Source organism: Paramisgurnus dabryanus, chromosome 7 (genome assembly GCF_030506205.2).
Source record: "Paramisgurnus dabryanus chromosome 7, PD_genome_1.1, whole genome shotgun sequence".
In the NCBI taxonomy this organism is placed as follows: domain Eukaryota; kingdom Metazoa; phylum Chordata; class Actinopteri; order Cypriniformes; family Cobitidae; genus Paramisgurnus; species Paramisgurnus dabryanus.
In genome coordinates, this window is record NC_133343.1 from 47,071,884 (window position 1) to 47,140,856 (window position 68,973).

The 68,973-nt window shown below is 38.6% G+C and overlaps 2 long non-coding RNA genes across 2 annotated transcripts; one reads left to right on the top strand and one right to left on the bottom strand.

The window, feature by feature from the left end:
* Positions 1-40,734: 40,734 nt before the first annotated feature.
* LOC135751900 (uncharacterized) lies at positions 40,735-42,018 on the bottom strand. Its single transcript, XR_010533055.2, has 3 exons — positions 41,860-42,018; positions 41,601-41,712; positions 40,735-41,460 (listed from the first exon to the last, which is right to left on the bottom strand). It is a non-coding gene; the product is annotated as an uncharacterized lncRNA (long non-coding RNA).
* Positions 42,019-47,593: 5,575 nt separating this feature from the next.
* On the top strand, positions 47,594-54,445 carry LOC141282425 (uncharacterized). Its single transcript, XR_012337081.1, has 3 exons — positions 47,594-47,651; positions 47,759-47,837; positions 54,378-54,445. It is a non-coding gene; the product is annotated as an uncharacterized lncRNA (long non-coding RNA).
* The last annotated feature ends 14,528 nt before the right edge of the window (positions 54,446-68,973 follow it).

Below are 68,973 nucleotides of genomic sequence, written 5' to 3' on the forward strand. Positions count from 1 at the left end.
GACAATCATGGAACATTAGAGCACTGAAGGACTTCTGAGTGGTGTTTGCAGTGGTAAAACATCAAGGACACATCATGTTAAGGCAAGTGTAATGAGTCAAACGAGACCACCCGCGTGTCTCTGCGATGTTCTGATGCAGAGAAAAAGCTCTTGCAAAAACAGTTGATAACGTATTCTCATTGGTTGCTAGAGAGTAAATGGACATCCACTAGTGATTATAGTCAAAGCCATGAAAGGAATAATCCATGATGACTCATGGTTTTAGATGTGTTGTTGCAGTAGTTTTAGGCAAAAAATGCGTTATTCTATCTCAAAACCAGTAGGTGGCGCAATGACAAAATTGTGCATGCAACCTCAGGTCATAACTGTGTTACATCTAGCTAGTTTTATGACTATACACTTTAGATTAGTGAAGAAACAGTTGTATGACCATAGGGTGGCTTGATTTCAAAGGTTTTGTTAAATTATAAGGCCAACTAGTGGTGCAACCATACAATTTTTTTTGTGTAGCCTCAGACTGTGGTCGTACATCAGCGTATCAAATATGGTGAAAAAATCTCTTTGCGTTACGAAGTTATAGCCATTTATGTGTAAAAACACAAAATTGAAAGGTAATTTTTCGTTTTTTGCAATTTTCAGCCATTTCTGATGAAAATTTTAATACAATGCCAATAGAACTTTTTGTTCAGAAGGTAATGCAATATTCTTCCTATGATGTTTTCGAGTCGATCAGAATTACGCTCGCGGAGATATTCGCGCGTGTTTTTTAAGTGCTATTTTGCCGCGCAGGGTTAACCGTAAGGCCAATTCTGGCATGTTTGGTATCGTTGGACTCGGCAACTATTCAGGACTCCAAGGAAACAAGTCCCATGAAAATACGTCGATCACAGCCAAAGTTATAGGTGTGTAAAACATTCGTCTTACCACTAGGTGGCGCTGCGACGAAACTGGGCATGCACCCTCAGTTCCTGACTGGCATCACAAGTACCAAGTTTCGTTTCAATAGGCTTAAGTTTGGCGAAGATACAGCCTCAAATCCGTTTTTTTGCACTCAACGTAAAATTTGTTGACGCGGTTTACGCAAACAGATTGGCGAATCGACATGAATTCCATAACTTTTTGCCGTGAGGGTCTGTAGATGCTACATACCAATTTTTGCGGCAATCGGGTAAAAACTCTAGGACGAGTTCGCAAAAGTAGGTTTTACGAATAATTAAAAATGGCGGAAAAATTTTCATGACGGAAAATGACGTCATAGGGTCCAATCGAATCGTCTTGAGCCAAGGAATCAGAGGAAACAAGAATTTCGTTTCTAGGACGTACGGGTCAGAAGTTATAAACAAAAACGTAAGTGCAACTTTAGACTGTTGGTGGCGCTAGAGGGTTGGAGTTAGAGACTCCAAATTTGCTGTGGGGACACATTGGACTGTCCTTTATCAGTGTGCCAAATTTCATAACTTTCCTACGTACGGTTCTATGGGCTGCCATAGACCGCAATGGCGGAAGAAGAAGAAGAAGAAGAATAATAATAATAAATATAGCTGCAAGCAGCGATACCGGGGTCAAGCCAAAAAGGGCACAGAAGGGTGTAAAGTTGAGTTTGGATAAGCAGACCAAAGAACCTAGGTAAACCTAATGATTTCAGATGAAAAACGCAAAAGTAATCAACAAAAATAATCTATGTTCTAATCCACTGCAATCGTCCTTCTGTTATTGACAGTCATGGAACATTAGAGCACAGAAGGATATGTGAGTGATGTTTGCAGTGGCATTACATGGGTCACAACATGTTACAACAAGTTAAATCAGTCAAAAGAGACCATCCCCATGTCTCTAAGATGTTCTGATGCAGAGAAAAAGCTCTTTCAAAACGGTTCATAAGGTATTCTCATTGGTTGCTAGAGAGTAAATTCACATCCACCAGTGATTATAGACCAAGCCATATGAAATGAAGAATCCATGATGACTCATGGTTTTAGATGTGTTGTTGCAGTAGTTTTAGGCAAATATAGCTATTTTCTATCTCCAAACCACTAGGTGGCACTATGACAGAATCGTGCATGCAACCTCGGGTCATATCTGCGTTACATCTAGCTAGTTTCATGACTATACACTTTAGTTCAGCAAAGAAATAGTTGTATGACCATAGGGCTTGCTTGATATGAAATGTTTTGTTCAATTATAGGGCCACCTAGTGGTTCAGGCATACCAATTTTTTGTGTGGCCTCAGACTCTGCTCATACATCAGCGTATCAAATCTGGTGAAAAAATCTCTTTTTGTTGCGAAGTTATAACCATTTATGTGTAAAAAACACAAAATGTAAAGGTAATTTTTCGTTTTTTGCAATTTTCGGCCATTTCTGATGAAAATTTTAATATAACGCTAATAGAGTTTTTTGTTCAGAAGGTAATGCAATGTTCTTCCTATGGCATTTTTGAGTCGATTGGAATAACGCTCGCGGAGATATTCGCGCGTGTTTTTTAAGTGCTATTTTGCCACGCAGGGTTAACCGTAAGGCGAATTCTGGCATGTTTGGTATCGTTGGACTCGGCGATTACTCAGGACTCCTAAAAATCAAGTCCCGTCAAAATACGTCAATCGGAGCCAAAGTTATAGGCGTGTAAAACATAAGTCTGACCACTAGGTGGCGCTGTGACGAAACTCTGCATGCACTCGTAGTTCCTGACTGGCATCACATGTACCAAGTATCGTGTCAATAGGCTTAAGTTTGCCGAAGATACAGCCTCAAATCCGTTTTTTTTGCGCTCAACGTAAAATTCGTTGACGCGGTTTACGAAAACAGATTGACGAATTGACATGAATTCCATAACTTTTTGCCGTGAGGGTCTGTAGATGCTACATACCGATTTTCGTGGAAATCGGACAAAAGCTCTAGGACGAGTTCGCAAAAGTAGGTTTTACGAATAATTCAAAATGGCGGAAAAATTTCCATGACGGAAAATGACGTCATAGGGTCCAATCGAATCGTCTTGAGCCAAGGAATCAGAGGAAGCAAGAATTTTGTTTCTAGGACTTACGGATCAGAAGTTATAAGCAAAAACATAAGTGCAACTTTGGACTGTTGGTGGCGCTAGCGGGTTAGAGATAAAGACTCCAAATTTGCTATGGGGACACATTGGACTGTCCTTTATCAGTGTGCCAAATTTCATAACTTTCCTACATACGGTTCTATGGGCTGCCATAGACTGCCATGGCGGAAGAAGAAACGGAAGAAGAATAATAATAATAAATATAGCTGCAAGCAGCAATCACCGGGGTCAAGCCAAAAAGGGCACAGCAGAAAGTAAAGTTGACTTCGGATGAGCAGTTTAAAGTACCTAAGAAAATCTCTTGATTTCAGACAAAACAATATAACAGTTATCAGCAAAAAAGCTGTGTTCTCATTTAGTGAAATCTCTCCCTCTCTTTCGACGAGCATTGATAACTAGAACACTGACGTAAAAATGAGTGGTGCTTCTAGTGGCAATACTCAGCTCACAAAATGTTACAGTGGTGTTAATGAGTCAAAAGAGCCCACCCCCATGTCTCTGCGATGTTCTGATGCAGAGAAAAAGCTCTTGCAAAAACAGTTGATAACGTATTCTCATTGGTTGCTAGAGAGTAAATGGACATCCACTAGTGATTATAGTCAAAGCCATGAAAGGAATAATCCATGATGACTCATGGTTTTAGATGTGTTGTTGCAGTAGTTTTAGGCAAAAAAATGCCATATTCTATCTCAAAACCAGTAGGTGGCGCAATGACAAAATTGTGCATGCAACCTCAGGTCATAACTATGTTACATCTAGCTAGTTTTATAACTATACACTTTAGTTTAGTGAAGAAATAGTTGTATGACCATAGGGCTTGCTTGACATGTAAGATTTTGTTCAATTATAGGGCCACCTAGTGGTTCAGGCATACCAATTTTTTTGTGTGGCCTCAGACTCTGCTCATACATCAGCGTATCAAATCTGGTGAAAAAATTTCTTTTCGTTGCGAAGTTATAACCAATTATGTATAAAAACACAAATTGTAAAAGGTAATTTTTCGTTTTTTGCAATTTTCGGCCATTTCTGATGAAAATTTTAATATAACGCCAATAGAACTTTTTGTTCAGAAGGTAATGCAATGTTCTTCCTATGGTGTTTTCGAGTCGATCGGAATAACGCTCACGGAGATATTCGCGCATGTTTTTTAAGTGCTGTTTTGCTGCGCAGGGCTAACCGTAATGCGAAATCTGGCATGTTTGGTATCGTTGGACTCGGCGACTATTCAGGACTCCTAAAAATCAAGTCCCGTCAAAATACGTTGATCACAGCCAAAGTTATAGGTGTAAAAAACATCTGTCTGGCCACTAGGTGGCGCTGCGACGAAACTGTGCATGCACACTCAGTTCCTGACTGGCATCACAAGTACCAAGTGTCGTGTCAATAGGCCTAAGTTTGACAAAGATACAGCCTAAAATCTGTTTTTTTGCGCTCTACGTAAAATTTGTTGACGCGCTATACGACAACGGATTGGTTTATCGAAATTCTTTTGATAACTTTTTGCCGTGAGGGTCTCTAGATGCTACATACCAATTTTCGCGGCAATCGGGTAAAAACTCTAGGACGAGTTTGCAAAAGTAGGTTTTACGAATAATTCAAAATGGCGGAAAAATGTTCATGAAGGAAAATGACGTCATAGGGTCCAATCGAATCGTCTTTAGCCAAGGAATCAGAGGAAACAAGAATTTCATTTCTAGGACGTACGGATCAGAAGTTATAAGCAAAAACATAAGTTCAACTTTGGACTGTTGGTGGCGCTAGCGGGTTAGAGATGGAGACTCCAAATTTGCTGTGGGGACACATTGGACTGTCCTTTATCAGTGTGCCAAATTTCATAACTTTCCTACGTACGGTTCTATGGGCTGCCATAGACCGCAATGGCGGAAGAAGAAAAATTTATTAACAGAAACAATTGCCAATATAGCTGCAAGCAGCAATCACCGGGGTCAAGCCAAAAAGGGCACAGCAGAAAGTAAAGTTGAATTCGGATGAGCAGTTTAAAGAACCTGGGAAAATCTCTTGATTTCAGACTAAATAATATAACAGTTATCAGCTAAAAAGATGTGTTTTCATTCAGTGTCATCTCTCCCTCTCTTTCGTCGAGCATTGATAACTAGAACACTGACGTAAAAATGAGTGGTGCTTCTAGTGGCAATACTCAGCTCACAAAATGTTACAGTGGTGTTAATGAGTCAAAAGAGCCCACCCCCATGTCTCTGCGATGTTCTGATGCAGAGAAAAAGCTCTTGCAAAAACAGTTGATAACGTATTCTCATTGGTTGCTAGAGAGTAAATGGACATCCACTAGTGATTATAGTCAAAGCCATGAAAGGAATAATCCATGATGACTCATGGTTTTAGAAGTGTTGTTGCAGTAGTTTTAGGCAAAAAATGCGTTATTCTATCTCAAAACCAGTAGGTGGCGCAATGACAAAATTGTGCATGCAACCTCAGGTCATAACTGTGTTACATCTAGCTAGTTTTATGACTATACACTTTAGTTTAGTGAAGAAACAGTTGTATGACCATAGGGCTGGCTTGATATCAAAGGTTTTGTTCAATTATAGGGCCAACTAGTGGTGCAAGCATACAATTTTTTTTGTGTGGCCTCAAAATATGCTCATACATCAGGGTATCAAATATGGTAAAAAAATCTCTTTGCGTTACAAAGTTATAGCCATTTATGTGTAAAAACACAAAATTTAAAGGTAATTTTTCGTTTTTTGCAATTTTCAGCCATTTCTGATGAAAATTTTAATACAATGCCAATAGAACTTTTTGTTCAGAAGGTAATGCAATATTCTTCCTATGATGTTTTCGAGTCGATCAGAATTACGCTCGCGGAGATATTCGCGCGTGTTTTTTAAGTGCTATTTTGCCGCGCATGGTTAACCGTAAGGCCAATTCTGGCATGTTTGGTATCGTTGGACTCGGCAACTATTCAGGACTCCAAGGAAACAAGTCCCATAAAAATACGTCGATCACAGCCAAAGTTATAGGTGTGTAAAACATTCGTCTGACCACTAGGTGGCGCTGCGACGAAACTGGGCATGCGCTCTCAGTTCCTGACTGGCATCACAAGTACCAAGTGTCGTTTCAATAGGCTTAAGTTTGGCGAAGATACAGCCTCAAATCCGTTTTTTTGCACTCTACGTAAAATTTGTTGACGCGGTTTACGCAAACAGATTGGCGAATCGACATGAATTCCATAACTTTTTGCCGTGAGGGTCTGTAGATGCTACATACCGATTTTCGTGGAAATCGGGCAAAAGCTCTAGGACGAGTTCGCAAAAGTAGGTTTTACGAATAATTCAAAATGGCGGAAAAATTTTCATGACGGAAAATGACGTCATAGGGTCCAGTCGAATCGTCTTGAGCCAAGGAATCAGAGGAAACAAGAATTTCGTTTCTAGGACGTACGGGTCAGAAGTTATAAACAAAAACGTAAGTGCAACTTTAGACTGTTGGTGGCGCTAGAGGGTTGGAGTTAGAGACTCCAAATTTGCTGTGGGGACACATTGGATTGTCCTTTATCAGTGCGCCAAATTTCATAACTTTCCTACGTACGGTTCTATGGGCTGCCATAGACCGCAATGGCGGAAGAAGAAGAATAATAATAATAATAATAATAATAATAATAAGAAAACTAACAAATACAATAGGGGTCTTCGCCCCTTCGGGGCTTGACCCCTAATAAGAAAACTAACAAATACAATAGGGGTCTTCGCCCCTTCGGGGCTTGACCCCTAAATATAGCTGCAAGCAGCAATCACCGGGGTCAAGCCAAAAAGGGCACAGCAGAAAGTAAAGTTGAATTCGGATGAGCAGTTTAAAGAACCTGGGAAAATCTCTTGATTTCAGACTAAATAATATAACAGTTATCAGCTAAAAAGCTGTGTTTTCATTCAGTGTCATCTCTCCCTCTCTTTCGTCGAGCATTGATAACTAGAACACTGACGTAAAAATGAGTGGTGCTTCTAGTGGCAATACTCAGCTCACAAAATGTTACAGTGGTGTTAATGAGTCAAAAGAGCCCACCCCCATGTCTCTGCGATGTTCTGATGCAGAGAAAAAGCTCTTGCAAAAACAGTTGATAACGTATTCTCATTGGTTGCTAGAGAGTAAATGGACATCCACTAGTGATTAAAGTCAAAGCCATGAAAGGAATAATCCATGATGACTCATGGTTTTAGATGTGTTGTTGCAGTAGTTTTAGGCAAAAAATGCGTTATTCTATCTCAAAACCAGTAGGTGGCGCAATGACAAAATTGTGCATGCAACCTCAGGTCATAACTGTGTTACATCTAGCTAGTTTTATGACTATACACTTTAGTTTAGTGAAGAAACAGTTGTATGACCATAGGGTGGCTTGATTTCAAAGGTTTTGTTAAATTATAAGGCCAACTAGTGGTGAAACCATACAATTTTTTTTTGTGTAGCCTCAGACTGTGGTCGTACATCAGCGTATCAAATATGGTAAAAAAATCTCTTTGCGTTACGAAGTTATAGCCATTTATGTGTAAAAACACAAAATTTAAAGGTAATTTTTCGTTTTTTGCAATTTTCAGCCATTTCTGATGAAAATTTTAATACAATGCCAATAGAACTTTTTGTTCAGAAGGTAATGCAATATTCTTCCTATGATGTTTTCGAGTCGATCAGAATTACGCTCGCGGAGATATTCGCGCTTGTTTTTTAAGTGCTATTTTGCCGCGCAGGGTTAACCGTAAGGCCAATTCTGGCATGTTTGGTATCGTTGGACTCGGCAACTATTCAGGACTCCAAGGAAACAAGTCCCATGAAAATACGTCGATCACAGCCAAAGTTATAGGTGTGTAAAACATTCGTCTTACCACTAGGTGGCGCTGCGACGAAACTGGGCATGCGCTCTCAGTTCCTGACTGGCATCACAAGTACCAAGTGTCGTTTCAATAGGCTTAAGTTTGGCGAAGATACAGCCTCAAATCCGTTTTTTTGCACTCTACGTAAAATTTGTTGACGCGGTTTACGCAAACAGATTGGCGAATCGACATGAATTCCATAACTTTTTGCCGTGAGGGTCTGTAGATGCTACATACCGATTTTCGTGGAAATCGGGCAAAAGCTCTAGGACGAGTTCGCAAAAGTAGGTTTTACGAATAATTCAAAATGGCGGAAAAATTTTCATGACGGAAAATAACGTCATAGGGTCCAGTCGAATCGTCTTGAGCCAAGGAATCAGAGGAAACAAGAATTTCGTTTCTAGGACGTACGGGTCAGAAGTTATAAACAAAAGCGTAAGTGCAACTTTAGACTGTTGGTGGCGCTAGAGGGTTGGAGTTAGAGACTCCAAATTTGCTGTGGGGACACATTGGACTGTCCTTTATCAGTGTGCCAAATTTCATAACTTTCCTACGTACGGTTCTATGGGCTGCCATAGACCGCAATGGCGGAAGAAGAAGAAGAAGAAGAAGCAGAATAATTATTATAATAATAATAAGAAAACTAACAAATACAATAGGGGTCTTTGCCCCTTCGGGGCTTGACCCCTAAATATAGCTGCAAGCAGCAATCACCGGGGTCAAGCCAAAAAGGGCACAGCAGAAAGTAAAGTTGACTTCGGAAGAGCAGTTTAAAGAACCTAGGAAAATCTCTTGATTTCAGACAAAACAATATAACAGTTATCAGCAAAAAAGCTGTATTCTCATTTAGTGAAATCTCTCCTTCTCTTTCGACGAGCATTGATAACTAGAACACTGAAGTAAAAATGAGTGGTGCTTGTAGTGGCAATACTCGGCTCACAAAATGTTACAGTGGTGTTAATGAGTCAAAAGAGACCACCCCCGTGTCTCTATGATGTTCTGATGCAGAGATATACCTCTTGCAAAAACGGTTGATAAGGTATTCTCGTTGGTTGCTAGAGAGTGAATTGGCAACCACCAGTGATTATAGTCAAAGCCATGAAATGAACAATCCATGATGACTCATGGTTTTAGATGTGTTGTTGCAGTAGTTTTAGGCAAAAAATGCCATATTCTATCTCAAAACCAGTAGGTGGCGCAATGACAAAATTGTGCATGCAACATCAGGTCATGATTGTGTTACATCTAGCTAGTTTCATGACTATACACTTTAGTTTAGTGAAGAAACAGTTGTATGACCATAGGGTGGCTTGATTTCAAAGGTTTTGTTCAATTATAAGGCCAACTAGTGGTGCAAGCATACATTTTTTTTTGTTTAGCCTCAGACTGTGGTCGTACATTAGCGTATCAAATCTGGTGAAAAAATCTCTTTTTGTTGCGAAGTTATGTGTAAAAAACACAAAATGTAAAGGTAATTTTTCCTTTTTTTGCAATTTTCGGCCATTTCTGATGAAAATTTTAATATAACGCCAATAGAGTTTTTTGTTCAGAAGGTAATGCAATGTTCTTCCTATGGCATTTTCGAGTCGATCGGAATAACGCTCGCGGAGATATTCGCGCATGTTTTTTAAGTGCTATTTTGCCGCGCAGGGTTAACCACAAGGCGAATTCTGGCATGTTTGGTATCGTTGGACTCGGCAACTATTCAGAACTCCAAAGAAACAAGTCCCGTGAAAATATGTCAATCGGAGCCAAAGTTATAGGCGTTTAAAGCATAAGTCTGACCACTAGGTGGCGCTGTGACGAAACTCTGCATGCACCCTAAGTTCCTGACTCGCATCACAAGTACCAAGTATCGTGTCAATAGGCTTAAGTTTGCCGAAGATACAGCCTCAAATCCGTTTTTATGCGCTCTACGTAAAATTCGTTGACGCGGTTTACGAAAACAGATTGACGAATTGACATGAATTCCATAACTTTTTGCCGTGAGGGTCTGTAGATGCTACATACCGATTTTTGTTGAAATCGGGCAAAAGCTCTAGGACGAGTTCGCAAAAGTAGGTTTTACGAATAATTCAAAATGGCGGAAAAAATTTCATGACGGAAAATGACGACATAGGGTCCAATCGAATCGTCTTGAGCCAAGGAATCAGAGGAAGCAAGAATTTTGTTTCTAGGACTTACGGATCAGAAGTTATAAGCAAAAACATAAGTGCAACTTTGGACTGTTGGTGGCGCTAGCGGGTTAGAGATAGAGACTCCAAATTTGCTATGGGGACACATTGGACTGTCCTTTATCAGTGTGCCAAATTTCATAACTTTCCTACGTACGGTTCTATGGGCTGCCATAGACCGCAATGGCGGAAGAAGAAACGGAAGAAGAATAACTAATAATAATAATAAGAAAACTAACAAATACAATAGGGGTCTTCGCCCCTTCGGGGCTTGACCCCTAATAAGAAAACTAACAAATACAATAGGGGTCTTCGCCCCTTCGGGGCTTGACCCCTAATAATAATAAGAAGAAAACTAACAAATACAATAGGGGTCTTCGCCCCTTTGGTGCTTGACCCCTAATAAGAAAACTAACAAATACAATAGGGGTCTTCGCCCCTTCGGGGCTTGACCCCTAAAAAGAAAACTAACGGATACAATAGGGGTCTTCGCCCATTCTGGGCTTGACCCCTAATAATAAGAAAACTAACAAATACAATAGGGGTCTTCGCCCCTTCGGGGCTTGACCCCTAATAATAATAAAAAGAAAACTAACGGATACAATAGGGGTCTTCGCCCCTTCGGGGCTTGACCCCTAAAAAGAAAAAGAAAAAGAAAACTAACGGATACAATAGGGGTCTTCGCCCATTCTGGGCTTGACCCCTAATAATAATAATAAAAAGAAAACTAACAAATACAATAGGGGTCTTCGCCCCTTCGGGGCTTGACCCCTAAATATAGCTGCAAGCAGCGATACCGGGGTCAAGCCAAACATGGCAAAAAATGATTCATACGTGATGACTGTCATGATTTAAGAGCTAAGTTTGCATTAGTTTTATGAAAAATTAGCAATTTTGTTGTATCTTGAGACCACTAGGTGGCGCTGTGCCGAAACAAAAGATGGTGCCTCAGGTCATGACTGTGATGACACATACCAAAATTAGTGTAAATACGATAAAGCGATACAAAGATATATCCTTAAATGACTTGACCACTAGGGGGCACTGACCAAACAATAAATTGTGACTCAGGTCTTGATTGTGATGACACATACCAAATTTGGTGTAAATACGATAAAGAAATGCAGAGATATAGCCTTAAATGACTTGACCACTAGGGGGCACTGACCAAACAATAAATTTTGACTCAGGTCTTGATTGTGATGACACCCACCACATTTGGTGTAAATACAATAAAGAGATGCAGAAATATAGCTTCAAATCTCTTGACCACTAGGGGGCGCCAAAAAGTTTACAAGTCCTCTCAGAACATGTTGCTGATGAACCATACCAAGTTTCATAACAATACGTAATTGCGTTTCTGAAATACTTGAACTTAAAGAAAAAATTCAAAATGGCCGACACACAATATGGCCGACCAAAAACCATTTGGTATCTTTTGACTCGGCATGCCTCACGAAATCAAACAAGACCACTCTCATAATTTTACATTCAAGTTTGCAGTAGTTATAAGCAAAAATAGACATTTTTTATATCTCGTGACCAGTAGGGGGCAGTGTGACGAAATAGTGCATGCACCCTCAGGTCATCACTATTATGACATATACCAAGTCTCATATTAATACGCAAAAGTTTTGCGAAAATACAGGCTCAAACACATTTTGGCGTGCTCGCTCTCGCATTCTTTGATGCGTTATACGACAACGGATAGGTCTACCGAAAAGCTTTTGATAAATTTTTGTCTAGAGTGTCTCTAGATGATGCATACCAAAAATCAAGCCAATCACACGAGCGCTCTGGGAGGAGTTCGAAAAAGTAGCTGATCAATATAATTCAAAATGGCCGACAGGAAGTAGGTTTGACTCAGACATATTTGGTGCAGTCGGACTCAGCATGAGCCAAGGAATCAATAGAGTGTTATGTCTTATGTCATAGTAGCAATTTAATCAAATGATATAAAGATTTAAAAATTTTTTTTACATATCCTGACCACTAGGTGGCACCGTCCTAAAGATTTACAGGTGCGCTCAGAACATGTCACTGATGAACCATGCCAAATTTCGTAGAGATACGCCATTCTGTTTGTGAAATACTGAACTTAATGAGAAAATTCAAAATGGCCGACACCCAAAATGGCCGACACCCAAAATGGCCGACCGAAATCTAACAAGACCACCTTCATGATTTTAGACTCAAGTTTGAAGTAGTTATAAGCGAAAATAGGCATTTATCGAATCTCGTGACCACTAGGTGGCGCTGTGACGAAACGTTGCAGGCACCATCAGGTCATGACTGTTATGACATATACCAAGTTTCGTGTCGATACAATAAAGTTTTGCGAAGATAAGGCCACACGTCCGTTTTGGCGTGCTCGCCGCCATATATGTTGTCAATTTATATGAGAACGCATTGGTCTATGAAAAAGCTTTTGATAACTTTTTGTCTTGGGTGTCTCTAGATGCTACATACCAAAGGACATGCAAATCGGACAAACGGTCTAGGAGTAGTTCGAAAAATTAGGTTTTACAAAAAATTCAAAATGGCGGGAAGATGTGCATGACACAAATGACATAAATGTGTGCATTTGAATCATCATGAGCCAAGGATTCAGAGGAAACAAGAATTTAGTTTCTAGGACTCACGGGTCAGAAGTTATGAGCATGAACATAAGTGGATTTTTGGACTGTTGGTGGCGCTAGAGGGTTTGAGTCAGACACACCAATGTTGCTATAGCAACTTCTGAGACTGTCCTCTACATGTGTGCCAAAATTCATAACTTTCCTATGTACGGTTCTATGGGCTGCCATTGACTTTCGGCGGAAGAACGAGGAAGAAAAATAATAATAATAATAATAAATATAGCTGCAAGCAGCAATGCCGGGGTCAAGCCAAAAAGGGCACAGAAGAAAGTAAAGTTGAATTCGGATGAGCAGTTTAAAGAACCTAGGAAAATCTCTTGATTTCAGACTAAATAATATAACAGTTATCAGCAAAAAAGCTGTGTTTTCATTCAGTGTAATCTCTCCCTCTCTTCTCGAGGAGCATTCACAACTAGAACACTGAAGAAAATGTGAGTGGTGCTTGCAGTGGCAATACTCAGCTCACAAAATGTTACAGTAGTGTTAATGAGTCAAAAGAGACCACCCCCATGTCTCTACAATGTTCTGAAGCAGAGATATAGCTCTTGCAACAACGGTTGATAAGGTATCCTAATTGGTTGCTAAGGAGTTAATTGGCATGCACCAATGATCTCCAAGCCATGAAAGGAATAATACATGATGACCCAAGATTTTAGATGTACTGTTGGAGTAGTTTTAGGCAAAAATACCATATTTCTATCTCAAAACCACTAGGTGGCGCAATGACAAAATTGTGCATGCAACCTCAGGTCATAACTGTGTTACATCTAGCTGGTTTTATGACTATACACTTTAGTTTAGTGAAGAAACAGTTGTATGACCATAGGGTGGCTTGATTTCAAAGAATTTGTTCAATTATAAGGCCAACTAGTGGTGCAAGCATACTATTTTTTTGTGTAGCCTCAGACTGTGGTCGTACATCAGCGTATCAAATATGGTGAAAAAATCTCTTTGCTTTACGAAGTTATAACAATTTATATGTAAAAAACACAAAATTTAAAGGTAATTTTTCGTTTTTTGCAATTTTCGGCCATTTCTGATGAAAATTTTAATATAACGCCAATAGAACTTTTTGTTCAGAAGGTAATGCAATGTTCTTCCTATGGTGTTTTCGAGTCGATCAGAATTATGCTCGCAGAGATATTCGCGTGTGTTTTTTAAGTGCTGTTTTGCTATGCAGGGCTAACCGTAAGGCGAAATCTGGCATGTTCGGTAATGTTGGACTCGGCAACTATTCTGGACTTCAGCGAAACAAGTCCCGTGAAAAAACACAGATCAGAGCCAAAGTTATAAGCATGTACAACATTCGTATGACCACTAGGTGGCGCTGTGACGAAACTCTGCATTCCCCTCTCAGATCCTCACTGGCATCACAACTACCAAGTGTGGCGTCAATAGACATAAGATTGGCAAAGATACACACTAAAACCTGTTTTTTTGCGCTCTACGTAAAATTTGTTGACGCGCTATACAAAAACGGAATGGTTTATCAAAATTCTTTTAATAACTTTTTGCCCTGAGTGTCTCTAGATGCTGCATACCATTTTTCGTGGCAATTGGGCAAAAGCTCTAGGACAAGTTCGCAAAAGTAGGTTTTATGAATAAATCAAAATGGCGGAAAATTTTTCATGACGGAAAATGATGTCATAGGGTCCAGTCGAATCGTCTTGAGCCAAGGAATCAGAGGAAACAAGAATTTTGCTTATATGACTTATGGATCAGAAGTTATAAGCAAAAACGTAAGTGCAACTTTGGACTGTTGGTGGCGCTAGCGGGTTAGAGATTAAGACTCCAAATTTGCTGTGGAGACTTTTTGGACAGTCCTCTATCAGTGTGCAAAATTTCATAACTTTCCTATGTACGCTGCTATAGGCTGCCATAGACCGCAATGGCGGAGGAAGAAAAAGAAAAAGAAAACTAACAGATACAATAGGGGTCTTCGCCCATTCTGGGCTTGACCCCTAAAAACTAGAACACTGACGTAAAAATGAGTGGTGCTTGCAGTGGCAATACTCAGCTCTCAAAATGTTACAGTGTTGTTAATGAGTCAAAAGAGCCCACCCCCGTGTCTCTACGATGTTCTGATGCAGAGTTATAGCTCTTGCAAAACGGTTGATAAGGTATTCTCATTGATTGCTAGGGAGTGAATTGGCAACCACCAGTGATTATAGTCAAAGCCATGAAAAGAATAATCCATGATGACTCATGGTTTTAGATGTGCTGTTGCAGTAGATTTAGGCAAAAATAGCTATTTTCTATCTCCAAACCTCTAGGGGGCGCTATGACAGAATCGTGCATGCAACCTCAGGTCATGACTGCGTTACATCTAGCTAGTTTCATGACTATACACTTTAGTTTAGTGAAGAAATAGTTGTATGACCATAGGGCTTGCTTGATATGAAATATTTTGTTCAATTATAGGGCCACCTAGTGGTTCAGACATACCAATTTTTTTGTGTGGCCTCAGACTCTGCTCATACATCAGCGTATCAAATCTGGTGAAAAAATCTCTTTTCGTTGCGAAGTTATAACCATTTATGTGTAAAAACCACAAAATCTAAAGTAAATTTTTCGTTTTTTGCAATTTTCGGCCATTTCTGATGAAAATTTTAATATAACGCCAATAGAACTTTTTGTTCAGAAGGTAATGCAATGTTCTTCCTATGGTGTTTTCGAGTCGATCGGAATAACGCTCGCGGAGATATTCGCGCGTGTTTTTTAAGTGCTGTTTTGCTGCGCAGGGCTAACGGTAAAGCGAAATCTGGCATGTTTGGTATCGTTGGACTCGGCGACTACTCAGGACTCATAAAAATCAAGTCCCGTCAAAATACGTTGATCGCAGCCAAAGTTATAGGTGTATAAATCATCTGTCTGGCCACTAGGTGGTGCTGCGACGAAACTGTGCATGCACACTCAGTTCATGACTGGCATCACAAGTACCAAGTGTCGTGTCAATAGGCCTAAGTTTGACGAAGATACAGCCTAAAATCAGTTTTTTTGCGCTCTACGTAAAATTTGTTGACGTGCTATACAACAACGGATTGATTTATCAAAATTCTTTTAATAACTTTTTGCCGTGAGTGTCTCTAGATGCTACATACCAATTTTTGCGGCAATCGGGTAAAAACTCTAGGACGAGTTCGCAAAAGTAGGTTTTACGAATAATTCAAAATGGCGGAAAAATTTTCATGACGGAAAATGACGTCATAGGGTCCAATCGAATCGTCTTGAGCCAAGGAATCAGAGGAAACAAGCATTTCGTTTCTAGGACTTACGGATCAAAAGTTATAAGCAAAAACATAAGTGCAACTTTGGACTGTTGGTGGCGCTAGCGGGTTTGAGATAGAGACTCCAAATTTGCTGTGGATAATATTTGGACTGTCCTTTATCAGTGTGCCAAATTTCATAACTTTCCTACGTACGGTTCTATGGGCTGCCATAGACCGCAATGGCGGAAGAAGAAGAAGAAGAATAAATATAGCTGCAAGCAGCAATCACCGGGGTCAAGCCGAAAAGGGCACAGAAGGATGTAAAGTTGCGTTTGGATAAGCAGACTGAAGAACTTAGGTAAACCTAATGATTTCAGATGAAAAAATGCAAAGTAATCAACAAAAATAATCTATGTTCTTGTCTACTGCAACTGTCCTTCGGTTATTGACAATCATGGGACATTAGAGCACTGAAGGACATGTATGTGATGCTTACAGTAGGCAAACATGGGTCACAACATGTTACAACAAGTTAAAAGAGTCAAAAGAGACCATCCCCATGTCTCTGCGATGTTCTGATGCAGAGAAAAAGCTCTTGCAAAAACAGTTGATAAGGTATTCTCATTGGTTGTTAGAGAGTAAATGGACATCCACTAGTGATTATAGTCAAAGCCATGAAAGGAATAATCCATGATGACTCATGGTTTTAGATGTGTTGTTGCAGTAGTTTTAGGCCAAAAAAATGCCATATTCTATCTCAAAACCAGTAGGTGGCGCAATGACAAAATTCGTGCATGCAACCTCAGGTCATAACTGTGTTACATCTAGCTAGTTTTATGACTATACACTTTAGTTTAGTGAAGAAACAGTTGTATGACCATAGGGTGGCTTGATTTCAAAGGTTTTATTCAATTATAAGGCCAACTAGTGGTGCAAGCATACAATTTTTTTTGTGTAGCCTCAGACTGTGGTCGTACATCAGCGTATCAAATATGGTGAAAAAATCTCTTTGCGTTACGAAGTTATAACCATTTATGTGTAAAAACAGAAAATTTAAAGGTAATTTTTAGTTTTTTGCCATTTTCGGCCATTTCTGATGAAAATTTTAATACAACGCCAATAGAACTTTTTGTTCAGAAGGTAATGCAATATTCTTCCTATGATGATTTCGAGTTGATCAGAATTACGCTCGCGGAGATATTCGCGCGTGTTTTTTAAGTGCTGTTTTGCTGCGCAGGGCTAACCGTAAGGCGAAATCTGGCATGTTTGGAAAGGTTGGACTCGGCAACTATTCTGGACTTCAGCGAAACAAGTCCCGTGAAAAAACACAGATCAGAGCCAAAGTTATAAGCATGTACAACATTCGTATGACCACTAGGTGGTGCTGTGACGAAACTCTGCATGCCCCCTCAGATCCTCACTGGCATCACAACTACCAAGTGTGGCGTCAATAGACATAAGATTGGCGAAGATACACACTAAAACCTGTTTTTTGGGCTCTACGTAAAATTTGTTGACGCGCTATACGAAAACGGAATGGTTTATCAAAATTCTTTTAATAACTTTTTGCCCTGAGTGTCTCTAGATGCTACATACCATTTTTCGTGGCAATTGGGCAAAATCTCTAGGACAAGTTCGCAAAAGTAGGTTTTATGAATAAATCAAAATGGCGGAAAATTTTTCATGACGGAAAATGACGTCATAGGGTCCAATCGAATCGTCTTGAGCCAAGGAATCAGAGGATACAAGAATTTAGTGTCTAGGACTTACGGGTCAGAAGTTATAAGCAAATACATACGTGCAAATTTGGACTGTTGGTGGCGCTAGCGGGTTAGAGATACAGACTTCAAATTTGCTGTGGAGACTTTTTGAACAGTCCTCTATTAGTGTGCCAAATTTCATAACTTTCCTACGTACGGTTCTATAGGCTGCCATAGACCGCAATGGCGGAGGAAGAAAAAGAAAAAGAAAAAGAAAAAGAAAAAGAAAACTAACAGAAACAATAGGGGTCTTCGCCCATTCTGGGCTTGACCCCTAATAAATATAGCTGCAAGCAGCAATCACCGGGGTCAAGCCAAAAAGGGCACAGCAGAAAGTAAAGTTGACTTTGGATGAGCAGTTTAAAGAACCTAGGAAAATCTCTTGATTTCAGACAAAACAATACAATAGTTATCAGCAAAAAAAGCTGTGTTCTCATTTAGTGAAATCTCTCCCTCTCTTTCGATGAGCATTGATAACTAGAACACTGAAGTAAAAATGAGTGGTGCTTGCAGTGGCAATACTCAGCTCACAAAATGTTACAGTGGTGTTAATGAGTCAAAAAAGCCCACCCACGTGTCTCTACGATGTTCTGACGCAGAGATATAGCTCTTGCAAAAAACGGTTGATAAGGTATTCTCATTGGTTGCTAGGGAGTGAATTGGCAACCATCAGTGATTATAGTCAAAGCCATGAAAGGAATAATCCATGATGACTCATCGTTTTAGATGTGTTGTTGCAGTATTTTTAGGCAAAAAATGCCATGTTCAAAACCATTAGGTGGCGCAATGAAAAATATTGTGCATGCAACCTCAGGTCATAACTATGTTACATCTAGCTAGTTTTATGACTATACAATTTAGTTTAGTGAAGAAACAGTTGTATGACCATAGGGTGGCTTGATGTCAAAGGTTTTGTTCAATTATAAGGCCAACTAGTGGTGCAAGCATACAATTTTTTTGTGTAGCCTCAGACTGTCGTCTTACATCAGTGTATCAAATATGGTGAAAAAATCTCTGCGTTACGAAGTTATAACCATTTATGTGTAAAAAACACAAAATTTAAAGATTATTTTTCGTTTTTTGCAATTTTCGGCCATTTCTGATGAGAATTTTAATTTAACCCCAATAGAACTTTTTGTTCAGAAGGTAATGCAATGTTCTTCCTATGGTGTTTTCGAGTCGATTGGAATAACGCTCGCGGAGATATTCGCACATGTTTTTTAAGTGCTGTTTTGCTGCGCAGGGCTAACCCTTAGGCGAAATCTGGCATGTTTGGTATCGTTGGACTCTGCAATTATTCAGGACTTCAAGGAAGCAAGTCCCGTAAAAATATGTCGATCGGAGCCAAAGTTATAGGTGTATAAATCATTTCTCTGGCCACTAGGTGGCGCTGCGACGAAATGATGCATGCACAATCAGATCCTGACTGGCATCACAAGTACCAAGTGTCGTGTCAATAGGCCTAAGTTTGACGAAGATACAGCCTATACAGTTTTTTTGCACTCTTTGTAAAATTTGTTAAGGCAGTATACGACAACGGATTGATGTATCAAAATTCTTTTGATAACTTTTTGCCATGAGTGTCTCTAGATGACACATACCAATTTTTGTGGCAATCGAACTAAAGCTCTAGGACGAGTTCGAAAAAGTAGGTTTTACGAATATTTCAAAATGGCGGATAAATTTTCATGATGGAAAATGACGTCATAGGGTCCATTTGAATCGGCTTGAGCCAGGGAATCAGAGGAAGCAAGAATTTTGTTTGTGGGACTTACGGATCAGGGGCCGTATTCACAAAGAATTTTAAGGCTAAAAGTAGCTCCTAACTGGCGAATTTAGGAGCAACTCCTAAAAATACTGGGCGTGTCACTCCTAAATTTAGGACTCCTAATTTTTTTCACTAAGAGTAATTCACAAAGCATTTTAGCCCTAAAAGTAGCACCTAAGTCTGGGACAGCTTAAAAGAAGTCGAGAGGACTCCTAACTCACTAAGACCTATTCACAAAGGATCTTAAAATGTCTTAGGTGCTGATCCTCCTTAACATGGACAGTTTCACCAACTCAAAAGCATTGCACATACTTAAAAGCACACTTTAATGTACGCATATTGTTTATAACATTTGTTTCATAATTCATTACATTCATGGCAAGCAGGAAGTTTTTTTGAATTACATGAAACAATAATGAAATTAAATATTTAATATTATAGGCATATCTGTTTAAAGACTGCAATCTCATCCCTCTACTGCGATTGTAATGCATACCACCGCCTCTCGCAGTCGTCCGGGGTCCGCAACACGGGAATGCTGCATTGATCTGCAACAAATCCTCTCCCATCAGTAATGCGCGGGTTGATCCGAAATGAGCGGATGCCTGAGGTCACCCGCGGATTTTTTGCGGTCCGACTTGCGGGCGGGTTAGTTGAAAACGTTGGTCGGGTGCCGGTTGTTTTGTACATTGACCCACGCATCACTTTCTCGCATGTCTCACGCTTAGTTTTGCTTGATATATCAGTGCCGAATTTCCCTTTTATTACGTTTCTTTTTTCCAGCACCAACTGGAACAGCAGCAGTAACTGATCCTCATTTATTTATTACATTAGGATTCTTCAATATGGGCAACATTTACTTGCTTTAAGTAGTCTATTTAGGCTAATAGGATGTCAATTAATCAAGCAAGTGTTAATGTAATGTCGTTTTTTATTATTAGGCAAGGGTATTAGGCTACCTTGATTTAATTTCATTTCATTCACGACTTTTCTTTAATATATGCATTTTGATGGCATTACTATTATTATTTTGTGTAGGACACAGACATATTTCAATGTTGTAATTCCATGATTTGGTGCGTCTGTGTTATGTTCCGCATGACAGCTGTCATCTAACAACCAATCACCGTGGTCATTGCGAGGCAGCTCGTGCATGAGAACTGACGTCATCCGTAGCAACGAAGACTCACTCTTAGTTTAGGAGTTATCATTTTTCCTTACTAAAAGTAGGTCTGAAAGGCGTTGTGAATAACTTTTAAGAGAAAACTCTTAGCTAAAATCTTTTAGTGCGATTTAGGAGTACTCTTAGTGGTAAGATAAAATGCTTTGTGAATACGGCCCCAGAAGTTATAAGCAAAAACATAAGTGCAAATTTAGACTGTTGGTGGCGCTAGTGGGTTAGACATAGAGACTCCAAATTTGCTGTGGGGACACATTGGACTGTCCTTTATCAGTGTGCCAAATTTCATAACTTTCCTACGTATGGTTATATGGGCTGCCATAGACCGCAATGGCGGAAGAAGAAAAATTTACTAACAGAAACAATTACCAATATAGCTGCAAGCAGCAATGCCGGGGTCAAGCCAAAAAGGGCACATAAGAAAGTAAAGTTGAATTCGGATGAGCAGTTTAAAAAAACCTGGGAAAATCTCTTGATTTCAGACTAAATAATATAACAGTTATCAGCAAAAAAGCTGTTTTCATTCAGTGTCATCTCTCCCTCTCTTCTCGAGGAGCATTGACAACTAGAACACTGAAGAAAATGTGAGTGGTGCTTGCAGTGGCAATTCTCAGCTCACAAAATGTTACAGTGGTGTTAATGAGTCAAAAGAGACCACCCCCATGTCTCTACGATGTTCTGATGCAGCTCTTGTAAAAAGGATTGATAAGGTATCCTAATTGGTTGCTAAGGAGTTAATTGGCATGCACCAATGATCTCCAAGCCATGAAAGGAATAATACATGATGACCCAAGATTTTAGATGTACTGTTGGAGTAGTTTTAGGCAAAAATACCATATTTCTATCTCAAAACCACTAGGTGGCGCAATGACAAAGTTGTGCATACAACCTCAGTTCATAACTGTGTTACATCTAGCTAGTTTTATGACTATACACTTTAGTTTAGTGAAGAAATAGTTGTATGACCATAGGGCTTGCTTTATATGAAAGATTTTGTTCAATTATAGGGCCACCTAGTGGTTCAGGCATTCCAATTTTTTTGTGTGGCCTCAGACTCTGCTCATACATCAGCGTATCAAATCTGGTGAAAAAAAGTTCTTCCTATGGTGTTTTCGAGTTGATCGGAATAACGCTCGTGGAGATATTCGCGCGTGTTTTTTAAGTGCTGTTTTGCTGCGCAGGGCTAACCGTGAGGCGAAATCTGGCATGTTTGGTATCATTGGACTCGGCGACTACTCAGGACTCCTAAAAATCAAGTCCCGTCAAAATACGTTGATCACAGCCAAAGTTATAGGTGTATAAATCATCTGTCTGACCACTAGGTGGCGCTACAACGAAACGGTGCATGCACCCTCATATCCTGACTGGCATCTCAATTACCAAGTGTCGTGTCAATAGGCCTAAGTTTGGCGAAGATACAGCCTAAAATCTGTTTTTTTGCGCTCTACGTAAAATTCGTTGACAAGCTATACAACAACGGATTGGTTAATCGAAATTCTTTTAATAAATTTTTGCCGTGAGTGTCTCTAGATGCTGCACACCGATTTTCGTGGCAATCGGGTAAAAACTCTAGGACGAGTTCGCAAAAGTAGGTTTAACAAATTATTCAAAATGGCGGAAAAATTTCCATGACGGAAAATGACGTCATAGGGTCTATTCGAATCGTCTTGAGCCAAGGAATCAGAGGAAGCAAGAATTTCGTTTCTAGGACATACGGATCAGAAGTTATAAGCAAAAACGTAAGTGCAACTTTGGACTGTTGGTGGCGCTAGCGGGTTTGAGATAGAGACTCCAAATTTGCTGTGGATATTATGTGGACTGTCCTCTGTGAGTGTGCCAAATTTCATAACTTTCCTACGTACGGTTCTATGGGCTGCCATAGACCGCAATGGCGGAAGAAAAAAAATTTATTAACAGAAACAATTACCAATATAGCTGCAAGCAGCGATACCGGGGTCAAGCCAAACATGGCAAAAAATGATTAAAACGTGATGACTGTCATGATTTAAGATCTAAGTTTGCATTAGTTTTATGAAAAAAATAGCATTTTTTTGTATCTTGAGACCACAAGGTGGCGCTGTGCCGAAACAATAAATTGTGCCTCAGGTCAAGACTGTGATGACATATACCAAATTTAGTGTAAATACGATAAAGCGATACGAAGATATAGCCTTAAATGACTTGACCACTAGGGGGCACTAACCAAACAATAAATTGTGACTCAGGTCATGATTGTGGTGACACCCACCAAATTTGGTGTAAATACGATAAAGAGATGCAGAGATATAGCTTCAAATCTCTTGACCACTAGGGGGCGCCGAAAAGTTTACAAGCCCTCTCAGAACATGTTGCTGATTAACCATACCAAGTTTCATAACAATACGCAATTGCGTTTCTGAAATTGAACTTAAAGAAAAAATTCAAAATGGCCGACACAAAATGGCCGACCAAAAACCATTTGGTATCGTTTGATTCGGCATGCCTCACGAAATCTAACAAGACTATTCTCCTAATTTTACATTCAAGTTTGCAGTAGTTATAAGCAAAAATAGACATTATTTATATCTCGTGACCACTAGGGGGCGCTGTGACGAAACGGTGCATGCACCCTTACATCATTACTGTTGTGACATATACCAAGTCTCATATCAATACGCAAAAGTTTTGCGAAGATACAGGCTCAAACACATTTTGGCGTGCTCGCCCTCGCATTCTTTGATGCGTTTTACGACAACGGATTGGTCTACCGAAAAGCTTTTGATAACTTTTTGTCTGGAGTGTCTCTAGATGATGCATACCAAAAATCAAGCCAATCACAGGAGCGCTCTAGGAGGAGTTCGAAAAAGTAGGTGTTCAATATAATTCAAAATGGCCGACAGGAAGTAGGTTTGACTCAGACATATTTGGTACAGTCAGACTCAACATGAGCCAAGGAATCAATAGAGTGAAGACTTATGTCAGTGTGGTAATTTATTCAACAGATATAAACATTTTAAACAATTTATTTACATATCCTGACCACTAGGTGGCGCCGTCCTAAAGATTTATAGGTACGCTCAGAACATGTCACTGATGAACCATGCCAAATTTCGTAGCGATACGCCAATCTGTTTGTGAAATACTGAACTTAATGAGAAAATTCAAAATGGCCGACACCCAAAATGGCCGACCGAAAACCGTTTGGTATCGTTTGACTCGGCATGCCTCAAGGAATCTAACAAGACCAACTTCATGATTTTAGACTCAAGTTTGAAGTAGTTATAAGCGAAAATAGGCATTTTTCAAATCTCGTGACCACTAGGTGGCGCTGTGACGAAACGTTGCAGGCACCCTCAGGTCATGACTGTAATGACATATACCAAGTTTCATGTCGATACAGTAAAGTTTTGCGAAGATAAGGCCTCACGTCCGTTTTGGCGTGCTCGCCGCCTTATATGTTGTCACTGTATACGAGAACGCATTGGTCTATCAAAAAGCTTTTGATAACTTTTTGTCTGGGGTGTCTCTAGATGCTACATACCAAATGACATGCAAATCGGACAAACGCTCTAGGAGGAGTTCGAAAAAGTAGGTTTTACGGAAAATTCAAAATGGCGGAAAGATGTGCATGACACAAATGACATCAATGTGTGCAATTGAATCATCATGAGCCAAGGATTCAGAGGAAACAAGAATTTATTGTCTAGGACTCACGGGTCAGAAGTTATGAGCATGAACATAAGTAGATTTTTGGACTGTTGGTGGCGCTAGAGGGTTTGAGTTAGACACACCAATGTTGCTATAGTAACTTCTAAGACTGTCCTCTACATGTGTGCCAAATTTCATAACTTTCCTACGTACGGTTCTATGGGCTGCCATTGACTTCAATGGCGGAAGAACTAGGATGAATAATAATAAGAAAACTAACAATAACAATAGGTGTCTACGCCACTTCGTGGCTTGACCCCTAATTATTATAAATATAGCTGCAAGCAGCAATCACCGGGGTCAAGCCAAAAAGGGCACAGCAGAAAGTAAAGTTGACTTCGGATGAGCAGTTTAAAGTACCTAGGAAAATCTCTTGATTTTAGACAAACAATATAACAGTTATCAGCAAAAAAGCTGTTCTCATTTAGTGAAATCTCTCCCTCTCTTTCGTCGAGCATTGATAACTAGAACACTGAGGTAAAAATGAGTGGTGCTTCTAGTGGCAATACTCAGCTCACAAAATGTTACAGTGGTGTTAATGAGTCAAAAGAGCCCACCCCCATGTCTCTGCGATGTTCTGATGCAGAGAAAAAGCTCTTGCAAAAACAGTTGATAACGTATTCTCATTGGTTGCTAGAGAGTAAATGGACATCCACTAGTGATTATAGTCAAAGCCATGAAAGGAATAATCCATGATGACTCATGGTTTTAGATGTGTTGTTGCAGTAGTTTTAGGCCAAAAAAATGCCATATTCTATCTCAAAACCAGTAGGTGGCGCAATGACAAAATTCGTGCATGCAACCTCAGGTCATAACTGTGTTACATCTAGCTAGTTTTATGACTATACACTTTAGTTTAGTGAAGAAACAGTTGTATGACCATAGGGTGGCTTGATTTCAAAGGTTTTATTCAATTATAAGGCCAACTAGTGGTGCAAGCATACAATTTTTTTTGTGTAGCCTCAGACTGTGGACGTACATCAGCGTATCAAATATGGTGAAAAAATCTCTTTGCGTTACGAAGTTATAACCATTTATGTGTAAAAACAGAAAATTTAAAGGTAATTTTTCGTTTTTTGCAATTTTCGGCCATTTCTGATGAAAATTTTAATACAACGCCAATAGAACTTTTTGTTCAGAAGGTAATGCAATATTCTTCCTATGATGTTTTCGAGTCGATCAGAATTACGCTCGCGGAGATATTCGCGCGTGTTTTTTAAGTGCTGTTTTGCTGCGCAGGGCTAACCGTAAGGCGAAATCTGGCATGTTTGGTAACGTTGGACTCGGCAACTATTCTGGACTTCAGCGAAACAAGTCCCGTGAAAAAACACAGATCAGAGCCAAAGTTATAAGCATGTACAACATTCGTATGACCACTAGGTGGTGCTGTGACGAAACTCTGCATGCCCCCTCAGATCCTCACTGGCATCACAACTACCAAGTGTGGCGTCAATAGACATAAGATTGGCGAAGATACACACTAAAACCTGTTTTTTGGGCTCTACGTAAAATTTGTTGACGCGCTATACGAAAACGGAATGGTTTATCAAAATTCTTTTAATAACTTTTTGCCCTGAGTGTCTCTAGATGCTACATACCATTTTTCGTAGCAATCGGGTAAAAACTCTAGGACTAGTTCGCAAAAGTAGGTTTTACGAATAATTTAAAATGGCGGAAAAATTTTCATGACGGAAAATGACGTCATAGGGTCTAATCGAATCGTCTTGAGCCAAGGAATCAGAGGAAACAATAATTTCCTTTCTAGGACTTACGGATCAGAAGTTATAAGCAAAAACGTAAGTGCAACTTTGGACTGTTGGTGGCGCTAGCAGGTTTGAGATAGAGACTCCAAAATTGCTATGGATATTATTTGGACTGTCTTCTGTCAGTGTGCCAAATTTCATAACTTTCCTACATACGGTTCTATGGGCTGCCATAGACCGCAATGGCGGAAGAAGAAAAATTTATTAACAGAAACAATTACCAATATAGCTGCAAGCAGCAATCACCGGGGTCAAGCCAAAAAGGGCACAGCAGAACGTAAAGTTGACTTCGGATGAGCAGTTTAAAGAGTCTAGGAAAATCTCTTGATTTCAGACAAAACAATATAACAGTTATCAGCAAAAAAGCTGTGTTCTCATTTAGTGAAATCTCTCCCTCTCTTTCGACGAGCATTGATAACCAGAACACTGACGTTAAAATGAGTGGTGCTTGCAGTGGCAATTCTCAGCTCTCAAAATGTTACAGTGTTGTTAATGAGTCAAAAGAGATCACCCTCATGTTTATACGATGTTCTGATGCAGAGATATAGCTTTTGCAAAACGGTTGATAAGGTATTCTCATTGATTGCTAGGGAGTGAATTGGCAACCACCAGTGATTATAGTCAAAGCCATGAAAAGAATAATCCATGATGACTCATGGTTTTAGATGTGCTGTTGCAGTAGATTTATGCAAAAATAGCTATTTTCTATCTCCAAACCACTAGGGGGCGCTATGACAGAATCGTGCATGCAACCTCAGGTCATGACTGCGTTACATCTAGCTAGTTTCATGACTATACACTTTAGTTCGGCAAAGAAATAGTTGTATGACCATAGGGCTTGCTTGATATGAAATATTTTGTTCAATTATAGGGCCACCTAGTGGTTCAGGCATACCAATTTTTTTGTGTGGCCTCAGACTCTGCTCATACATCAGCGTATCAAATCTGGTGAAAAAATCTCTTTTCGTTGCGAAGTTATAACCATTTATGTGTAAAAACCACAAAATCTAAAGGTAATTTTTTGTTTTTTGCAATTTTCGGCCATTTCTGATGAAAATTTTAATATAACGCCAATAGAACTTTTTGTTCAGAAGGTAATGCAATATTCTTCCTATGGTGTTTTCGAGTCGATCGGAATAACGCTCGCGGAGATATTCGCGCGTGTTTTTTAAGTGCTGTTTTGCTGCGCAGGGCTAACGGTAAAGCGAAATCTGGCATGTTTGGTATCGTTGGACTCGGCGACTACTCAGGACTCCTAAAAATCAAGTCCCGTCAAAATACGTTGATCGCAGCCAAAGTTATAGGTGTATAAATCATCTGTCTGGCCACTAGGTGGTGCTGCGACGAAACTGTGCATGCACACTCAGTTTATGACTGGCATCACAAGTACCAAGTGTCGTGTCAATAGGCCTAAGTTTGACAAAGATACAGCCTAAAATCAGTTTTTTTGCGCTCTAAGTAAAATTTGTTGACACGCTATACGACAACGGATTGGTTTATTAAAATTCTTTTAATAACTTTTTGCCGTGAGGGTCTCTAGATGCTACATACCAATTTTCGCGGCAATCGGGTAAAAACTCTAGGACGAGTTCGCAAAAGTAGGTTTTACGAATAATTCAAAATGGCGGAAAAGTTTTAATGACGGAAAATGACGGCATAGGGTCCAATCGAATCGTCTTGAGCCAAGGAATCAGAGGAAACAAGAATTTTGTTTCTAGGACTTACGGATCAGAAGTTATAAGCAAAAACATAAGTTCAACTTTGGACTGTTGGTGGCGCTAGCGGGTTAGAGATAGAGACTCCAAATTTGCTGTGGGGACACATTGGACTGTCCTTTATCAGTGTGCCAAATTTCATAACTTTCCTACGTACGGTTCTATGGGCTGCCATAGACCGCAATGGCGGAAGAAGAAGAAGAAGAAGAAGAAGAAGAAGCAGAATAATTATTATAATAATAATAAGAAAACTAACAAATACAATAGGGGTCTTCGCCCCTTCGGGGCTTGACCCCTAAATATAGCTGCAAGCAGCAATACCGGGGTCAAGCCGAAAAGGGCACAGAAGGATGTAAAGTTGCGTTTGGATAAGCAGACTGAAGAACCTAGGTAAACCTAATGATTTCAGATGAAAAAATGCAAAGGTAATCAACAAAAATAATCTTTATTCTTGTCTACTGCAACTGTCCTTTGGTTATTGACAATCATGGAACATTAGAGCACTGAAGGACATGTATGTGATGCTTACAGTGGGCAAACATGGGTCACAACATGTTACAACAAGTTAAAAGAGTCAAAAGAGACCATCCCCATGTCTCTGTGATGTTCTGATACAGAGAAAAAGCTCTTGCAAAAACAGTTGATAACGTATTCTCATTGGTTGCTAGAGAGTAAATGGACATCCTCTAGTGATTATAGTCAAAGCCATGAAAGGAATAATCCATGATGACTCATGGTTTTAGATGTGTTGTTGCAGTAGTTTTAGGCAAAAAATGCCATATTCTATCTCAAAACAAGTAGGTGGCGCAATGACAAAATTCGTGCATGCAACCTCAGGTCATAAATGTGTTACATCTAGCTAGTTTTATGACTATACACTTTAGTTTAGTGAAGAAACAGTTGTATGACCATAGGGTGGCTTGATTTCAAAGGTTTTGTTCAATTATAAGGCCAACTAGTGGTGCAAGCATACAATTTTTTTTGTGTAGCCTCAGACTGTGGTCGTACATCAGCGTATCAAATATGGTGAAAAAATCTCTTTGCGTTACGAAGTTATAACCATTTATGTGTAAAAACACAAAATTTAAAGGTAATTTTTCGTTTTTTGCAATTTTCGGCCATTTCTGATGAAAATTTTAATATAGTGCCAATAGAACTTTTTGTTCAGAAGGTAATGCAATATTCTTCCTATGATGTTTTCGAGTCGATCAGAATTACGCTCGCGGAGATATTCGCGCGTGTTTTTTAAGTGCTGTTTTGCTGCGCAGAGCTAACCGTAAGGCGAAATCTGGCATGTTTGGTATCGTTGGACTCGGCGACTATTCAGGACTCCTAAAAATCAAGTCCCGTCAAAATACGTTGATCACAGCCAAAGTTATAGGTGTAAAAAACATCTGTCTGGCCACAAGGTGGCGCTGCGACGAAACTGTGCATGCACACTCAGTTCCTGACTGGCATCACAAGTACCAAGTGTCGTGTCAATAGGCCTAAGTTTGACGAAGATACAGCCTAAAATCTGTTTTTTTTCGCTCTACTAAAATTTTGTTGACGCGCTATACGACAACGGATTGGTTTATCGAAATTCTTTTGATAACTTTTTGCCGTGAGGGTCTCTAGATGCTACATACCAATTTTCGCGGCAATCGGGTAAAAACTCTAGGACGAGTTCGCAAAAGTAGGTTTTACGAATAATTCAAAATGGCGGAAAAAATTTCATGACGGAAAATGACGTCATAGGGTCTAATCGAATCGGCTTGAGCCAAGGAATCAGAGGAAACAAGAATTTCATTTCTAGGACTTACGGATCAGAAGTTATAAGCAAAAACGTAAGTGCAACTTTGGACTGTTGGTGGCGCTAGGGGGTTAGAGATAGAGACTCCAAATTTGCTGTGGGGACACATTTGACTGTCCTTTATCAGTGTGCCAAATTTCATAACTTTCCTACGTACGGTTCTATGGGCTGCCATTGACTTCAATGGCGGAAGAACAAGAAGAAGAATAATATATAATAATAATAATAATAATAATAAGAAAACTAACAATAACAATAGGGTTCTACGCCCCTTCGGGGCTTGACCCCTAAATATAGCTGCAAGCAGCAATGCCGGGGTCAAGCCGAAAAGGGCACAGAAGGGTGTAAAGTTGAGATTGGATAAGAATACTAAAGAACCTAGGTAAACCTCATGATTTCAAATGAAAAAAACGCAAAAGTAATCAACAAAAATAATCTATGTTCTTGTCTAATGCAATCGTCCTTCTGTTATTGACAATCATGGAACATTAGAGCACGGAAGGACACGTGAGTGATGTATGCAGTGGCATAACATGGGTCACAACATGTTACAACAAGTTAAATCAGTCAAAAGAGACCATCCCCATGTCTCTACGATGTTCTGATGCAGAGAAAAAGCTCTTTCAAAAACAGTTGATTAGGTAATCTCATTGGTTGCTAGAGAGTAGATTCACATCCACCAGCGATAATAGTCCAAGCCATGAAATGAAGAATCCATGATGACTTATGATTTTAGATGTGTTGTTGCAGTAGTTTTAGGCAAAAATTGCTATTTTCTATCTCCAAGCCACTAGGTGGCGCTATGACAAAATTGTGCATGCAACCTCAGGGCATGACTGCGTTACATTTAGCTAGTTTTCTGACTATACACTTTAGTTCAGCAAAGAAATAGTTGTATGACCATAGGGCTTGCTTGATATGAAAGGTTTTGTCCAATTATAAGGCCAACTAGTGGTGAAGGCATTCCAATGTTTTTGTGTGACCTCAGACTCTGCTCGTACATCAGCGTATCAAATCTGGTGAAAAAATCTCTTTTCGATGCGAAGTTATAACCATTTATGTGTAAAAAACACAAAATTCAAAGGTAATTTCTCGTTTTTTGCAATTTTCGGCCATTTCTGATGAAAATTTTAATATAACGCCAATAGAACTTTTTGTTCAGAAGGTAATGCAATATTCTTCCTATGGTGTTTTCGAGTCGATCAGAATAACGCTCGCGAAGATATTCGCGCTTGTTTTTTAAGTGCTGTTTTGCTGCGCAGGGCTAACCGTAAGGCGAAATCTGGCATGTTTGGTATCGTTGGACTCGGCGACTACCCAGGACTCCTAAAAATCAAGTCCCGTCAAAATACGTTTATCACAGCCAAAGTTATAGGCGTATAAAACATTCGTCTGGCCAGTAGGTGGCGCTGCGACGAAACTGTGCATGCCCCCTCAGTTCCTGACTGGCATCTCAAGTACCAAGTGTCGTGTCAATAGGCCTAAGTTTGACGAAGATAAAGCCTAAAATCTGTTTTTTTGCGCTCTACGTAAAATTCGTTAAGGTGGTATTTGACAACGGATTGCTGTATCGAAATTCTTTTGATAACTTTTTGCCATGAGTGTCTCAAGATGATACATACCAATTTTCGTGGCAATCGGACAAAAGCTCTAGGACGAGTTCGAAAAAGTAGGTTTTTCAAATAATTCAAAATGGCGGGAAAATTTTCATGACGGAAAATAACGTCATAGGGTCTAATCGAATCGTCTTGAGCCAAGGAATCAGAGGAAACAAAAATTTCGTTTCTAGGACTTACGGATCAGAAGTTATAAGCAAAAACGTAAGTGCAACTTTGGACTGTTGGTGGCGCTAGCGGGTTTGACATAGAGACTCCAAATTTGCTGTGGGGACACATTGGAGTGTCCTTTATCAGTGTGCCAAATTTCATAACTTTCCCACGTACGGTTCTATGGGCTGCCATAGACCGCAATGGCGGAAGAAGAATAACTAATAATAATAATAATTATTATAATAAAAAGAAAACTAACGGATACAATAGGGGTCTTCGCCCCTTCGGGGCTTGACCCCTAAATATAGCTGCAAGCAGCGATACCGGGGTCAAGCCAAACATGGCAAAAAATGATTCATACGTGATGACTGCCATGATTTAACATCTAAGTTTGCATTAGTTTTATGAAAAAAAGCAATTTATTCGTATCTTGAGACCACTAGGTGGCACTGTGCCGAAAGAATAGATGGTGCCTCAGGTCATGACTGTGATGACACATACCAAATTTAGTGTAAATACAATAAAGCGATACGGAGATATAGCCTTAAATGACTTGCCCACTAGGGGGCACTGACCAAAAAATAAATTGTGACTCAGGTCTTGATTGTGATGACACCCACCAAATTTGGTGTGAATACAATAAAGAGATGCAGAGATATAGCCTTAAATGACTTGACCACTAGGGGGCACTGACCAAAAAATAAATTGTGACTCAGGTCTTGATTGTGATGACACCCACCAAATTTGGTGTAAATACGATAAAGAGATGCAGAGATATAGCTTCAAATCTCTTGACCACTAGGGGGCACCTAAAAGTTTACAAGTTCTCCCAGAACATGTTGCTGAAGAACCACACCAAGTTTCATAACAATACGCAATTGCGTTTCTGAAATACTTGAACTTAAAGAAAAATTCAAAATGGCCGACACACAAAATGGCCGACCAAAAACCATTTGGTATCGTTTGACTCGGCATGCCTCATGAAATCTAACAAGACCAGTCTCATAATTTTACATTCAAATTTGCAGTAGTTATAAGCGAAAATAGACATTTTTTATATCTCGTGACCAGTAGGGGGCAGTGTGACGAAATGGTGCATGCACCCTCAGGTCATCACTGTTATGACATATACCAAGTATCATATTAATACACAAAAGTTTTGCGAAGATACAGGCTCAAACACATTTTGGCGTGCTCGCCCTCGCATTCTTTGATGCGTTATACGACAACGGATAGGTCTACCGAAAATCTTTTGATAACTTTTTGTCTAGAGTGTCTCTAGTTTATCCATACCAAAAATCAAGCCAATCACACGAGCGCTCTAGGAGGAGTTCGAAAAAGTAGGTGTTCAATATAATTCAAAATGGCCGACAGGAAGTAGGTTTGACTCAGACATATTTGGTACAGTCGGACTCAGCATGAGCCAAGAAATCAATAGATTGAAGTCTTATGTCATAGTGGCAATTTAATCAAATGATATAAAGATTTCAAAAAAAATTTTTACATATCCTGACCACTAGGTGGCGCCGTCCTATAGATTTATAGGTGCGCTCAGAACATGTCACTGATGAACCATGCCAAATTTCGTAGCGATACGCCATTTTGTTTGTGAAATACTGAACTTAATGAGAAAATTCAAAATGGCCGACACCCAAAATGGCCGACCGAAAACCGTTTGTTATCGTTTGACTCGGCATGCCTCAAGGAATCTAACAAAACCACCTTCATGATTTTAGACTCAAGTTTGAAGTAGTTATAAGCAAAAATAAGCATTTTTCGAATCTCGTGACCACTAGGTGGCGCTGAGACGAAACGTTGCAGGCACCCTCAGGTCATGACTGTAATGACATATACCAAGTTTCGTGTCGATACACAAAAGTTTTGCGAAGATACGGCCTCACGTCCGTTTTGGCGTGCTCGCCGCCTTATATGTTGTCACTGTATACGAGAACGCATTGGTCTATCAAAAAGCTTTTGATAACTTTTTGTCTGGGGTGTCTCTAGATGCTACATACCAAATGACATGCAAATCGGACAAACGCTCTAGGAGGAGTTCGAAAAAGTAGGTTTTACGGAAAATTCAAAATGGCGGAAAGATGTGCATGACACAAATGACATCAATGTGTGCAATTGAATCATCATGAGCCAAGGATTCAGAGGAAACAAGAATTTATTGTCTAGGACTCACGGGTCAGAAGTTATGAGCATGAACATAAGTGGATTTTTGGACTGTTGGTGGCGCTAGAGGGTTTGAGTTAGACACACCAATGTTGCTATAGTAACTTCTAAGACTGTCCTCTACATGTGTGCCAAATTACATAACTTTCCTACGTACGGTTCTATGGGCTGCCATTGACTTCAATGGCGGAAGAACTAGGATGAATAATAATAAGAAAACTAACAATAACAATAGGTGTCTACGCCACTTCGTGGCTTGACCCCTAATAAGAAAACTAACTATAACAATAGGGTTCTACGCCCCCTCGGGGCTTGACCCCTAATAATAATAATAATAATAAGAAGAAAACTAACAATAACAATAGGGTTCTACGCCCCTTCGGGGCTTGACCTCTCTATTTGGAAAAGTCAGCATTATTGCTGTGGGTGATTTCTATCAGTTACCGCCTGTAAAGGGTACTGCTCTTTATTCTGATGCAAAAGGAGTAAACTTATGGGAAAACAACTTTGAACTTGCTCAGTTAACCAAAGTTGTTAGACAAAAAGATTCAGCTTTTGCTGAGATGTTAAATCGTCTGCGAGTACGTAAAAAGGATGAATCTCTTACAGCTACTGACATTGCTTCACTGAAAAAATGTGAAACAGGGGAGAAATGTAATGATCTTCACATATTTGCTACAAATGCTGAGGTTGATAAATACAACATTGAAAGACTACATGAATGTTGCCCAGATGCATTTAGTATAAATGCTCAGGATTATATCAGAAATTCAAAAACTGGAAGAATGGAACGTAAAGTTGGATACCACACTAAAGTTTTCAACTCATGTTTGTCTAAATGTATTTCCTTGGGTGTTGGAGCAAGGGTTATGTTAAAGAAAAATATTGATGTTGCTGATGGTCTTGTTAATGGAGCTTTTGGTACAGTTGTCCATATAAGTGAAAGTCAGAAAAAAGGTGAAGATAATGAGGATTTACCATCAGCTATTCATGTGGAGTTTGATAATCCAATTGTTGGAAAAATTCAGAGACACAGAACAAGTCAGACATTTTCTCAGAATTCTACTGTAATTAATGTACAAGAAGATCAAGTAACAAATGATGGTGGAATAAGAAGGCAGTTTCCACTCAGATTGGCGTGGGCATGTACAGTTCACAAAGTGCAAGGACTTACAGTAGATAAAGCTGTTGTATCACTTAATAAAATCTTTACAGCTGGACAGGCATATGTTGCATTGAGCCGTGTGAGATCTCTTGATGGACTGATTATTGAGGACTTTAAAGATTCTGTCATATTTTGTAATAACAAAATTGAGTTTGCATTAAAAGATATGCCAAAATTAACTTTAGAAAAGTACACTTTCAGTAAATCACTTGGTACATTTAGAATAGCACTGCTTAATGTACAAAGTCTGAAAGCTCACTTACCGGATGTTACATCACATACAGTTTTGATGAATGCTGACTGTATTTGTTTGACAGAAACATGGCTAAATGTTTATGACCAAGAACCACAGATACCAGGATTTGTGTTCAAAAACAACCCAAGGGCTAAATGTTATGATGACAGCACTGCACTTTTTACTGAATTAAAACATCAGAGAGGAGGTGGAGTTGGAGTTTATTTTTCTGAAAACATTGAGTGCAATATCTTTGTACCTGAGTGTTGCAACTTAGAGTGTTTGTACTTTGTGCTTCCATGTGTCAATTTGACTGCTGTACTTTTGTATAGGCCTAATTCATATAAAACTGATTTATTTCAACAGCAACTATTACATGTTTTTAATGAGATGGAAAAGCATCCAGGACAAAAGATAATCATGGGAGACTTTAATGAGGACATCTTTACTTCTTCCACAATTTTGAAGGTAATGGGACAACATGGATACACTCAACAGGTACAAAATTCAACAACAGAAAAAGGTACACTAATTGATCATGTGTATACAAAAGATATGAAAGGTGTAACTTTTGAAATTGTACAAACATATTACAGTTATCATCAGGCAATACTTGTTACATTAATGTAAAAATACATAGACACTTTATAGGCAACTTGGTTGTCCTATATGTCAATTTGACTATTGCATTTTTCTATAGGCCTAAATTATATAATATAACTGCTGTTAAAACAATTAAATTTTAAATCGTAATTATATTAAAATAATCTCCAAAAATATTTAAATATTTCGGGATTTAATATATGTTTATTATTCAGAACATGAATTCAATAAATCCAGCCACAAAGATATATAGACCATGTTTATGTGAGATATAACTATTGATTTGTCCAAAAAACTATAGTTTTCATAAGTTAAAACATTTTGCAGTGATTTTTAGAAATGTTCCGCCACTTATTAAATAGGGGCTAAGGGAGAACACAAACTATTGGCGGCTCCCTGGGGCAGTGTAGGGAGACGGTTAGCTGGTACAGGGGTTGGTTGATAAAGGGGTGAATTATGTGTTTTAGGTTGATTAATAAGTAATTATAATGTTAACTAGTAACTATTGTTATAGTCATTTAAACTTCTACAATGTAACATAGATTAAAATAATTAGCTCTTAAAATATCTTTGATTAAAATAGATAAATTAACCAACTGAACAAAATTGTTTGTAAACTAAAAACAACTTTTAAAACTGTGTCAACCAACCCATAAATCCAGTTGTTGTTGAAATGTACTTTGATTAGGGAATTTAGATAAGTTCTAACTCATTTATTCATGCAGTCTTATTTTAATGTTATTTATGTGTTTTAATACTTTATTTTTTTTCCTTTTGTTTATATTTTTTGACATCTTATTTCACATCTATGACATAATATACAATGTTTCTACATTGTACATGCAATAACTCATTTTTACAAGGGTCATATGTGGGAGTGTTTTTGGAATGAGGTGTTTTATGAAGGTATGTAGGAGCCTTCACTTTTAAAAAGAATTTCAACTTCATTATGCCAAAACAACTTTCAACACTACAAAGAAAAAACAAGAAATTGCATCATATGACCCTTTAATTAATTTAGTTATTTTTATTAAGCAGTATTACTTTATTGTTTGTTTACAATAAATAATTTACAACTATTTTAAATGGTATGTGTGGGATTTGATTTTGTTTTACTAATCGTGCTGTTTATAATCTTAATTCATGTGTATTATTACAACAATGGTTCCTGTGCTGAGTACAAGAAAGCTGTCTGTGTGTAAAGTTGAGAGACTGTGGTTTCGGTTGGGGGAGAAATCAGCAAATGCTGATAACAAAGCCCTGAAGGCAAAACACACAGAACAGATGGTTCCAATAAACAAGTTGTTTGCTTTATAATTATGTTATATTTAAAGAAAGTGAAAATTTGTATGTTTAACTAATGAATGCATTTAACCAATTCATGAACAATGGAGTATTGTTGTGTTGTTGAATAATTATGTTTTACATATTTACTGCCTACATTTCATGCTGATTGCCAAAAGTGTTAAAGTTACAAAGATGTCCAAATAAGGACTGTGGAAATTGATTGATTTCTTTAATTAATCATTTTATTCTATAAACATTGTGTGTTACCAGCTTTTGTGTGTGTGTGTGTGTGTAAAAAGCTGCAAGGTGGATTAGCTAGGAATTTACGCCTGGCATTGATCAAGATAAGAGCGAGGCCTGAGGGGGAAAAGTAAACAGGCAACCATGTTACTAACCTTTAGGTGAAAGGCCTAGGAATAATCTAATTGAGTACAGTATTAAATTTAAGGGTTGAGAAACCTTTAGGTGAAAGGCCTAGGAATCATCTAATTGAGTACAGTATTAAATTAAGGGTGTGGAAACCTTTAGGTTAAAGGCCCAGGAAATTCCATTGTGTACTTGATTCTGCAGTTGTATTTGGGTATATTTAATTTTAACATTGTATAAATAGAGGAATTGTATTTACAGTTGTATAAAGAATGGCTGAATTTCAGAAAGAGTGTGATGAATATGGGTGTCCACCAGTGTATGTGCAATGGCAAAAAATAGTTAAATTAATGGTGGCCCAAACTGATCTTAAAGATGTTAAGAAAAGACAAAAAGAGGTTGCATTAGGGTGGAACATTTGAGAGAAGAAAACTGTTGGGAGGCAGAGGAGAAAAAGAGAGTTCCTCTCACGCCTATTCTTTTTGCCATGGAACATAGACTGGTAAACAAAATTAAGATTGTAAAAGCAGAAGGAAAAAGTGGTTTGGTAAAGGGCCAAATGTGACAAGCTTAGAGAAAGAGTTGAGAATTTGGACGAGATTAGCTCTGGTTGCTGCTGCCATGCAGTCTATTAAATCAAATAAAAAAGGGGAAGTTGACAGTGGTGCAGCTGCAAAGCAAAAGGAAGTTGAACAAGGAAACAGTCGGCCAGACTCAAGTGTGACACCTACGGCTCCTCCTCCAGCTCCACCCCCAGTGAAATCGATCTACCCCTCCTTGCCCACACCTCCTCCTTATGAGAAAGCCAAAGCCCCAATGCAACAGCCTGTTTTTCAAATCAATAGCGGTGAATTGAATGTAGATGTAGATTTTATTTGTGTGAAAATGTAGTGTGTCTGTGATATAATGAGTCTGTTAAAACCATAAATGGGATTAAGCAAAATCTAGCAGAAAGACAGAGGCGAAGCTTTGAAAGAAAAACGACAAATTAGAGAAAAGAGTAGAGACCAAGTTATTAAATGTGGAAATAAAGATGAACAATTAAAAGAGGACAGAAAATTGTTAAAAGGTGAATGACACAGATAGATTATATAAAGGAAAAAAAGATTTAACAAAATGAAGAGGAGTCTTCATCTGATGATGGAAGGTGGTCACAAGATGAATTTTATTTTAAATTGAAAGGCAATATTTTGCAATGGGTTAAGTTAAACCTTGAAAGGCTGAAAGCTCTGATCCTTTGACATTCAAGAAAGTGAATAAAAGCTGGCAAGAAACAGACAATGAAAAACTGTGTGTGACATCAAAGTGTTGGAGCAGCAAAGAGAGGAGAACTCATAAACTAAACTGTGGACACATCCTATATGAATGGGACTATATGGAGCAGTGAAGGGGGCACTGCACAATGTTCAAAGAGGATTACAAAAAAAGACTGAGTGGAGTCCAAAAGGAGACTCACAAAGACAATAATTTTCTTGGAGACAAGAGAAAAACTGGACACTGAACTTTCCATCTTCATACAAGCAGTTGAGTGAAAAGGGGGAAAGAGTAAACAGCCGTTCAATGTTTAGTAAAGACCTTGATAATGTAGGGACACAGACAATCTTTATGAGAAAATCAGCTAGACAAATTTAAAGGCTGATCAAGAACTTTGTTGTTAGGTGTGACTACCTGTTCTAAAATCAAATCAGACTCCTATTAATCTGACAGGAAGAAATGCATGATTGAATTTGGTATCTACAGAGGAAGTCAGAACTCCACTGATGGTACTAAGCTAAAAAGCAAATATAAATGGCATAAAACAGCTATGGCAGAAAGGAAATTAAATAGATAAAAGAAATAAATTGAAAAAAAAAGAACACCATAGAACACTATAAAAGGTAAACAAGAAAAGCTGTGAGAATAGAAAAATAACTGATTATTGTAACAAACTTTGTATTTAAGGAAATTGCCAGCCCAGACATCATATATGTGCATGAAGGTGTTCACATGGCAGATCTAATCACTGAGGGTGAGCCACATGATTGCATACCATTGACTGAAAAAGCAAACAAATTGAGAGATGGTTTGTTCGCGGTACCACTGACAACTCCCCCACCAGTAATCTGAATGTTTACAGATGGTTGTTGTTTCAGAGCAGCAGATGGCACATTGATGGCAGGTTTTGCAGTTGTTGAACAGGTTGAAAATGATTTTGTTACAAGAGTAAGTGGCAAATTGGAGGGTAAACCCTTGTGAAAAAAAAGTGTGCTTAAGTGTACTTTTATAAAGTGTACTTATTACATAAATAATACACTTTAAGTATATACACTTAAGTGTGAATTAAATGCAATCTTTTCGGCGCACTGAATGCACATTAAGTGTAATTAATTTAACATATATCATATATTAAGTTGAAATAAAGTGTAATAAGTTGCCATTAAGAGTGATTTTTTGGAACAACTTAATTGGTACTTTATTACAACTTTATATCTACTTTCATAATTGCTTCTAGTGTTTTTAAAATATACTTAAAGTGCACTACACAATATAATGACATGAAATTAATGTGATTTAAAATGCAATTTAATGTCTGTTAACAATACTCTTAAGTGTGAATTAAATGCAATCTTTTCGGCGCACTGAATGCACATTAAGTGTAATTAATTTAACATATATCATATATTAAGTTGAAATAAAGTGTAATAAGTTGCCATTAAGAGTGATTTTTTGGAACAACTTAATTGGTAATTTATTACAACTTTATATCTACTTTCATAATTGCTTCTAGTGTTTTTAAAATATACTTAAAGTGCACTACACAATATAATGACATGAAATTAATGTGATTTAAAATGCAATTTAATGTCTGTTAACAATACTCTTAAGTGTGAATTAAATGCAATCTTTCGGCGCACTGAATGCACATTAAGTGTAATTAATTTAACATATATCATATATTAAGTTGAAATAAAGTGTAATAAGTTGCCATTAAGAGTGATTTTTTGGAACAACTTAATTGGTACTTTATTACAACTTTATATCTACTTTCATAATTGCTTCTAGCGTTTTTACAATATACTTAAATTGCACTGTTCAATCTACTGTCAAGCAATTAATGTGAAATTAAAAATAAGTTAATGTATATTAACAGTACATTTAATTACACATTAAATGTAATGTTTCAAATACAAGTTTGCCAAATAAATTCCAATATATAAAATTAAATGCAATCAGTTGAACTGTGATTTCAGTGCAGTGAAGTGATTTAATGGCATCTTTCGACAGTATGTACTTTAACTACTTCTATTGTATGTGAAATATGGTTATGTACTTCTCAAAATACTGAAAAACAAATCTAGTTAATTAAAGGTATTCATTTCAGTTTAATGCATTGCAAACAAACAAAAACCACAATGCTTACACTGACAATAAAACAGTTTGGTAGTCAAATTATGAATCAGATTTTTTGTTTTGTTTTTTTTGTTTTTGTTATGTCCAAACAAAAAAACTCATTTTAATATTGTTAAATTGGAATCAAACAAGCAACTATCAATATTGAATAATTACATCCCTTAGAAAAAAATAAACTCAAAGTTATTATTTTTTAACATTTTAACAGACAACTAAAAAAGAACTGCATGAACTTTAAATTAACAAGTCTTTGGTAGGTCACATCAGTCTAATGATCTTTTATTAAATGTGTTTAGAAATATTGCCATGAAAGTGTACTTTCTTTATGTAGCGGGTATTAACTCACTTACTTATGGACCAGGCATAATAATAAGATCAGAAGGGTGCATCGTACGAAGGAGGAGGTAGCAGTGATAGTGAGCAACAAGCAAAGACAGAAGGTAAGTTGATTAATAAATTATTTTACTTTGAGTATTGAGAAACCTTTCTTTTTCTTTCCTTAATCACAAAAATAGTAAACAACAATGCAAATACAATTAACTATATATACTATGGGTGCACCCTCTAAATTACTTCTCATTTACAGAAATCACAGTCACAATCAATGTACAAAGATGGTACAAATTATATATGTAACACACTGAAATCAGTATTCAAGTTCAAAGTTCTTATCAATTGGAGTATTGATCAGTCTTAAATTATCAGAATTGTGCTTCTGAAATGTTTCAGTTCAATAAAGTAAACAAACAAAATAAGGAAACAGTTTCTGAAATGTATCCTCTTACTTGTCTGAAGAAAAATATTTAAAATAGAAAATTGTCCTTTCCTCTAGATTCGTGATCCAATCAGGTCGAAATGGGAGGCTCCCCATCAATTAGGAAAATCCAGCTCAAGGAATGTTCATACGAAAGGAAAAAACATTCAATATTGTGTATCAATAACGATTAACAATTGTACATAATACAGGAAACAAATAAAATACATACATAAGTGCCATCATCATAATAAATGACAATTTATATAAATACCTGTCCATTCACGTGTTTCTCTCTCTTTTTGTCTTTCACAGGCACGTGCAACCAAAATGGCGTCAGCGAACAGCAGTGAACACAACGCACCATGTGGTTTTACATAATCACACTGCAATGAACAATCCAACCCATATAACATCACAATATAACACTATTTTGTCTCGTATGGATTAAACAAATAAAATGATATGACATTTAAAGTGTTGACATTCGTTTTTATGGCTAATTATAACATTGGTAATTATTACAAACTCACCAGGTCAAAATGAAAGCTCAAAAAGTGCTCAATCCACACAATCACGCTGTATCATTGAATATATGCAAGTTAAATTCTGATTTCTTCAGTTAATATAAACTTAGGAGTCATATTTAATCAAATTAAACACTCTCGCGTTAGATCGAGTGCCTCTGTCGCTCTGCACCTCTTCTATGAACTGAGACGCGATCCGGAAGCAAAAAAGGGGCGGAGCTTACAATTAAACACTCCGATTGGTTTACTCATTTCAGATTTATAATTCAGATTGAACTATTCACATGTATTTCCTCATTTATAAAATAAATGTAGATGTATGAATAGTCTCTATTATATTTAAGCACACTTTTAAAATAATAATATTTAATTATTTAACCAGGGTTACATTTAAGTAAAACTAAATTAGACAAAGTGCATTTTTAAAAAGTGTAATTAAGTATGTTAAGAAATATTGTGATGAAAGTGTACTTACTATAAGTTAAGCTTAATTAGACAGTATTAAAAAGTGCATTTTTAAAAGTGCACTTAAGTGTGTTTATAAATATTATGTTGAAAGTGTGCTTTCTTTAAGTTAAGCTTAATTAGACATTAATACAAAGTGCATTTTTAAAAGTGCACTTAAGTGTGTTTATAAATATTATGATGAAAGTGTACTTACTATAATTTAAAATTAATTAGATATTATTACAAAGTGCATTTTTAAAAAGTGTCCTTAAGTGTGTTAGTGAAATTTTATGATGAAAGTGTACTTACTATAAGTTCAAATTAATTAGATATTATAACAAAGTGCATTTTTTAAAAGTGCACTTAAGTGTGTTTATAAATATTATAATGAAAGTGTACTTACTATAAGTTCAAATTAATTAGATATTATTACAAAGTGCATTTTTAAAAGTGCACTTAAGTGTGTTTATAAATATTATGATGAAAGTGTACTTTCTTTAAGTTAAGCTTAATTAGACATTTTTTAAAAGTGCATTTTTAAAAGTGCACTTAAGTGTGTTAATAAATATTATGATGAAAGTGTACTTAATATAAGTTAAAATTAAATACATATTCTTACAAAGTGCAGTTGTAAAAAGTGCACTTAAGTGTGTTAATAAATAGTGTCATTAAAGTGTATTCCATTTAAGTACGCTTAAGTGGTCTTTAATTTATATTATATTATATTATCAGCAAGTGCACTTCTCAAAAAGTATACTTTTATTATTTTAAGCACACAAAAAGTATGCTTTCAATACACTTAAGTACGCTTATTTTTCACAAGGGAACAGTCAGCACAGAGAGCAGAAATGATAGCTGTGATTAAAGCCTTGCACTACGCTGGTCAAGAGAGGGTGATTATTTATAGTGACTCTGCATATGTGATTGGTGCAGTATATATGGAACTGCCATATGGCAGATAGGTGGGTTTGAAACCAGGAAAGGCCGGCCTATAACAAATGCTAGCGAAGCCTGAGACATGCTACAGGCTGTGAAGGTACCTAATGCAGTGGCTGTTGTCAACTGCCTAATAAACCACTTATATCCCGAACCATGGTTTCCGAAGACAAAGTTAGATCTGACAAACTGACAAACACGCACTGGAATTGACATATAGTTTCGGGGCTGCTTGTCACCCCAATGCCAGAGCAAAGCTGAAATACTAAACCTGACCTTGACATCAAAACTTGACTTGACAAAATCTGTGCACAGACAAAAATAACATGGCTTGATGCATTGCCAATTGCATTAATGTCTATTCGCTCTTCTGTTAACAGGATTTCTGGTTTCACACCCTTTGAATTGCTTACAGGTCGACAGTTTCCAGGCCCACGGAACGCCTTGGTGTAGGATCCAATCCTGCCACTAACTAATGATGTTTATTTCTACAAACTAACTGCTCTGATTAAACATTTTTCCTGCCAGGCTACCACACAACGAAATTGTGAGAATGACCCAGCTGTTACAAATGATGATTGGGTTTCTAACAGACAAAGGTGTGGACCTGAGGACTCAGGTCCAAGAGAGGGAGAGTGTTGAAAGTGAAAGTGAATCAGCTGGAATACAGAGAGAACAAACAGGAAGTGAAACATCAGTGGTAACACATCAGTGGTAACACTCACACAACACCAACAACAAAGTCAACAAACACTCTGTAAAATTTTGCATAAAAAGGTGACATTTTTTCCAGCCCAGTAACAGAACCCCTAGCACACTGTGTGAGCACAGATTGTGCCTACGGAGCAGGTATAGCCGTACAATTCAAAGCGAAGTACGGTACACAAAAGGTTGTAAGACAGAACAAACACACAGGTGAATGTGCAGTTACCCATGAGGACGACGGCAGATTGATTTTTCATTTAATAACAAAACAATTTACCCACAGCCTCAGATGTATGAGAGAGTGGTGTGAGAAAGAAAACATAACAAGTGTATCCACTCCCCGGCTGGGGTGTGGCCTGGATAAATTGGATTTCCACAAAGTGCTGGAAATCCTGACAGAAGTGTTTAGAGACCTGAATATCACAATTACCATATATTCATTATAACCTGGGTAACTACATACCATATTGACCTTTGAATTTTGACCTTTGAATTTCTTAAGTTTCTTATACAATTCTACAGTATTAATTTCATATTTAATTTTTCTTTTCCTTTTTGAATTTACGATTGTTATTTGAGTATTAGCCAATAGGCATAAGTGTATTTTTCCACAGAGATGAAGCTATATGGAAATTGGAAGGTTCTGTGGGCCCTAGGAGTTATAACTGCAATTATAATCACCATAATATTTGGCATAAACAATGGAGGTAATCTGAAAAGTGACAAAAGGTCCAAAACAACATCGCAAGATCAGTGTTTAAAGAGATATGGGGGAATTGAATTAAATTACATAAAAATTCAAAGAGATCATACACCTTTGATTTATGCAATATGATAGACTGTGGAGGGCAATAGTAACCTCTATAGTAGTGTCCATTGGTGTATTTGTGGCCATCCTGGTGACCTGTGGATGTTGTTGTATTCCCTGTCTTAGATCCCTGTGTAACAGACTGATAGTGTCTGCAATAGAGAAAAAAAGAGAATAGTCCTCCCCCATATAGCATGCCCCTATTAGGCCTACAGAACCTGGATGAGGAGGACGAAGAGAATGTGTGACCTCTTTCAGAGGTCAAGAGAGGGAAAATAATTGTGGAAATTAATTTTGTTCCATTTTATATTTCTTTAATTAATCATTTTATTCTATAAACATTGTGTGTTTCATATATGCACTGAGCTATTATGTAAAAATGAGGTGTTTGTGTTTGAGAGTGGAAAGTTACCAGCTTTTGTGTGTGTGTAAAAAGCTGCAAGGAGGATTAGCTAGGAATTTACGCCTGGAAATGATCAAGATAAAAGAGACCTGAGGGGGAAAAGCAAACAGGCAACCATGTTATTAACCAATGCTTTAATATTCACAGGATAAAATATGCAATGTATTTCTTACTAATCAGTATTAATCATTGAATAATTGATGTAATAAATATAAGATGTTGTCTTTGATAAATGTGTATTACAGTTTTTGCCTATTGCTTACACACTTTTTGCAAAATTTGGCTCATTATGTCATAATTCTACACACAAGCCACACAGACATAGCACTTGGAGATTAACAACTCACATCCATGCCAAAATGAAACACTGCAATCAAAACTTAGCACTCCTTTCTAAAAATGAAATTCTTGTAACAAAACCATACACACAAGCACCATTTGAATTACTCTTTCATATCACCAGCAACACACTAATCCGCTTTATATATAACACTGCAGTCTTTGTGGTTTTATTTTTATCGTAATTTTCTTAGACTCAGTCTTTAGTAAAACTCAAAAGTAGATTTATTTAAAGATATATTTATTTGTTTAAATTTATTCAGTAATCAAACAAGAGTTTTTACCCCAAAAAAAACATTCTTAAAGGAATAAAGAAAAATAGAACCACAAGTCATCACATTTAGCCACAAAACAAAAATAAAAAACAAAACAAATACTGGATAAACTGCTATTGTGGAGAAAAACACACTTGTTTTGTGTTTGTGTGCGCATGTATGTGTGTGGTGGGGGCCTGGGGGGTCTTATGGATCCCTCCCTCTGTTCGTATCTGGGCACAAGACCTCGTCGACATCACAGGCGATGTCCTCGCGGGCTAGGCATCGGGGAAAATATCGTCTTGTGTGCCTAATCCACCCTTGGATGGATCCCACCTCATTGTAACATTACAATGATACTCCTTTACATTCATTTTTGAATAGTACTGTACAGTAATACTGTAATATGATACAGAATCATGTGACACATACAGTAGGTACAGGAGTAGAAACTTGAAGATATACCTGTTCTCCAGTCGGAATGTTCTTAGTATTGACGCTACTGTGTAGCGACTGAGGTTAGGGTGGACTCTTTGCCCAGCCTCCCTCATAGATAGGCCATGATGTCATCCGATACACGTCTCCGCACTGGTCCTCGTCTTTGTCCTCTTCCATGTTCACATCCACGTCCAACTCCTCTCTCTCTTTGTCCTCCTCTTACTCTTACTCGCATTGCCTCCATGCTTGCAAAGTTCTCAGAATGTCTTACCTGAGGCCTATTTGTAGTGCTAAGACTCAGACCGATTGGTGTTCTGTTTTCTGTACAAGTGTATTCAGGTGTGTATGTAAGTGCCTATAATTGCCAGATGACTTTTGGATTTTGAACAGAGTGTTTTCCCAATGATAATAGGTGATTTCGTTTTTGAAAAATGTGTCTAATGTAAGAAAACGTGTGGAGTGTTTCGCAATAAGTGTGCTACAGAATTGCAAACAAAGTGCAAAGTTGACAATGTGTTTAAGCTATGGTTACACTGTGTTTAAGCATATGCTACAAGAAGTTTATGTATTGAGGCTTTGGTCTAAGCATTCGGATTTAGTGTGTAAGCAATAAGCAAAAACTGTAACCAATGAAATGAAGGTTGCATACAGAATAACCTAATGGGGGCATGGCAGCTCAACCTTGAAGAACAGAATCTCCTGTGCTTGTTCTTTGTGTGTGTGTGTGTGTGTGTGTGTGTGTGTGTGTGTGTGTGTGTGTGTGTGTGTTTTCATCCCTAACTGATGGTTTTTTAATAATGATTAAAGTGTTTGCTTAGAAGTAGTATTGCAGTAAAAGATTTAATATGTGTTTATCTATCTAAAGAAGTTAATGTGTGCCTTATTCATATAACCAATTTTACGAATAATGAAATGATGTCATGATATTGAAATGTGTTTTACATAATAATCACTTTCATCTTACAGCTTATGTTTTTTATGAATAAATGAATGTTTTATTAATGATTTGTTTTTAAGAAAGCATTATAATATGCTATGTGAAGTCAACCATATGTGAAGTGGAGGAGTTCTAGGGAGGAAGTGACGGACTGCATGGCTCTCAGGGATGAGCGGAGAACAGTTTGTTTTTTCTTTGTCTGTGTGTGTCTATCTTCGCCTGCAGGCTGTGGTGATGGAGTCAGATTCACGAGGAAAAGCAGCCTTTGTGGGTGGAGATTCTAAGAAGAAGGACGACGTCACATACTCTATAAATAAATGTTTTCTCAAATGCTGTGCGTTCGCCACTTGAGACGACCCAGCGCGCTGTAAAACTTTTTCATATCTGATCAATAAATATTTGAACTTAGATATTTGTATTTTGTGCCTTTCCTCTAAATTATGAACATGCAATGGACGCCTTAAAGTCCAACACAGGTCACACCATGGTCTCAAGAGGGAAAATGAGTGCTCTATGGATTGAACAGAAAAGGTATTATTAAACAGTGTTATGTTGTATTTAAATGCCATGAACAATGCGTTTATGTTTTCTTCCTAATTATGTCAACAAATGCTCTCTTACCTTGCATGGTACTTTAGGTGAATCAAAACTCCAACCATCTGTATGAGGGTCTGGATGGATAAAGGATGCCCACTGGAGCTGGAAATGATGGATCAGGTCATTTTCATTTGTCACATTTACAAAGAAGCACACTCTAAGGCTTGCGTTACCCTGTCTGTGGCAAATACACTAGACAAAAGTATTGGGAGGCCTCATTCTAATAAACATGTTTATTTATTCCAGTATGTCCAATCAAAACAAATATAAATGTTATACCATATAATACCACTACAAAGAATTTTGTTTTGATTTTTGTTGCAACCGTTTTGTAAGTGCCTTTTTCTGTTCCGAAATGACTACAGCTTCTTGTACAAGTCATTGATAGGTTTAGGTGATGAGTTTTTGGCTAAAAACCTTTGAGTCATATCAAAGGTGTTAGCTGAGTTAAGGTCTGGGGTTTATTCAGACCAGTCAAAGTTCTTCCACACCAGACTTTTTAGCTTTATGGCATTATGGCGGGATCTGGCGTGTTGGGTGTAGCTGTAGCGCTCTTTACTTATGTGCTATTTTTAAATGTCTTCTTCTACACCGACACCGGACAAATTTTCAACGACTATGATTCTAATAATAGGCTTAATGCAAAACTACCCTTGGCGACTAATCTAGTGATAAGACTAACAAAAAAACATCTTGGATTCGGAAGACACGTCTTGACCACCACCTTCATACAACTGCACCTTCCCAATCGAACAACAAAACGCTCTAAAAGCAAAATAAACCCACAACAAAGCTACGCGTTTCTAATAATCATCTCCCTCCTGCTGTCCGGAGACATACACCAATGTCCTGGTCCGCTCAACAATCAACAACACGATAGACCGCACATTACATCCGTGAATGGTGCGAGCATCAACAGTAGCAATCAGGTACGCTCTTTATGTAATTTAAATTACATTAATGGCCAACAATCTTACCTGGATGGTTTTGTTTCTCCGGCGAGTGCTGTGGAGACGGCGGTGTTTGGCGGGGACGTCGCGGCTGGCTGGATGGATGTTCGAGCCGGGAATGGGGCCTCAGCCTGTGTGGACCCGCATGCATTGCCTATGCCGGGCGCATCGACGGCGGCGACTTGCAGTCAGGAGGGCGGCGTGTTGAGCGCTTGGGAGGCATCAAACTATTGGAAACGGTCATTTTCTTCAAGAATTGCAGGTGAAAGCTCACCAACTCTTACTCCAAAGGAACATGATGCAAATCAAATAAATAGCGATTTATTGGGAAGTCAAACTTGTCAACACAGGAAGTGGCCTACAAACCCAGCTGTCGTGAAAAACAGGAAGTGGAATGTTTTTCAGACTGTCAACCACTCAAAAATAATATGGGACTCAAAATTAAAACCAAAGGGACTATTCGGTGGGCACATCAATATACGAAGCCTTGTATCTAAATTTGAACAAATTCAGTTTATTTTAACAAAATCAAACTTAGACTTTCTCTGTCTGTCAGAAACCTGGCTAAAGGCAAATTCACCATCTGCTGCAATTACGGTGCCAGGCTACCAAATTCTTAGACGTAACAGAGCAAAATCTAAAGGAGGCGGAGTTATGATTTATATAAAGAACAGTATTCTGTATGAGGAGATAAACTTAACAGACTGTGACTTAGAATGCATTGGGCTGAAAATTATTTTATCACCACAAATGTCGTTCAGCCTTATCGTACTGTACCGTCCGCCCAATTCAAATATAGATTTTTATGAAAAATTGCAAAATATGCTGTCAAATTGTAATTTTGATAAAGAGGTCATGATAATGGGGGATTTTAATGTAAACTGGGAGGGCAGAGTAGTCAGGAAAAATCTTAAGCAAATAACAGATCGCTTTGACCTCACACAGGTAATTAAAGGCCCTACAAGAGTAACTCCATCAACTAAAACCCAGATAGACTTGATATTCAGCAATAGACCTGAAAGAATAAAAAAATCTTTTAATATGATCACAGGAATATCTGATCACAACTTAGTACTTGTCACGAGAAAATTGTCAAAAAAGAGATTTGGTGTCTCTAAGGTTAAAGACCAGGAATCATTTATAATACCACATAAAGACCAAGAACATTTTCAAAACACAGTGAATAATCTTAACTGGGATCCGTTGTTAGGTGGAAAAGATGTCCATGAGGGAAGTAAGATACTTTCAAATAAACTACAGTGTATTATAAAAAAATTCACTTGCAGATATACACATAGGAAAAGAAGAAATAGTCTCCCCTGGATTAATGCAGATATCATTAAGAAAATGAAAGAGCGTGACCTTGCACTGAAAAAGGCTATTAAAACAAATCGGTCACATGATAAACATCATGTGGCTATGTTAAGGAACACTGTAATATCCATGTTGAGAAAGTCTAGGGCCAACTTTTTTATGACCATAATTAATGAGGCAAGGGGTAATACAAAATTAGTATGGGACCAGCTAAAAAAACTAATGGGCCAAGAACAAAAAACAAGAAACCCTGCTGAACTAACGGTGGATGAAAAGCGCATTAGGAACCCAGCACAAGTAGCTACGACATTTAATCATTATTTTGTTAACTCTGTAACCGCCATAGCCCAGAGTTTTAAATCTGTAGATATTGCAGTGTGTACAACCCCATCAACAGAATCTAGTCTTGTCTTTACTTGTGCTACAGAAGCAAATACGCAAGCAATAATTAAAAAACTTAAATCATCCAAAGCGAAAGATGTCCATGGAATGGACACAGCAACACTTAAAAAGTTTAGCGTATCACTAGCTAGTCCCATTACAAAAATTATGAATCAATCCATATGTCAAGCTGAATTTCCAAACATATGGAAAACCGCTATTGTATCACCCATCTTTAAATCAGGTAATCCACAAACTGTCTCTAATTATAGACCTATAAGTATTTTACCTGTAATGTCTAAAGTCCTTGAGAAGTGGACATCTGGGGCCGTATTCACAAAGAATTTTAAGGCTAAAAGTAGCTCCTAACTGGCGAATTTAGGAGCAACTCCTAAAAATAATGGGCGTGTCACTCCTAAATTTAGGACTCCTAAATTTTTTCACTAAGAGTAATTCACAAAGCATTTTAGCCCTAAAAGTAGCACCTAAGTCTGGGACAGCTTAAAAGAAGTCGAGAGGACTCCTAACTCACTAAGACCTATTCACAAAAGATCTTAAAATGCCTTAGGTGCTGATCCTCCTTTACATGGACAGTTTCACCAACTCAAAAGCATTGCAAGTACTTAAAAGCACACTTTAATTTAAGCATATTGTTTATGACATTTGTTTCATAATTCATTACATTCATGACAAGCAGGAAGTTTTTTAGAATTACATGAAACAATAAGGATATTAAATATTTAATATTATAGGCATACCTGTTGCCATGCTAGTCTGTTTAAAGGCTGCAATCTCAACCCTCTACTGCGATTGTAATGCATATACCACCACCTCTCACATTCGTCCGGGGTCCGCGACATAAGTGGGAATGTTGCATTGATCTGCAACAAATCCTCTCCCATCAGTAATGCGCGGGTTGATCCGAAATGAGCGGATGCATGCGGTCACCCGCGGAGTCATCCAAAAATATTTTTAATGATATTCGGGTCGCGTTCGGTCGGGTCGTTTGAAATAAAGATGGCAATTAACTATTAAACAATTACTACTTAAAAAAAATGCTGGCCAGGGAGCGGGTCGGGTACACTATTTATTTTTTATTTTTTGCGGTCCGAGTTGCGGGCGGGTTAGTTGAAAACGTTGGTCGGGTGCCAGTTGTTTTGTACATTGACCCGCGCATCACTTTCTCGCATGTCTCACGCTTAGTTTTGCTTGATATCTCAGTGCCAAATTTCCCTTTTATTATGTTTCTTTTTTCCAGCACCAACTGGGCCAGCAGCAGTAACTGATCCTGCATCCATTTGGGCTTTCTTTTTCGTTTTGGCGAGTTCCACCATCATTTATTTATTACATTAGGCAGGCTTCTTTAATATGGGCAACATTTCCTTGCTTTAAGTAGTCTATTTAGGCTAATAGGATGTACATTAATCAAGCAAGTGTTAATGCAATGTCGTTTTTTATTATTAGGCAATTGGCGGTTTTCATTTGTATTAGGCTTGATTTAATTTAATTTAATTCACGACTTTTCTTTAATATATGCATTTCGATGGCATTACTATTATTATTATTTTGTATAGGACACAGACATATTTCGATATTGTAATTCCATGATTTGGTGCGTCTGTGTTATGTTCCGCATGACAGCCCTGTCATCTAACAACCAATCACCGTGGTCATTGCGAGGCAGCTCGTGCATGAGAATTGACGTCATCCGTAGCAACGAAGACTCACTCTTAGTTTAGGAGTTATCATTTTTCCTTACTAAAAGTAGGTCTGAAAGGCGTTGTGAATAACTTTTAAGAGAAAACTCCTAGCTAAAATCTTTTAGTGCGATTTAGGAGTACTCTTAGTGATAAGATAAAATGCTTTGTGAATACGGCCCCTGATCATATAAAAGACCACTTAAATAAAAGTTCATTTAATCTTCACCCACTACAGTTTGGATTCCGATCAAACCATTCAACTGAATCAGCAAATTGCTATTTTATTGATAAAATCAAGTTATTACTTGACAGAAATAGTGTTGTAGGAGCAGTCTTTCTTGACCTTAGAAAAGCATTTGCTACAGTAAACCATCGTATCTTATTGGCTAAATTATCCTCTTATAATCTTTCAGATCAGGTGTTAAAATGGATAAAATCATATCTCTGTCAACGTACACAAATTGTTTGTATTGGTAATAGTCAGTCTGAGTCCCTACCTCTGTCGACCGGCCTGCCACAAGGCTCCATATTATCCCCTGTTTTATTTTGTATGTATATTAACGACCTGCCACAGGTGTGTCCGGAGGCTAACATTCAAATGTACGCGGACGACACAGTTTTGTATGTACATGGAGCTTCAAAAAGTGAGGTAGCTGATAAGCTTACAAAGGTAATGGTTAAAGTCTCAACATGGTTGGATCAATCGTGTCTACAACTTAATGTGTCAAAAACTGTGGGTATGTTCTTCACTAAATCATACAAGGCAACAAATGATGCAGATATTATGGTGTCAGGAGAAAAAATACAAATTGTCCAAGAATATAAATATCTTGGCATTTACATAGACAATAAATTAAATTTTAGATCACATGTAAAGCAAACTTGTAAAAAAGTCAAATTTAACTTAGCAAATTTTCGTTTTATTCGAAATTCAATGTCTATTAAAGCGGCCAAAACATTTATGCATTCAATGATTTTATCCCATTTTACCTATTGTTTAACGAGTTGGTCCCAGTCAAATTCTACTACCATGAAACCACTACAATCTTTATACAAACAAACACTCAAGGTATTAGATAAGAAACCAAAAGCCTTTCACCATTGCGGCATTTTATCAAAATATGATATTTTAAGTTGGGAAAATTTAATAAAGTTTTTTAATTGTTGCCAGGTCTACAAAATCTTACATGATATGGCCCCGCCACCCCTTCGTGATCTAATTAATCTTAGAACAACTAATCACAGAATTACTAGAGGAACTTCTAGAGGTGACTGTATTATTCCACACAGGAAAAGTGCTTTTAGTCAATCTGCTTTTTCTGTCAGGGCTTCTCAGGAGTGGAACACCATTCCGTCGAGTATTAGAGATATAAATACATATGGTCTCTTTCGATTACATCTGAAACGTTGGCTTATTTGTAATCAGTCCTGTCAACACTAAAAGTTCTGCTGTTGCTCGTTTGTGTTACTGTCGTGACTTGTGAAATGTTTTGTGTGATGTAAACTGCAATTATTGTAAGGAGTTGTAAATGAGCTTACAATTTATTTTTAGACTAGCTTAATATTTAATGTTTTTTATCTCTCTATTTTAAGTTTGTTACATTAACAGTGCAAATATTTTTAAATATGTACTTTTTTTTAGGGTGCCAATGTACAACTGGCAATCAGGACTACAGATGAAAATTAGCCATTGGCTAAATCTGGCATGTTACAGGTGTACTGTTGTTAATATGCACTGTCCTGGTAAATAAATAAACAATAAAACAAAAACAAAAAATAAAACAGACTGAATCACTAATTTTCTGTTTGAACCTTACTTTCTTTGTAGTGTCATTCTTAAGTTGGTATTGAAAAGGGCCCTGCCAAAACTCTTGCTATAAATTTAGTATCAAACGTTTTTTCTAGAATATCATATGCTGTAGCATTAAGATTTGTGCTCATGGAAATAAGTAAAGTATTTAAACCTGTTTATTAGAAGGAGGCATCGCAATAGTTATGTCTATATAGTTTATGTTTAACAAGCCAAAATAACTAGGGCTGCTTCTTTTTAAGAACTTTTGGGTATTTTTAAATCAGCCAGAAGAATAACAGTCCTTAAATGTGTAATGTACTGCCATAATTTTGTAATGATCAAATGTGAGGTCAGATTCTTGTTAACCTACTGTGTTCTTTCGTGATGGTTAGCCGAGTGTCCCAGGACAGAAAATCTGTTTCGTATGGATCAGAGTCAGACATTAAAATCTAATATGTAATATCTAGTGATATGTTTTCTTAGATAATGCTGTGAACAAATGCTCTTTTACCTTGAATATTAGGTGGATCCACACTTGAACCATCTGTATGATGATCTGCACCCACTGGATCTGTAAATGGTGGAGCAGGTAAGTTTCACAAGTAAACAAACTCAAATCCTGTTCAGACCATTCATGATTCCAGCAATAACCAAGTTTTCTCGTCACAATAAGACTGCATTTACATTGCAAATCTTAATGCACAGATCATATTTTTTGACTATATTCATTTTTTGTTCTGCTCTTTTTATATTTACATAAGACACTATTCATATCTGATATCTGTGTTACAATAATTTCCAAAACTACAGTTAATATGAGTGTCATGATTTGCACTTGAGTTTTGTATCAACTTAAGCCAGGGTCACTGCCAATTTAGGCATGTTTTAATTATGACACTTAAACAATTGTATATGTACTTCGATAAAAGTTTTTGCAATCATGGAAACATAAGTGAATCGCAGACAGCATTCTTCTTTTACGAATGTAAAATGGCTGGAGTAGTGATGTCACTAGCTAGATTAATTTTCATTTTACCTCCCCCACAGAAAGACACAGCACATCATTATATCGTTGGCTCCGCCCACTGGTGTTCAGTCTAAAGTAGTAGTTGTTGACAATCATAAAGTTGTAATAACAGTAAGATTGTGATGTCAGACAAACAATGTGCTGTTGCTGGCTGTGGGAAATTAGTGTCTTTGTAAGGGTCGCAAATAATTTTAAAATATTTATGTTTCAAAATATTGGCACCCTACCATGAACTAAACTGGACTGTCTCAGAGACCAGGTGTAGTAGGGTACGGAGCGCTCACACTAGTCACACCAATCTTTGAAGGTAAAACATACTTTGGTATGATACAGTATGCATAGTGTGAGTACCCCATAATTTCACTGTAAACCATGCCGCTCCTTAGAGCTTATTTCTTTGTATATTTAAAACATTCTTCATTCTCTTGTGATTATTTTTGCAGGTTTCTGAATTGATGTCAGATGCAAAGCAGAAGCTTATTTTCTCACAGTTTGGCTTCATTGTGGAAAAATACTGGAAACTAAAATGCAGGTGACATTCTTTTGTTTATTGAAGCTATGACAAATAATTTGTCTGTTTAGTTAATGTTTTATGTAGAATTATTCATCCGATGGGACACACTTAGCATGGGTAAAAATTTCAATCCAGGTAGTGCAAGCAGTGGCGGAGCCAGAGGGGTGTCCAGGGTGGCACTGGACACCCTTGACATGTCACTGGCCACCCCGTGTGCCACCCCAAATTTAATGCGCTACTTTCAATTAATCGCTATGTTTATTTTCGACATGTGGCAGTGTCACAAGGTGACGATCTTTTGGGCGGAACCAAAAGTCGGGAAACTTTGGTTCCGCCCGGATGTTTCCGTCCAGACCGAAGAACGGAAACACCGGACATCCGGCAGATTTGCGGAGGCTGTAATCAGCCGATTGGGCACAGCTGTGCCTAGTTAAAAGAGATCGCCAGGCAATTGGATAACTGAAGCACAGAAAGGAGTATTTAGAGCACAGTTAAATGACAGTTCAGCAGTTCGGGCACGAGAGGGGGATTGACACGGGGAGAGCTCCTCTGCTTAGGGCAGGAGAGGTAAATACGTACCTTTTGAAGAGCCCGCAGGCTCTGTTGATCCGGGCTGCGCTAGAAGCGCGCGGAAAGAAGACAGGAGCTGCCTGGGGTGAAAGAAAGGCGATACGTGAGTGGAGAAAAGGAGCACCCCGAAGAGAGCATTGTGCTGTCAAGCCTGTGCTTAGTGTGTGCTGGGAAACGGAGCTGTGCTCATTTTTGGACGTGGTGGCTGTCTGTGTTTTTCTCTCTCTCTCTCGTTTCAGTCTGTATTGTGGACCTGCTGGAGTCAACAGAAAAGCCCTATGGGTAAGAAGGAACTTTGTTCTAACCAACATTGAAGGAGTAAAGCAGGAAGAGATATTGACCGTTGGTACAACGTAAATAAAGGCTATCCGCCGTGAGTATACCCTTTCTGTGTGGAATAACTGGCAAAAATTAACTTGTGTAGCCATTGGAAACCTCCAGGAAAAGGAGGGCGGCCCTACCCCTACAAGAGTGTGGTGGGCGAGCCGTGAGAAGTCCAACTTCAAACAGCCGCCGCAACGAGACTTATTGTGGTCGTATTTCCCATCGCCTTATCGTAGCCCAAGCGCAGTGGAGGACACCGGGCGCTTCCTTTGTTGTGGTGCACTTATAGTGTGGTGAGTGAGACTGTGTAATAAATCTTTTTCACGTTTGGAGTGGTGCTGTGTATTGCTGTGGGTTGCTGTGTGTCTTGTAGACGAAGCCCCGCATCATCCATTTTCTTCCACTGGGCAGAGGACGGAGAGGCCAACGACTACAGAAATCACTGTTACTATACGTAGTGTGCTGTTCGGAGTACGAAGGGACACAGACTGAGAGCTGTCCGTGACCGTGAGTAAACCATTGGAAACTTTCGTGGTGTATACTTACCTGTGTCTGTTTTGTCGCAGAGTCAGAGGCGAAAGGGTCCGCCGCCCCGTGGTCTCTACGAAAAGGGCGCCCCCGTCTAGGAATCGATCGGCCTATGGGCATTGGAGATAGGGCAGCGCTCGACCCGGTGAGGTGGTGTGGGACCTTCGCCCCTCTGCTGACCTACGGAGGAGAACCATACCTACCCAGAAAGCTGTAAACAGCAGAGCCGGTGAGAAATACTCGAAGTCTCAGCAACAGTGTCTTTGTGTCCTAGCGGCCACCTGTGGAGAGAGAGCAGAACGAAAGTAAATCATTGAAGAGCAGACTGTGAACGTGATACCTACCCAGAAAGCTGTAAACAGCAGAGCCGGTGAGAAATACTCGAAGTCTCAGTAACAGTGTCTTTGCGTCCTAGCGGCCACCTGTGGAGAGAGAGCAGAACGAAAGTGAATCATTGAAGAGCAGACTGTGAACGTGATACCTACCCAGAAAGCTGTAAACAGCAGAGCCGGTGAGAAATACTCGAAGTCTCAGTAACAGTGTCTTTGTGTCCTAGCGGCCACCTGTGGAGAGAGAGCAGAACGAAAGTGAATTATTGAGGAGCAGACTGTGAACGTGATACCTACCCAGAAAGCTGTAAACAGCAGAGCCGTGGCCTCCTGTGGAGAGAATGGAAAACGAGAAGGAACAGGAGGAAAATGGACTGTGTGAAGATACAGTGGTGGTGGAGGAGAGCCTAGAGTGGCCATTGTTTTAAGCCCCCCGTTTTCCCTTCCCTATTTAATAATTTTTTAAGTAATTTAATAAAGGATATTTTAATTTTATGCTTACCTTGTGTGTCTGGTCATTGGGGTGGCTTTGGGAATCTCCTCGAGGTGGAGAAAGGGGCGTGACCTTATTTACATCTGGGTCCACCCCTACCTGTGACAGATTTGGCGTAGTCGGCAGTCCACCTCGGGTTGAGACCAAGGTCCCCCAATGGCCTACCACGTTCTTTTTAAAGAAAAGCTCCCATCAACACCCTATCAGTCCCTAAACAACGCGTTCTCGGGACGAGAACGGATTGGCGGGGGAGGATGTCACAAGGTGACGATCTTTTGGGCGGAACCAAAAGTCGGGAAACTTTGGTTCCGCCCGGATGTTTCCGTCCAGACCGAAGAACGGAAACACCGGACATCCGGCAGATTTGCGGAGGCTGTAATCAGCCGATTGGGCACAGCTGTGCCTAGTTAAAAGAGATCGCCAGGCAATTGGATAACTGAAGCACAGAAAGGAGTATTTAGAGCACAGTTAAATGACAGTTCAGCAGTTCGGGCACGAGAGGGGGATTGACACGGGGAGAGCTCCTCTGCTTAGGGCAGGAGAGGTAAATACGTACCTTTTGAAGAGCCCGCAGGCTCTGTTGATCCGGGCTGCGCTAGAAGCGCGCGGAAAGAAGACAGGAGCTGCCTGGGGTGAAAGAAAGGCGATACGTGAGTGGAGAAAAGGAGCACCCCGAAGAGAGCATTGTGCTGTCAAGCCTGTGCTTAGTGTGTGCTGGGAAACGGAGCTGTGCTCATTTTTGGACGTGGTGGCTGTCTGTGTTTTTCTCTCTCTCTCTCGTTTCAGTCTGTATTGTGGACCTGCTGGAGTCAACAGAAAAGCCCTATGGGTAAGAAGGAACTTTGTTCTAACCAACATTGAAGGAGTAAAGCAGGAAGAGATATTGACCGTTGGTACAACGTAAATAAAGGCTATCCGCCGTGAGTATACCCTTTCTGTGTGGAATAACTGGCAAAAATTAACTTGTGTAGCCATTGGAAACCTCCAGGAAAAGGAGGGCGGCCCTACCCCTACAAGAGTGTGGTGGGCGAGCCGTGAGAAGTCCAACTTCAAACAGCCGCCGCAACGAGACTTATTGTGGTCGTATTTCCCATCGCCTTATCGTAGCCCAAGCGCAGTGGAGGACACCGGGCGCTTCCTTTGTTGTGGTGCACTTATAGTGTGGTGAGTGAGACTGTGTAATAAATCTTTTTCACGTTTGGAGTGGTGCTGTGTATTGCTGTGGGTTGCTGTGTGTCTTGTAGACGAAGCCCCGCATCATCCATTTTCTTCCACTGGGCAGAGGACGGAGAGGCCAACGACTACAGAAATCACTGTTACTATACGTAGTGTGCTGTTCGGAGTACGAAGGGACACAGACTGAGAGCTGTCCGTGACCGTGAGTAAACCATTGGAAACTTTCGTGGTGTATACTTACCTGTGTCTGTTTTGTCGCAGAGTCAGAGGCGAAAGGGTCCGCCGCCCCGTGGTCTCTACGAAAAGGGCGCCCCCGTCTAGGAATCGATCGGCCTATGGGCATTGGAGATAGGGCAGCGCTCGACCCGGTGAGGTGGTGTGGGACCTTCGCCCCTCTGCTGACCTACGGAGGAGAACCATACCTACCCAGAAAGCTGTAAACAGCAGAGCCGGTGAGAAATACTCGAAGTCTCAGCAACAGTGTCTTTGTGTCCTAGCGGCCACCTGTGGAGAGAGAGCAGAACGAAAGTAAATCATTGAAGAGCAGACTGTGAACATGATACCTACCCAGAAAGCTGTAAACAGCAGAGCCGGTGAGAAATACTCGAAGTCTCAGTAACAGTGTCTTTGCGTCCTAGCGGCCACCTGTGGAGAGAGAGCAGAACGAAAGTGAATCATTGAAGAGCAGACTGTGAACGTGATACCTACCCAGAAAGCTGTAAACAGCAGAGCCGGTGAGAAATACTCGAAGTCTCAGTAACAGTGTCTTTGTGTCCTAGCGGCCACCTGTGGAGAGAGAGCAGAACGAAAGTGAATTATTGAGGAGCAGACTGTGAACGTGATACCTACCCAGAAAGCTGTAAACAGCAGAGCCGTGGCCTCCTGTGGAGAGAATGGAAAACGAGAAGGAACAGGAGGAAAATGGACTGTGTGAAGATACAGTGGTGGTGGAGGAGAGCCTAGAGTGGCCATTGTTTTAAGCCCCCCGTTTTCCCTTCCCTATTTAATAATTTTTTAAGTAATTTAATAAAGGATATTTTAATTTTATGCTTACCTTGTGTGTCTGGTCATTGGGGTGGCTTTGGGAATCTCCTCGAGGTGGAGAAAGGGGCGTGACCTTATTTACATCTGGGTCCACCCCTACCTGTGACAGCAGCACAGCCATTATGAATATTAAGCCTCCCTGCGGTCGCGGCGCAAACTCTTTATTTTTCAATCACTGCGCAAAGCGACTTGGATTACTCTGCTGATTTTGGACATACAGATATGATTTATACATCATTTAAAATGTAAAAGTGTCATTTTTTGTGTGTCTATAAAAACTGATTGTTGTGCTTTTCACAAAATTAAGAAAATATACATACTGCGCATTCTGTTGTCTCTCCATCAGTGATGTCTTTTCAAAAACGCGTCAGAAAAAATACTGTAACTTAACGAATACTTCATACCATCAGAAGATAAATGTCATGTCTACATAATGCTTGGAATCTCTTTAAAATGATGTAAGTGACGTCGTACATTGCTAATACTACATGATTTCACCGTATATGCTGGAAGTGTGGTAATTTGTTTGTGGACTGAATAAAGTCTAAGATTGCCAATTCTTTTTACAACAAAACCCAGCACCATGTTTTCATTCTTGACGTGATCTTTATAGGCTACTGTATTATTGTTAATTCGACTGGATTGCCACATTGAACTTGAAAGCGCGTTGCGCATATAGTGCGCGTGCACAGCAAGAGCTTAAATGACTTCATGTTCGCAACTTCGCGTCTTTTTGGCTTAAACAGACAAATGCTCATATGTCAAAACAGCTGTCTTGGTGATGTTCATACTAAACATTTGGTTACTGTGCGTCTTAAACGAATAAACATTTTATTGCATTCGGTCTTAGCCTAAGTCTGTTGAAGTCTCTCTGTCATTAAAGTTAATTAAATATCAAAAGAAAAAAGAAAACTGTTGCATCTTCTGTATCTTCGTAAATAAAGATTAATCCAAACATCCTTTGTGTTGAGCTCTGCTATTTGAAGTAAGTTTATAGGTTTATCATGGAGTTTAGATTTCCTGAACTTTTGCTTCATTAAAGGGATAGTAAACAAAATGAAAATTCTGTCATCATTTTTACATCCTTATGTTGTTCTAAACCTGTACAAATTTCTTTTTTCTGATGAACACAAAAGAAGATATTTTGATAAATGATGGTATGGACACAGCTGTTAACCATTGACTTCCATAGTAGGAATAAAAACAATATGATGGAATTCAATGGATATACCATTAATTGTGTGCTTACTATCATTTATCAAAATATCTTCTTTTGAGTTTATTAAAATAAAATACAGGTTTAGAACAACATAAGGGTGAGTAAATGATGACAGAATTTTCATTTTTGGGTGAATCCCTTTAACAGACAGTAAATCAGATGTAAGAAATACAGTAGAAAGATTTAAAATTCACCCTTATTATGTTTACATCTAATGCGATCAAAAGATTCATTTATGCTTTCTTGATACATGGTTACACGTCATTTTCTTTTATGGACTATGGACCCCCTAAAGTAGCTTTGGCCACCGCCTGGCCACCCCATTAAAAAAATCCTAGTTCCGCCACTGAGTGCAAGCAATTTGCACCAAAACGTATTTGTGTTTTATTTACTACTTTTAATTTATATTTAACATTTTTAAGTTTTTCTGTAAATAAAATGAACACTCTGAAATGAAAATTTGCTTATACAGATGTGGCCTTTAAAAATGCGCGTTTTCTCCCGCGGCATTCGCCAATTCGTCTCGCAGAGTCTCGCAGCATTCTGCAAGTGCTTTCGGGGGGGCTACTTTCCATTTTCCCTTAATGTGTTTCGCTTCACAGAATATCCACCAGGTGGCGCAAAAAAACATTGCATTGTTTCCAGAAGTTAATAAGGGCATTGCTGAATATTTTACGCTACTGTATTAAAACAGCAAAGTGATACAGTATGTCAACCCCTTCTTGCCAGCATAACAGCGCATACAACTATTAAGATACGTGCAATGCGAATTTATAGGAAGTGCAACAGAGAATTTAGTGTGAGCCTAATAAACGCGACTCTATTTACAATGAATATCTTAATTATTTGTGTTGTCGAATTTTGACACCGTTTCATTGTTTGTTCATAATATTTATAATTGTCAGTTTTTCTAAAAGTATCAATATTTTAAAGAAATTAATGTGGTATAAAAAAGACATGTTTTAAAGTTAAAACTGTTGTAAAAAATATAGTATTATTCTTATATTTTAAGAATAACAATATGATACATTTATACTGCGCTAAAATGCTTTACATATGGAAAGAGGAATTCTTCTCAACCACCACCAATAAAGTTTACAAATTATTCTTTAGAAAAAAGGCGTTTAAACCCATGCGGGGTGTACAGTTGGCATATATCATCTTTCTTATTTCGTTTTTACATATTTATATTTATAAAATCTTTAATAATAGGCTACCTTTCTTGCGCATATGCAGTCAGTGTTTCTACGTAATTCATAATTGTAAAAAATATTATTGTAAAATAGAATATCACTAAAATAATTTATTAAAGTAACTTAATAAAATGTCTTAATGTCACTTATGTGTTTTTTTTTTAGTTGGTCAACCAAAATAATTGACTAGAAATAGAACAGATATTTGTAGGTTATTATTAAGACGTATGCTACATCTGATAAAATAGCGAACAGAGAAACTGTGCCTTTTGCGGACGAAAAACACCTCCGAAATGTTGAGTTTATGAATATTTACAATATGTACTTTGTGAAATGTGTGTGTAAAATAATCAATTTTATGTGGCTGTAGAGACAAACAAGCCGCATCGCCTTCCAGATATCTTACACGTTCGCATTCAACACTTTTCAAAACTTATTTATATTAAATCTAATTAATAATTATAAATTATGACATGAGAAAATTTGAAGTGTGCAAAAGAGCCAATTCAGATATTGTTAATTAAAGCTGTTTTATACACCTTTCTGCCTTGTTTAAATTAACAAGCATTTAATTTGCCACTGTCAACACGTTTTGTGATTGATTTAATGGTTTATTACAGAAACTTCTATGAAGCAAAGCTATTGTACTAAGCATCTTTATATATATATATATAAATATATATGTTATAAATGTTGTAAAAAAAAAAATTAGTATTCTTATATATTAAGAATAACAATATGATACATTTATATTGCGCTAAAATGCGTTACATATGAAAGAGGAATTATTCTCAACCACCACCAATAAAGTTTAAACATTATTCTTTAGAAAAACGCCTCCGAAGTGTTGAGTTTATGAATATTTACACTTACAATATATACTTTGTGAAATGTGTGTTTAAAATAATAAATTTCATAACTGTAAAGACAAACACGCCACATTGCATGATTTTATAAATACCGCGGTCCATATAATTTTTTTTTTTCAGGGCATGCACCCCAGGAAAAAATCTTCTTATTTCCCTGCTATACATATATGAATTTTAATACATCAGAAAACCAAAGAATCAAATACCTATAGATTTCAAACCATGTCAGTATGCAGAAGACTTGTGTTGGTCATAGGAATACATTGTAATAATTATTTTACCATCCTGGGCACACTGCTGCACACTTTCTCTTCTTTTGTTATTTATTTAACTTTAATGACTTCAACAGGTACTGTTTATTAGGCTTTAAGACTGAATGCAATAAAATGTTCAAGCCAAAATATGAACATTTAAACTCCGTGCACGCGCGCTACGGGTGGATGAAGCGTTGTACCGCGGACGTGATGCATCACGTTTTCAAGTTCAAGCTTAGCAGAAGTCCAGTGCAACACATGGAATCGAATCATTATACAGTTAAAAACATATCTTCATGAATGAAAGGGTGGCGTTGAATGTTGTTAATAAACATGCTGAATAAGGGAAAGAATTACTGGAGGGAGAGAAAGCAGCGCATTAAATTTGGACACCCAAGTGCTCAGCTGCAGTACGTCACCTTGACAGTCACTACGGTTTCATATTTCTCGTCAATAAACTGCTGTATAATAGTCAGCGTTTGATTACTTACATCTCTCTTGCACTTCCACTAACTGCACATCTGACCTCTGTGTTGCACCTCTGTCTGCCTGGTTTGATTTTATTGGTCATCTCGGTTTCATTTTGACTTTATCTTACTTAATAGACCCTTTAACTGTTTGTACAACATGTAGACATGGCACCGTATGCGTGCGCATTTAGGCAACAGAGGTATGGCAAGAATCAGCAGTGAAGCAACTTACCCATTACACAAAAAATTCACACGACCGTGCCGCTCTCAGTGTGTCTGCATCTATGAAAAAAATGTGCACCACCTGCATGCAGAGAGCACGCGCGCTGCCTGCACGACATCCAATCACTGTAGTCCCACGTTGGTTCGGATGTTGGGACCGTACCAGTACAGCTCAGCAGTGGTGTAGTCTACTAGGAATTGTAAAGGATTTCCGTATACCCGCTAAAAATAGCGTGAGGATGCGTAACAGCATGGTTTTGTGACATTTCAAACTTTTAGTAATAGTGAAGCACTGACCATTAGCATGCTACACTTGCTACTTTAGCGGGTTGAAATGCATATACATATTAGGCTATATATTTGGTGTGTTTGACTTTCTGCCGAACTGCGCGATCCGATCGGCATATGAAATTACTATAGCGGCGCGAAAGTGACTGGGGAGCAGAGTGGTGTGGCGCTACAAAAACCCACAGGCGAGTGACAGCAAAGTACCGCGAGAGCGATTCCAGTTATCACGTGGATAAATCCGCTTTGAATCACTCTCGCGGTACTTTGACATCACCAAGAGATCTGCTTAGTGCAAATGAAGTGTAACCTGCAGTGTAGCTGCTCACGCGACACTGTAAACAAACAGTCCATGTGTAGAAGTGAACGAGTGGAGCAGTGCTGCAGAACGCACATGTGAGTAAACAACATTTAAATCATCAGTCCAGTTTATTACTTTATCTGGAGGTAAGGCTCCAAATGCAATAAATAATATTAACAGATAATATCTATTGATAGAGTGGATTTTTTTTCTCCTTCAATGCATGTGTTAGCCACGGATTGAAGATTGTAAACAGTTCATTTAATTTTAATTAACAGTTGAGTAACTTTTGGCACTGAGTTAGATGTTAACACTAAACCAGTCTAAAAATTTGTCGTTTCCCCAGCTTTAAACCCATTGGCTGTTTAAGTCTTTTTTTCTTATAATAACTGACATGTTGATAACACATTCAGTTTATGTGTTTATGAGTACACTTTCAGAACGCTCTCAGTTACATGAAGATCCATACTGTATGCATCTGTGAGTGTGGTGGTGCTTATGGGGTGTTGCGCTGGGACGAATGAGCATAAGGGTGAGAGGGAAAATAAAAATCTAGACTATACCACTGCAGCTAAGTCACTACATTGACATGGCAGAAGGACAGAATGCCATTTTGTTCTGGGCACTCTTCCTTCACTCTTTCAAGTAGCCTTGGCAGTGCCTGCTTCTAGTGCTACAGTGGAGCGAGTTTTCAGCCATGGTGGCATCATGGCCAATTTGATCTTTTGCAAATGCAATGCAGTATAGGGGCCTCCCTCCACCTGTCCAAAGCACGCATTTTATTTCTGTGGTAAGAGGACTTGACATGACTCAAAACTAAAATGGTAGGACTTTGGACTCGACTTGAGACTTGTTGGCTTTGACTTTTGACTCGACTTGGGACTTGCCTCATCTTTGACTCGACTTGACTCGGAACTCGAGGGCAAAGACTTACTTGTGACTTGCATAACAATGACTTTGTCCCACCTCTGCTAAGACGTCACATGCCGATCGGTCTGCGCGGCGCTGCAAGAAGCCACACGAGCGCTGAGCGTTGAGTCAAATTATAAGACGAGCGTAAGAAAATGACAGAGGTCTGGTCAGGGAATTAACCCAACACAAAAGTGAATATGATAGCAATGACGCTTTAGATAAGATCTATAGACATGCACATCAGTGTTTTATTTGTCTGGAGAAAAGGACAATTTGATATCCAAAATAGTGTCCAACACAATACTTACTGTGGGATTTTGATGTTCTTTTGGTAATCATTATATTATGTTATGGTTCATGAGTGCCATTATGTTCTTTCTGATAAAATGTATGAGAAAATGTCTGTGTGCAAGTGGAAAATAGCAAAGAGGAAGTTACTAGGCTGTGAGAGCAAAGCAACAAGCTTTGTGGTTTCCTATTGAATGTTGAGATCTACAGAATGTGCAAACAGTATTGAAAACAGGCCCTGGCAGAGAGAAAACACACAGACAAAGCATGCTGTTATTAATTGAAGTTTGAATCTTGCTTAAAAATATAACATTGCCTATATTAACCATTTTAATGGCATTTATCATTTACAGGCTTTAATCACCCCTATACAATAACATGATTTTAGAAAGTACGTTTTAAGTGTAATATGTTTTATGTTGACCCCAGTGAAATCGGCCTAGCAACAAGATGATGTGACTTACAGGGGACAGAATGTTCTAGAACCGAACATTCTGTACGTATATATGTGTATGTGTCATTTCCTCACAGGCTGTAGCAGTGATATGGTAATGGAGTCAGATGAAAGAGGATAGCCAATGGGGAAAGTGAAATCTGAAGAGAGTTCGACGTCACATATCATATAAATACTCATGTTATTTCCTGGATCTGGGAGTCTGTTGTTGGCCTACTGTGAGGCTTTAAGACTGCCCAGCATGCTGTAACTTTTTCATATCTGATCAATAAATATTCAATTTAGATATTTGGGTCTTTCCTCTAATTGTGAACATGCTATGGACGACTTAAAGTCCAACAATTGGTGACCCCGACTGGCTTGGAGGGAAAGAAGGGAAAGACAGTTTCGAATTATTGAAAACTGAGTAAGGGAGGACTCCGTTTCAACACAAGAGCCGGCTCATCTAAAATAAGGTATGCAGAAACCTGTTATATCAAATTCTGCTATTGGCAATACCAAATTAATTGTGTTGATGTGGAGATCCGAACTGAATTTAAATATTTGAATATAACGGATCAGATTGAAAAACTTAGGAATAAGAAGGAATAAAAATAGTAGTTAAAATTTAGGTTGGAGGCCTTTAACGTATTAGACGTTATAAAGTACCAGCAGGTGACAGTCCTTCGGATGCAAGCTCCGTAAAAATAGTAGTTAAAATTTAGGTTGGAGGCCTTTAACGTATTAGACGTTATAAAGTACCAGCAGGTGACAGTCCTTCGGATGCAAGCTCCGTAAAAATAGTAGTTAAAATTTAGGTTGGAGGCCTTTAACGTATTAGACGTTATAAAGTACCAGCAGGTGACAGTCCTTCGGATGCAAGCTCCGTAAAAATAGTAGTTAAAATTTAGGTTGGAGGCCTTTAACGTATTAGACGTTATAAAGTACCAGCAGGTGACAGTCCTTCGGATGCAAGCTCCGTAAAAATAGTAGTTAAAATTTAGGTTGGAGGCCTTTAACGTATTAGACGTTATAAAGTACCAGCAGGTGACGGTCCTTCGGATGCAAGCTCCGTAAAAATAGTAGTTAAAATTTAGGTTGGAGGCCTTTAATGTATTAGACGTTATAAAGTACCAGCAGGTGACGGTCCTTCGGATGCAAGCTCCGTAAAAATAGTAGTTAAAATTTAGGTTGGAGGCCTTTAACGTATTAGACGTTATAAAGTACCAGCAGGTGACGGTCCTTCGGATGCAAGCTCCGTAAAAATAGAGTTTTATTGAGAATTCCGGATATTGTGTGATATTGTGTATTGAACTTGATATATTGTCTGTTCAAAGCTCCTTAAATACTGTGTTATTTCAGAAGATGAAGTTGTTATGTGCATTTCTGTCCTATGTTTAATTGTGTTGTGAATATTGGATATAGTTGTGCATTGTAGGAGCGTGATTTTGTTTTGCTGATTTGTCCTAATTGTGTGAATATTGTGAAAAAATGGCTGAATTTCAAAAGGAATGTGATGAATATGGGTGTCCCCCAGTGTATGTACAATGGCAAACAATAGTAAAAGTTATGATGGCACAAACAGAACCAAAAGATGTTAAGAAAAGACAGAAAGAGGGTGAGATAGGCTGGCAGAAATTGAGGGATGAAAATTGCTGGGAGGTAGAAGAAAAGAAAAAGATTCCTTTAGCCCCGATCATTTTGGCTATGGAACAGAAAGCCATGCACAAAGCAAAAAGAATTAGTGAAGAGGGAAAAGGAAAATGGTTTGGAAAAGGGCCCTAGTTTAAAAGAGTTAGAGAAATAGTTAAGAATGTGGACGAGAATTGCATTAGTTGCAGCCTGACAGAGAAAAAAGAGGAAGTTGACAGTTGTGCTGTGAGCAAGCAAAAGGAAGTAAAACAAGGAAGCGCTGAGCCATTACCCTAAGCCCCACTAATGGCTGCTCCTCAAGTGACGTCACTATACCCCTCACTGCAAACACCTCCTCCTTATGAGGAAAAGTCTGTCTGAAGCTCAAAGCAACAGCCAGTGTTAACGGTACAAAGTGGTGAAATAGATGTTGAATTTGTTGAAATACAGGCCCTAAAAAGAAAAATAGACAATTTAAATAAAGAATTTGCAGAAGTAGATAAGCTTAAGAATGGGCTGTTAAAGCTACAGCTAGAACAGGCCAAACAGGCCAACACAAAAAAGAAACAAATGCCCCAGCAGGACCAACCAACACCAGCACCTATGACAGCTAATGTCCCAGATAATGCCCAATATCCCAATCAGCCCGTAGACCCCTTCACAGGGCCGCCATATGCAGGCAACCCATGGGGAGGGTACAACCAACAGAGAAGGGGAGGGCCTAGGGGAAGAGGGGGAATGAATAGAGGAGGATTTGGAGGCCTTGGTAGAGATGTATGTTATGTGTGTGGACAGGATGGTCACTGGGCACGAGTTTGCCGGACATTGTGGTCACAGCCTCAAAATCCAGGTGCTAGCCCATACGACGGACCACCTGCGGGGGGATGGGGTCCCCAAAGGGGTGGGGCCGGGCGTGGGGCCGGTGGCTATGGCAGGGGGTCACCTAGACAGCACAACCTCCCGCAACCAAATTTAATGGCGCCCATGCACCCATCATGGGGCCAAGGGGGCGGGGCGGAGGAATGACGGGGCACAC